The sequence below is a fragment of the Mustela lutreola genome, chromosome 4 (assembly GCF_030435805.1).
Source record: "Mustela lutreola isolate mMusLut2 chromosome 4, mMusLut2.pri, whole genome shotgun sequence".
NCBI lineage: Eukaryota > Metazoa > Chordata > Mammalia > Carnivora > Mustelidae > Mustela > Mustela lutreola.
Window position 1 is genome coordinate 148,299,790 of NC_081293.1, and position 72,089 is coordinate 148,371,878.

Here is a 72,089-nt window from a genome sequence, read left to right on the forward strand (position 1 = left end):
CAGCTCCTTTAGGTGTAGGGTTAGGTTGTGTACCTGAGACCTTTCTTGTTTCTTGAGAAAGGCTTGTACCGCTATGTATTTTTTTCTCATGACTGCCTTTGTTGTGTCCCACAGATTTTGAATCGTTGTGTTTTCATTATCATTTGTTTCCATGAATTTTTTCAATTCTTCTTTAATTTCCTGGTTGACCCATTCATTCTTTAGAAGGATGCTGTTTAGTCTCCATGTATTTGGGTTCTTTCCAAATTTCCTCTTGTGATTGAGTTCTAGTTTCAGAGCATTGTGGTCTGAAAATATTCAGGGAATGATCCCAGTCTTTTAATACCAGTTGAGACCTGATTTAGGACTGAGGATGTGATCTATTCTGGAGAGTGTTCCATGTGCACTAGAGAAGAATGTGTATTCTGTTGCTTTGGGATGAAATGTTCTGAATATATCTGTGATGTCCATCTGGTCTAGTGTGTCATTTAAAGCCTTTATTTCCTTGTTGATCTTTAGCTTGGATGTCTGTCCATTTTAGTGCGGGGAGTGTTAAAGTCCCCTTCTATTATTGTATTATTATCGATGTGTTTCTTTGATTTTGTTATTAATTGGTTTATATAGTTGGCTGCTCCCATGTTGAAGGCATAGATATTTAAGATTGTTAGATCTTCTTTTGGACAGACCCTTTGAGTATGATATAGTATTCTTCCTCATCTCTTATTACAGTCTTTGGCTTAAAATCTAATTGATCTGATATAAGGATTGCCACTCCTGCTTTCTTCTGATGTCCATTAGCATGGTAAATTCTTTTCCACCCCCTCACTTTAAATCTGGAGGTGTCTTTGGGTTTAAAATGAGTTTCTTGTAGGCAACACATAGATGGGTTTTGTTTTTTTATCCATTCTGATACCCTGTGTCTTTTGATTGGGGCATTTAGCCCATTAACATTCAAGGTAACTATTGAGAGATATGAATTTAGTGCCATTGTATTGTCTGTAAGGTGACTGTTACTGTATATTGTCTCTGTTCCTTTCTGATCTACTACTTTTAGGCTCTCTCTTTGCTTAGAGGACCCCTTTCAATATTTCCTGTAGAGCTGGTTTGGTGTTTGCAAATTCTTTCAGTTTTTGTTTGTCCTGGAAGCTTTTAATCTCTCCTTCTATTTCCAGTGATAGCCTAGCTGGATATAGTATTCTTGGCTGCATGTTTTTCTTGTTTAGTGCTCTGAATATATTATGCCAGCTCTTTCTGGCCTGTCAGGTCTCTGTGGATAAGTCTGCTGCCAATCTAATATTTTTACCATTATATGTTACAGACTTCTTTTCCCAGGCTGCTTTCAGGATTTTCTCTTTGTCACTAAGACTTGTAAATTTTACTATTAGGTGATGGGGTGTGGGCCTATTCTTATTGATTTTGAGGGGGGGTTCTCTGCACCTCCTGGATTTTGATGCTTGTTCCCTTTGCCATATTGGGAAAATTCTCTCCAATAATTCTCTCCAATATACCTTCTGCTCCCCTCTCTCTTTCTTCTTCTTCTGGAATCCCAATTATTCTAATGTTGTTTCGTCTTATGGTGTCACTTATCTCTTGAATTCTCCCCTCATGGTCCAGTAGCTGTTTGTCCCTCTTTTGCTCAGCTTCTTTATTCTCTGTCATTTGGTCTTCTATATTGCTAATTCTTTCTTCTTTCTTTCTATATCACTAATTCATTTATTCTAGCAGTGAGAGCCTCCATTTTTTATTGCACCTCATTAATAGCTTTTTTGATTTCAACTTGGTTAGATTTTAGTTCTTTTATTTCTCCAGAAAGTGCTTTTATATCTCCTGAGAGAGTTTCCCTAATATCTTCCATGCCTTTTTCAAGCCCAGCTAGAACCTTGAGAATCGTCATTCTGAACTCTATATCTGACATATTACCAATGTCTGTGTTGATTAGGTCCCTAGCCTTCAGTACTGCCTCTTGTTCTTTTTTTTGTGGTGAATTTTTCCGCCTTGTCATTTTGTCCAGATAAGAGTATATGAAGGATCAAGTAAAATACTAAAAGGGTGGCAACAACCCCAGGAAAATATGCTTTAATGAAATCAGAAGAGATCCCAAATCGTGAGGGGGAAGAAAGTGGGTAAAAAGAGGTTCAGAAAGAAAAAAAAAAGAAAAGAAAGAAAGAAAAAAAAAAGAAATAATTAAAGAAAGAAAATGAATAAAGAAAAATATAAAAATGAAAAAATATATATATTAGATAAACTAGTTAAAAAACGTTAAAAAAGAAAGGGTAAAAGTTAAAAAAAAATTAGCAGTAGAAGAGAAAAAAATTGAAAAAGAAGAAAAAATTAAATTAACTGCAAGACTAAAGAATCATGGGGAGAAAGCCATGAGTTCCGTGCTTTTCTTTCTCCACCTCTGGAATTCCGCTGCTCTCCTTGGTATTGAAACTGCACTCTTTGGTAGGTGAACTTGGTCCTGGCTGGATTTCTTGTTGGTGTTCTGGGAGAGGGGCCTGTTGTAGTGATTCGCAAGTGTCTTTGCCTCAGGTGGAATTGCACTGTCCTTACCAGGGGCCGGGCTGAGTAATCCGCTAGGGTTTGCTTTCAGGAGCTTTTGTCCCCTGAGCACTTTCTGTAGAGTTCCTGAGGACGGGAATGAAAATGGTGGCCGCCTCGTCTCTGGCCCAGAGGAGCCGAGAGCCCGGGGCCCCACTCCTCAGTGCGCCCTCAGAGAATAGCGCCCAATTACTCCTGTCTTCCTGGCCTCTGGCCGTGCTTTGAGCTCACCAAGCCTGCGCTGGTTCAAAGTAACCCTGAGCTGAGAGCTCACTCCTCGGCTCTGTCTCTGTAGCCGGCTTCCCCGTTCTAATACCTGTAAGCTCTGTGACACTCAGACACCACCGATCCCTGAGGCCACGCTGACCCCGCATGGGCTTCACCCCGGTTTAGCCTCTGGAGCGATGACCCTCAGCGGAACAGACTTTTAAAAGTCCTGATTTTGTGCTCTGTTGCTCCGCCACTTGCTGGGAGCCGGCCTCTTCCTCCGTGGTCTATCTTCCCGTTGCTTTGGATTCACTTCTCTGCCAGTCCTACCTTTCAGAATGTGGTTGATTTTTTGTTTCTAGAATTGCTGTTCTTCTTCTCTTCGATTTCCCGTTGGATTTGTAGGTGTTTTCAATCTTTAGATAAGCTATCTAGCTGATCTCCTGCTAGCTGATGTAGCCTCAGCCTGCTACTTCTCCGCCATCTTGACCTGCAGATATCTATATTTTTAAATTTAAATTGGAAACACCTTGGAGCAGTTATTTTCAATTTTTCCCCAACCGAATCCCTTTCTGTAAGAACTTATATGAAAAGTCAAAATGCAAACACATAAAGGTCAAGCTACTCCAGCTTGCGTCTCCCCCCTCCTCATGCCTCCCATGGAATAACTAGGGGGCCCAGGGCTCAGAGGTAGGCATTTTGAAACCCATTGGTCCAGATAGTGGATTTTTCCCTTTTTATAAGGGGTTTTCCCTTTTTAATTATGTACTGATACATATTGATTCTAACTTTAATATTTCATATGCATATTTATTACTTGCTATTTATTATATATTACAGAATAACATCCCAAGGCATAAGAGCACAGAGATTCAGTATACCTTGTTTTGAACAGAAGTCCATTTTGCATAATTAAAGGAGCCATTCATTATTTTGATTTTGTTAGAAGTCTTAAAAAGCAAATAGCATTCCCTAATATTTTTTAAATAATTTACACGACAACCGATATAGCCACTCTTTTCATCAGGGATGATGTTACTAGTATTTAGAAGTCTCTTATTCCTAGATTGTTCATAGTCTGTGAATGACTGTAGTCCCTTGATACATACCCTTTCTGTTAATAGCTGTCACTTTCATGGTTACCAGAGCTAGTCTTATATGGTAAAAATAAGTCATTCATATGGGGAAGGTACAAGCTCTAAGTCCTCCAAAGTACCCCCACAAATGAAAACTTTCCCACTCTAAGTCTGCTTATTCCCAGATTCCATAACTAGAGACTCACTCTTTGTGACCTGTCATGTTTTACAGCCCACGAGAATATTACCACTTCTAGGAGAAAATGCTTGTGAAATGGTTAGCCATTTTGTGTTGGGACTCATGTTTTTAGAAACTGTCTTGAGTAAGATTTTTACCCAAAGGTGAACACAGACATCACAAAGAACACTATACTTAATCAGTAGACTTGGGATGTCAGGGAAAATTGAAACAGCAGAGGGAAACTTGGTATGTGGCCAAGTGCTTAGACTCTGCAAGGTGCAGTCGCATGTGGCTCTCCCTTTAATGACACTGATTAAATGTCAGCCACCTGGTTTCAGAATGTTCTGCCCTCCACTAGGATTTCTCAATCTTAGCACTACTGCTGGACTTTGAGTTGAAAAATTCTTTGTTGTGAGCAGTTGTCACGTGCACTGTATGATGTTTAGCAGGATCCTTGTCCTCTCCCCACAAGGTAACAGTAGCACACACTCCACTGCCCCAGTTGTGACAACCCAAAATAGCACTGGACTAACCAATGTCTTCTGGGGTACACATCACCCCTAACTGAAAACCGTCGGTCTAGGTTAATCTGTGCTTTTCTTTTTCCTCCCTCTGGCTGAGACCTAATCAGCATTTCTTCAAGTTTATATTTAGCCACTATATGTTTACTTTAAACTATTCTTTCCTTATTTCTGACATATTCTTCAGCTATGATGACTCAGTATGATACTGTTTTGTTTCCAAAAGTTTATACTAAACATCACACTTAACCCTTTTTACTAAGCATTAAGTAGAGATAACAATTTTTTTATTTGAAGTGTAGTTGACGTACAATATTATATTAGTTTCAGGTGTAGTGATTCAACATTTATATACATTAGAAAGTTATTGCCATGACAAATCTAGCTACCATCTGTCACCATACAAAGTTGTTGCATATTATTAACTATATTTTTATGTAGTGTATTATATTCCCATGTCTTGTTTATTTTATAATTGAAACTTTGACCTTTTAATCCCCTTTCCCTATTTTGCACATCCCCTAGCTCTTCCCCGCAGCAACCACCAGTGTATTCTCTGTATCCTTGAGTCTGTTTCTGTTTTGTTTTGTTTAGGTTCCACATATAAGTGAAATTGTATAGAACTTGTTTTTCTCTCTCTGACTTGTTTCACTTAGGATAATACCCTTTAGATATATCCATGTTGTAGCAAATGACAAAATATTGTTTTTTATGGCTAAGTGACATTTCATTGTCTGTATAAACCACATCTTCTTTATTCATTTATCTATCAATGGATGGTTAGATTGCTTCCATATCGTGGCTACTGTAAGCAATTCTGTAGTGAACATAGGGGTGCATATATCTTTTCATATTCGTGTTTTTGTTTTCTTCAGTTAAATATCCAGAGGTGGGATTGCTGGATTTTATTACACTTCTATTTTCAATTTTTCAATATTTTCCACATTGGCTGCACCATTTTTTCATTACCACCAACATGCATGAGGGATCTCTTTTTTCTGCATCTTCACCAATGCTTGTTGTTTCTTGTCTTTTGGGTAATAGCCATTCTGACAGGTATGAAGTGATATTTCATTGTGGTTTTGATTTTCATTTCCCTGATGACTATTGATGTTGAACATCTTTTCAAGGATCTGTTGGCCACCTGTCTGTCTTTAAAATGTCTATTGAGAGGGGCGCCTGGGTGGCTCAGTGGGTTAAGCCTCTGCCTTCGGCTCAGGTCATGATCCCAGCATCGAGGGATCGAGCCCCACATCAGGCTCTCTGCTCAGCAGGGAGCCCACTTCCCCCTCTATCTGTGCCTGCCTCTCTGCCTACTTGTGATCTCTGTCAAATAAATAAATAAAATCTTTTAAAAAAATGTCTACTGAGGTCCTCTGCCTATTTTTAAATTGGATTTTTTTTTTTTTGATGCGGAGTTGTGAGATCTTTATATTTTGGATATTAACTCCTTATCAGTAATATCATTTGCAAAAATCTTCTCCCATTCATGGTCTGTCTTTTTATTTTGTTGATGGTTTCCTTTGTTGTGCAACATCTTTTTAGTTTGATGTAATTCTGTTTATTTGCTTCCTTTTGTTGTTCTTGCCTGAGGAGAGTGATCCAAAAATATATTGCCCACTCCAATGTCCAAGAGCTTATAGCCTATGCTTTCTTCTAAGAGTTTTATGGTTTCCAGTCTTACATTTGTTAATCCATTTTGAGTTTATTTTTGCATAAGGTGTAATAAAGTGGTGTAGTTTTATTTTTTTGCATGCATTCATCAAGTTTTTCCAACACCGTTTATTGGAGAGACTGTCTTGTTCCCATTGTATGTTCTTGCCTCCTTTGTCAAAGATAAATTGACCATATAAATGTGACTTTATTTCTGGACTCTGTGTTATGTTCTTTTGTTCTATGTGTCTGTTTTTGTGCCAGTACCATACTGTTTCAATTACTATAGCTTTGTAGTAAGTCTGAAAGCAGGGAACATGATACATCCAGTTTGTACTTTTTTGTTCTTCTTTGGCTCTTCAGGGTCTTTTGTGGTTCCATACATATTTTAGGATTCTTTGCTCTAGTTCTGTGAAAAATGCCATTGGTATTTTGATAGGGATTGTATTGAATATGTAGATTGCTTTGGGTAGCATGGATATTTGACAATATTCATTCTTCCGATCCATGAGCATGGTATATCTTTCTATTTATTTGTGTCACCTTCAATTTCTTTTATCAGTGTCAACTGTGATGTAGAAATAATCTTTATAAAATTGCTAATGGCGGTTTGGATAGGTTATCTCTCAGGTACTCAGTCCTTTAGTCATATTGATCCATTATTTTTTAATTGGTTTCCCAGATGACATAATGGCCATCAAAATCAAGTTTTTCCACCTTATCTGTCACACACTCACACACACACACACACACACGTGTGTGTGTGTGTGTGTGTGTGTGTGTGTGTGTGTATTGAAAAGATAACCTAATATGATAAAAGATGATTTGTTTTCCTTTGAGGGTTTTGGAGAGTTAGTGTCTGATTTATAATAAGTTACTTAGTTTATGCTGTTAGGTTAAGGATAACTTTACCCTACTATCATCCTACTATCATTCTAATTCTAGTTAGCACATCTAGGCTCTGCTCAGAGAAAAGCACAAACCCAGCAGTAGTGCTATGCTTATGGAATGTGCCAAGTCAGTGTTTGAGAGGCTAAAATGGGCCATACTGGATCTTTATGCAGAGACCCTGAACGTTGACTTGCCAGAGGGAAAAAGCTAAGTCATAATAGGAAAGCAAAAGAAGTTTTCAGCAGGAGAAGATGTGTTATAAAGCAAGCATGAATGCTAAAGTGAGTGCATAAATAGCACTGAGTCACAAAGTCTGAAACCAGAAAGAATGAGACTAGGTAAAGAAGTATAATAAAGACAGACGAAGGCAAATGGTTGTTTATTAGTATAGAGAACAGTGCATGGATTATAGAATCCCACTTCTATTTTTGTTGGCTGCATGGTGTGCAAAAGAACCTGAGGGCTTAAAGTGCGCAATAGGACAGGACTGTACTTTAAAACCTGAATTATTAACTCATGTATTCTAGATAAAATTCCCAGCCTATTCACAGGATTATGAATGTATTCTAATATTTGTTTCTTGGCCTTTTGCTACATAATAAATTACAACCCTACAAAAAGCACAAGATGGACATAAAGTAGACAGTCATAAATTTTTACTACATTTTTACTACATTTTTGGCCCTTCCATAATAGCCTTGACAGGGTGACTTCATTTCTAACCCACCTAGTCATATGAATTAAGGCTTATGGCTTAATTAGCCATATAAAACAGAGTACCCTGATTTTTTGGATAAAAGATATCCAAATAGTCAGAGTTATTGGTAAACACAATAGGTGCTCATATTATGCACCATATAATTACCATATGGTTTCACTTGTGGAGGATAAGGAATAACACGGAGGACATTGGGAGATGGAGAGGAGAAGTGAGTTGGGGAAAATTGGAGGGGGAGACAAACCATGAGAGACTGTGGACTCTGAGAAACAAACTGAGGGTTTTGGAGGAGCTCGGGGTGAGGGTATGGGTGAGCCTGGTGGTGGGTATTGTGGAGGGCATGAATTGTGTGGAGCACTGGGTGTGGTGCATAAACAATGAATCTTGGAACACTGAAAAGAAATAAAATAAAATGAAACGAGAGAGAGAGAGAGAAAGAGAGACCAAGAAACAGGCTCTTAATTATGGAGAGCAAACTGATGGTTCCAGGGGGGAGGTGGAGGGGATGGGTGAAGTAGGTAATGGGGATTAAGGAGTGCACTTGTTGCGATGAGCACTGAATAATGAATGTGCAGAATTGTTGAATCACTATATTGTATGCTGGAAACAACATAATGCTGTATGTTAACAAGACTGGAATAAAAATTTTAAAATGATAAAAAAAAAAGAAAGTCATTTGCTAATTCTGAAATACATTGTTTTAAAAATGTAAAGGATTGGTACGTGCATTTAATACAAGAAAAATAAAAGAAATATTGTTGGTTAATTTTAAGTCATAGTAGTTTGTTAACAAAGTAAGTTCTGATCAAGGTACCTGGCTGACTCAGTTGGTACAGCATGCAACTCTTGATCTTGGGGTTGTAAATTCAAGCCCCACACTGGGTGTAGAGATTACTTTTAAAAAGCTTTAAAAAAAATACCACTACGTACTGGTATGTCAGTTTTCACAGAGGATATTATCACATCTTTCGTGTCTGCTAGCTATGCAGAAGGAAAAATGACAAAAAATTAGGTTGAATTGATTAGGTGAGATAAGGCATGTGGAAATGGTTGGTACAGTACTTAGAATAAGAGGTACTCACTGATTTTTTTTTAAAGATTTTATTTATTTATTTGACAGAGAGAGATCACAAGTAGGCAGAGAGGCAGGCAGAGAGAGAGGAAGGTAAGCAGGCCCCCTGCTGAGCAGAGAGCCCGATGTGGGACTCAATCCCAGGACCCTGAGATCACGACCTGAGCCGAAGGCAGTGGCTTAACCCACTGAGTCACCCAGGCCCCCTGATATTTTTTTTTTTTTTTTTGAGGAAACTAAGACAGGGAATGGTTATCTCAAGTTATCCAGGGAAAGAATGAGAATTCTTATTATGAAATATGTTCCTTTTTGTTTGTTGTATTGGACTTATAAAAGGAGGCCGCCTGACTATAATTTTTCTCTTTGTTGTTTTGGTTAATGTAATGATTATAAAATGGACATACAGTATGCCCACATTTTTGCAGTTGAATGATAGTCATGCCTTAATAACAATGAAGCCTTGTCTACTATGAGCTCTAGTCAACTTACTTAACGTCTCTGAACCTCAGCTTTGTTATCAGTGTGATGAGTTTACTACTACTACCTGCCTCATGAGATTGTTCTAAGAGTTAAGTGAAAGACATACTGTGTCTACTACAAGGCTTGACCAAGAGTATCTGTGCCATGAAGGGAATTATAAGTATTTTATTTTAAGAGACTCGAACTATTTTTGGCAGTATTTTAGTCCATTCATTAGTAATTTTCTTCTAGATGTATCTACATAATATATTCAAACTGGAGGATTTGGTTCATTTTTTTAAATTTCTGATTAGATGTTTTTAATGGCTGCATCCTTAAAAGGTGTATTAAAAGGATTTTTGGTTTATTTGCTATAAGCTTTCTTGTTATTTGGTAGAGAACATTATTTTACACTATCCCTTAAAAGATCCAAATGAGAGTTGATATGGCTTCTGAAAGTCTTGGGTATTTTTAATCTTCTAAGTCTTCAACCAATTGTCATTTCATTAAGGTGCCCTGCCGAGATGTTCTTTCACATACCATCATTAAGATGAATTGTAGCTCTGCTCTATAATACACATATTACAAGCTCAGTCCACATGTGCTGAAATTATAACTACAGACACGATTCCAGTTCCTGGAGAGGAGCACAGAATCACAGCTGCTGTTTTAGGGAGCTTTGCTGTCAGTTTCAAGTTTGAAAACTACTTTCCTAATGATGAGAACAAAAGCCCAAAATAAGAATAAAAATGTTAGCTTCTTGGCAAAATAATGAGGATTGAAGTGAATATCAAAGATTATTTTTAAATCACATTTCTTGAGGTAAAACATACATAGAATATACATCTATCATTTTAACCATTTGTAAGTGTACAATTCAGTGGCATTACATGTATTCATAATGTTGTGACTATCACTACTGTGTATACCCAATACTTTTTCATCATCTCCACCATAAACTCTATATCCATCAACCAATAACTTTTCCTTCTCCCTTACCCCCCAGATCCTGCTAACCTCTGTTCTACTCTCTCTCTATGAATTTGCCTATTCTAGGTATCACATGTAAGTGATATCATACAATATTTATCCTTACATGTTTGGCTTATTTTTAAATTTAATTTAATTTTTTCAGTGTTCCAAGATTCATTGTTTATGCACCAATCCCAGTGCTCCATGCAACACATTCCCTCCTTAATACCCACCACCAGGCTCACTCACACCCCCATCCCCAACCCCTCAAAATTCCTGTTTGTTTCTCAGAGTCCACAATCTCTCATGCTTCATCTCCCCCTCCAATTTACCCCAATTCACTTTTCCTTTCCTTCTCCTAATGTCCTCCTTGTTATTCCTTATGCTCCACAAGTAAGTGAAACCATATGATAATTGACTCTCTCTGCTTGACTTACTTCACTCAGCGTAGTCTCTTCCAGTCCCGTCCCTATTGATACAAAAGTTGACTATTCATCCTTTCTGATGGAGGCATAATATTCCATTGTATATATGGACCACATCTTCCTTATCCATTCTTCTGTTGAAGGGTATCTTCGCTCCTTCCATAGTTTGGTGATTGTGGCCATTGCTGCTATGAACACTGGGGTACAGGTGGCCCTTCTTTTCACTACATCTGTATCTGGGCTAAGAGCACACAGGCTCTGTTTTCTCCACTTCCTCCCCAGCACTTGTTATTTTTGGTTTATTATGATTATGATAGATATTATTATAATTATCTTAGTGCATGTGAAATGGTATCTCATTGTGGTTTTGATTTGCATTTCTCTTCTTATTGCTTATTGGCCATTTGTATAGATTCTCTGAAAAGACATCTATTCAAATCCTTTGCCTATTTTTAAATTGGATTATTTTTTTGTTGCTGAGTGGTAGGAGTTCTTAAATACTACGGATATTAACCTCTTGTCATATGTATGATTTGCAAGTATTTTTTCTCATTCTGTAGGTTACCCTTTTCAATTTCTTGACAGTGTCTGTTAAGACACAAATATTTTTAATTTTGATAAAGTTGAAGTTGTCTCTGTTTTGCTGTTGGTGCATCTGGGGTCATAGCAAAGGTTACTTTTTCAAGTTTGAAATAGAAATTTAACATTAACTTTTAATATTGTTTTTACAACTCGCCTCCTATTGTCTGTTACCTGTTACCATCAAAAATGTTTTCTTGGTTTACAGGGTGCCATGACTGGTGAGTAATCCCTTCTGCAGTCAACGTGATTCTCAAGAACACAAGCCGTGGGTATGGTCTGTTGACTACTCCCCCGGCAATTGCATATCATCTCATCCTTTCTGCTCTGTAACATGAGAGGGGAGAAGAAAAGGTAAAGTCTGTCTGTGATACTCAATATCCAGGTGCACAGGTAGGACCAGATTTTTTGTTGTAATATACTCACATATTAAGAACACCGTGCCTGAGGAACATGTGTTCGACCTCGCCCTCATTCCTTCTTTGTCAGAATCAACTCTGTTTACTGCTTTGGTTGCAGCCAACAGAAGACATGGCCCAAAAGTCAGCAATGAAGAGTGTACTAGAGTGTACTAGACCTTTCTCCCAGTGTCCTGAATACTTATGAATTCCTTACTAAATGAAAGCTGATCTCAAAATAGGAAAGTGTCCCAGTATTACCTTGTTTATACTATATTTTTGGTCCAACAGGGGGAATAAAGGGGAGGAATGAATAGTAAAGGGAAAAGTTAGCAAAATGCCAAGCTAAGGAGTGCATGAGGCCCTAGAAGACAAGAAAAGTCAGTGCCGGCCTCAGAATATAGTTTCATTGTTGTTTGTGGCTTAGGAAGACCAGGCCCAATAACCAGACTGTCCTTTCCCTGCAGGTTTTTATCAAATTCTGTCTCTAAGACATTTCTGAATATTAAATGCCTTGAAACTGAGACTGAGGCTTCATCCAAAATTGAGAGATCAGAAAAAGCAAAACACCATATGAACGTGAATAAGTCAAAACTACCACACCCATTGCTTATTCACTGACTGTAAAGACTGGTAAACATCTCTAAGGTGTGTCATAACTATGCTTTTAATCCTTTTTTTCTGGTGCAAATAAAACAGCCCAGACACAAACAATATATCCTGTTAAAAACACACACACGCGTGACTATCTTAGCAAACCGTGTGGCAGTGCCATGGCTTGGAGCTCCAGAAACAAGAAAGTATCACGTGGTGGAGCCATATTAGAGATAAACTGTTTTTCTGGGAAAAGTGATCATCTAAGCGGGAAATTAAAGGGGCCTATAGAACACCAGTAAATCATGGCCAGGAACCTTGTTCTGTCAGGTGCATGATGAATCTTAGCATTAGAATCTTTCTTGATGGTGCCGGGGAGTGGTGCAGGGATTACCCATTCCTGCTCTCCACCCACCGTCCAGATTTTCGTGTCTTTCTCCTATTCTCGGGAGGTGAGCAACCTGGTACAGAACTGTGTGCTAACTGTTTTAGACTTGGGGACTCAAGAGCCAAAATCCAGGATATTATTTAGGGACTAATTTAACTATTTTGCACACATAACTATTTGCACAAAAACCATTCTTCTCCAGATCTGGCTTGGGGGCCACAGTGTGCTGAGCCCTGTTGTAGGGGACTATGTGAAAGAGCGCAGTAGGATGCTGTTAGCAAGTGGGGTGAGTCTGTGTCCTTGGTGGTTCTCCACAGGCAGAATGCAGAGTGTTGCTTTCTTAGAAGGGTATGCCAAAAGCCCGAAAAGTTTCTCTTCCACCAACATGTGGCTTGCAGGAAATGCTTTGTGTTGCATTACTGATGTCTCTAGTTGCATAATTAACACATTCAGAAATAGGCAAAAATTCCCACTGGAGTTTGGGAAGGGTTAAGGTTTCCCTTGCCATCCTGGCTTTATGACAGTATGGAGAAGAGAAACATGACCGAGCTGTTACTATGACCATGCTAGCGACTGACAAGCAGCACAGAGAAGTTATAAGAATGAATGAGATAATGTCTGTGAAGTGCTCCGAGCCCTTCAGAAGAGATTTTCTTTGTAATTAGAAAGTAATGCTCCATTATTACAGTTATTATGATTATCACCATTATTAAAGGTAGAGCCAGAAGACATGGTCCTTCCAATGAGAAGAGTTGTGAGTAAAAGCAAGCAACTCATAAAGGAAGTGGTTCATGCACCAATTATGAGTTTCCAGTTTGTAATTATAGTGTACTGGGCAGTTTTGAATGCACCAGTTTGTTATTCATCCAGAAGAACAACCCTTTGCATGTGTGACAGCTCCTGAAAGGTACCCAGTATATGGCAAACACAAAAGGAACAGAAGAAAAACCGTGCATGAGCCCTGAGGTGCAAAGTTGAAATGTTCTTATTTACTAAGGCTCGTCTTTAAATTTGTATAGAAACATGGTAGAATTTGTCGGTGAAGAACTTTTGTTAAGAAAAGAAAAAAATGCAGTCAGGGGTCTTACATGTGAGGACAAAAGGATAACAAAAGGAGCCATATGGTCCATATATTCACTTCAGTCTCCCATCGTATTAAACAGTAATAAAACATTTATTTAAGTACTGCCGATTGTCCAAAAGTAAGAGGTCAATATTACCCTCTTTCTGTGGTTCCAAAATGCTCATTTTATTCTGCTACATGTCTGACGCCACCGAAGGTAGAATAGGAAGGAATGAAAATGAAGGATAAGGAGTGATCAAAAAAGCCAACCTGGAAAGTTCATGGAGTCTTTGCTTGGCCAGTGCCAGTCCCTGATCCAAACCCAAATGGCTACTGGGATTCTAGGACATGTCCAGTGGCCAAGTTGCACCTTCTGTATTTGTGCTCATCTACCTCTGCTCTGAGCACATTCTAAATACGGAATTGAGGGATTCCTGGGTGGCTCAATTGGTTAAGTGTCTTCCTTCGGCTCAGCTCATGATCCCAGGGGCCTGGGAGGCAGGGAGCCTGCTTCTACATCTCCCTTTGCCATTTACCCTGCTTGTGCTTTCCCTCTCTCTCTCAAATAAATACATATATAGTCTTTTTTTTTCTTTTTAATGTGGAATTTAAACTGTGGCTTAATCTAGAGCCAGGAGACAGTATGCTCTACTGAGAACATCAGAGTCTGTTCTCTCCATTTCCTGGACAGAGTGTACTAGACCTTTTTTGTATGCAAAGTGTTGGTTATTTACCTCTTGCACACTCTGAGTTCCTTTATCTTGACTTGTCACGGGCACACGACCTTTTATGTCCCCTTTTCGGGTTATTCCTTCCAAATCCACAGTTGGGTAATCACGTTCACTTACATGACATCCCTGATGGAGAAATAGACATTGTTTAAGCTTGGTGAAGGCTTGCAAAATATGCCACCCCCAAATATCCCACTTTGGCATAAGGGTTATTTTGAGCTTAAGGTGCTTAACAAAACAGCATATGCAAAGTGTGTGCTCTGATGAGGAGATAAAACCCCCATATGAAGATGTCTACCCTCTCCTGGGAGGTGAGTAGCATTCTTATCACCAAAGATGGGAAGTGAAAGCAGAGGAAAATCTGTACTAATTAGCTTTGTGAGGGATGCCTGGGTGGCTCAGTCAGTTAAGTGTCTACCTTCTGCTCAGGTCATGATCCCAGGCTCCTGGGATTGAGCCCCACATTAGGTTCCTTGCTCAATGGGGAGCCTGCTTCTCCCTCTACCTGCTGTTCCCCCTGCTTGTGCCTTTCTCTCTTTCTCTCTCTCTGAAATAAATAAATAACATCTTCAACAACAACAACAACAACAACAAAACAAGCCCTGTGAAACTAACCCTCATCTTCCTTACTTGTACACTAACTGTCCTAGGCCAACCCCTTTGTTTTTATACTACTTTGTCCAATTCATTCTTCAAACATTCAACTCTAACTGGGTCTTTGGGTCTTCGTTTCCTTTTGAGAGCTCCTGTAAGCAGATATAAAATGTACGTCCAATAAATTTGCATGTTTTTCTCTTCTTAATCTGTCTTCTGTTAGAGAATCCCCAGCCAAGAACTAACAAGCATAGAAGGACAGGTTAGTTTTCCTCCCTTGCACTATGGTGAGCAAACATTTTTACAGAGGCTAATACAGAAAAATAAAAATTAATGGGTCTTATTTTTTTCCATTCAAAATAAATATCATTTTATTAACTCCTAGAAGAAAAGAGTTTATATATATATTCTACAAATTATATTGCTGACCTTATTAAATAAATGAAAGTCAATGAGAAAAGTGGTAGAGCCTTTTAGACAATAAAATGTTAAAAAGCCAAACATGTTTGAGGAGGAATCAGAAATTACATTTTAATCTTTCAACCCTTGTATTTGTAAAGTGCCTTAGAGTTCACAAATGATGGCCACTTGTCCACTCCTATTTAATATTTGTAACACATGAGGTACATATTATTATCAATTCTATTTTTCAAATAAAGGAACTAAGGATCAGAAAGGCAAACTGATCTATGTAAGATCATATATCCATTTAGTGGCAGAGCTGTGGAGAGAATGAGTTCGTTCTCCTATGCTGAAAACTCCATTAGGATATGAGTTTGGCTCCTATAACAAAGACCCAAATAAGAAAGAATGTTATTACTCTGTAATTCAATTATCTGTAAATAATCTCAATACACCCACCAGGCTGATAAGACAGTTCCAGTCCTGCAAGGACCCACGCTCCATCTCCCTTGTTGGTGCTCAGCTCATGTTTTCTAGATCCCAGTGTTTTCCAGTGGTTTCACTTCCCATTATCACATCGTGATTCCAGCCACCAGGATGAAGAAAGGGAAGACGGCCCCCCTGTTTTGCTCTTGAACCACAGTCTAGAAGTTGTATACATCTCTTCTGCTCCCATTAGCCAGAACTTGAAAATACCCCAAAGCAAGCAGCCTTTTGCTCAGCTCTACCAGGGCATTCTACTGACAAAGGACAAAGTATGATATGCATACTAGGGGACTAACGCTCTTTCTCATTTTGAGGACCTATTGTATGCCAAGAACTAGTTAAGGTAGTGGAATGGAGCAAAGAAGAAAATATGGTTAACTCCTCTCAGTTTAAGCCAGTCTGAACTTCCTTTTCCTCTGCTTAGAACATTCCCTCCCACCCTCAGTGAGGCAGAAGAGCTTGAATCAGGCACCTGATAATGGGTATAATGGTGCTCAAAGATGTCCACATCCTACTATCAAGAATCTGTGAATATTACTTTATATGGCAAAAGGGACTTCACAATTGTGATGAGGAACCTTGAGATGGGGAGATTATCCCAGATTATCTGGGTGGGTCCAGGGTCATCACAAGAGTCCTTGTAAGAGAGAGGCAGGAGATCAAAGCAAATAATGGGGGGAGGCAATATGACCACAGAGGCAGAGACTGAAGTGACGTGCCACAAGACAGGAAGACAGGAAGTGTTTCCTTTAGAGGCTGGAAGAGCGGTGGAGTTGATTCTCCCTGGATCCTCTACAAGGATCAGCCTTGCCAACAGCTGGATTTTAGCCCTTTAAGACTCATTTTTAACTTCTGAACTTCAGACTGTTAGAGAATAAATTTCTGTTCTTTTAAGGCTCTAAGTATGTGGTAATTTGTTAAAACCGCAATAGGAAACTAATACACCAGGTGAATGGTGGGCCCTGATGTCCTAACTTCTCAAGAGTGAGATGCCGTGACTCAGCTCTGTGTATGAGTGAATAGCCCTGGCACCACTCAACTGAAAGGCTCATGTCTAGCTTTCTTATAAATGATATGGATCTCCTGGGAGCCTTTTCCCTCTTGAATCCTTTTGCTTTGACATTAGACCTTGAGTCATATAAAGCTGGGAAGGCAGTGCGCGGCCTGGTAATAACTATTCACTTATACTTGGGTTAAACCATCTGTGGAGGCTCTGTTCATTGCATTCCACTTGTTTTGTACTAAAAATGACGAGGTTCAGTATAAAACTGTACTATCAAATTAAGTAAGTAGCTTGCTTTCAGAGTTAGGTAGCCCCAAGATTCATTCTTTGGAAAGCAATAGGTCAGCTATACTTAAGAAGAAGAAGAAGGAGAAGAAAGAGGAGGAGGAGGAGGAAGTGGGGAAGAGGAGGAAGAGAAGGAGAGGAGAGGAAGAAGAAGAAAAAGAAGGGGGAGGAGGTGGGGAAGGGAGAGAGGAAGAAAAGAGAGAAACTTAGAAGAAGAGGTGACCAGAAAAGTACAACCCGTAGTAGGACTGTTTATTATTGAATACATGGAACTGTGGTGGTCTTTGGTCACTGTCCCAAGGAACATTCCAGCTGCAGTCCTCCTCCTTCTCACTTGGGACACTGAATGATGAGTCAGGAATAGCTACAGGCTCCATGGGAAACAGAAGTGAATGAACAGAGGTGTGGCTCGAATATTTCTAATGGGACTTGCTTAGGGCTGAATGGAATCATGCCCCAAACTTGTGTACAGTGCACTGGATAAACACAGCACCTGAACCAAGAAATTGAGAATCAATTTGTCCTACTAGAGAGCAGCTAGAGTCAGATGCTTCCTCTAAAGATGCCGCTCAGTTTTTCTCAGATGTTAAAGAGAGGATATAAAGTATATATCCACAGTAGCCGGCATTTCAGAGAGTGGCCATTCCAGGCGGGGGCTGGATTTGGTTCAGGATGCATAGATTCTGATGACAGTTATTTGCATTATATTTTGGAATGAACCAAGCATTTTTATAGGTGTTGATCTCATCTCATCATTGCAATAACTCTGTAATCTTGGTGGTCATCCTTCTGGTTACAGATGAAGAAAGAAGCTTATTTCCATTTACTCAATTTGGACAGGCAGAGCCCAGACCTGGACTCATGTCTTCAAACTCTGGGTCTGAGCTCTTTCTACTGACGCATGGGAAGTCTGTAGTGTCATCAGTGTGGTTGCTTTGGTAGAGGTGTTTCTGTGCACTCTTAGAACTTCAGCATCACCCAGAACTCAGGCGTTATTTCAGCTCTGCAGTGCACCTGTCAAGACGGAGCTTGGGAGTGCCTCTAAGTAGGCTGTCCTCAGACTTGTTAGCAGTGCAAGGGCACTGCTGAGTTGGCACAATTCCTCTAATTGTCTTTCTCCTTCAACTCCAGTGCATTCATTAGCATCTATCAGAGGCCATATAATACTTCCCCAAGAAGCTTTGGTGACAGTGGTTGTTTATACACTTAACAGTGACTGAGAAGTGAAGTCAGTCTGCCAGTGCTGCTGTAACCAGCACGTCCAGGGCTTCTCAAAGCTGTGCTGTGGCTTCTCTCCCCATTTCTCGCTGCTTCCTCCTTCTCATCATTTACGTCCTCACAGTGGGCCAGCCAGCAGCCCTGGCTGAAGGACATACCTATTCCAAGCATTCCTCACGCATTTGCCATTTTATTTTTTTCTTCATAGCCCTTTTCCTTAACTTACCTATTTGTTTTCAAGTTTATATTCTCTCTCTCTCCCCTCCCCCTACTAGAATATAATCTCTTCGAAAGCAGGGCCCTTCTCTCTTTCTTCTATAAGCCCAGAGATGAAATCATAGCAGGGGAACACATTCTTAAGAAATACTTTTGAGGGAATTGATGAGGTGACATTTACACCAATGCTTCCAGTTTTGATGCTCTGATCCCCTCTGTGGGAAGACAGGCCAGTCTTTTCTTCCCAAATATTTCTGGAAATCTCTGGAGGTCTTTATATTTGCCTGTGAATCCCTATTCATAATCTTTGATGCCTATCAGAACACCAGTACCCAATCACTTCAATGCTGGACTCCCCATCTAATAGTCTTGCTAGTTTTGAATGGGAAATTCACTACTTCTGGCACCATTTTGATTCATTCTCATAGCTTGTGCCAGTTTAGTTGTTCCTTTTAAAGTGGGAGAATGGGGGGTGCCTGGGTGGCTCATTGAGTTAAGCAACTGCCTTCGGCTCAGGTCATGATCCCAGGGTCCTAGGATCGAGTCCCATGTTGGGCTTTCTACTCACTGGGGAGTCTGCTTCTCCCTCTCCTTCCTACCATCACCCTGTTCTCTCTCTCCTTCACTCTCCCTCTCTTTCAAATAAATAAATAAAATCATTTAAAAAATGAAGTGGGAGAGTGGGCACGCTGGCTTTCTGTGTTAGAATCAGCAGGGGTGTCCCTTAGGGTTCCAAAGTGTTACTTTGGAAATGTTCCATTTCACAGGAAAACTGCCAGAATGACGGGGCCAAGATAAGTTCCAATCTAGGATCTTCCATGTCCCATGACCCATAGGTTTTGTTGCTTAGGGTCATCAAGCTGCTATCTGACTTGGATGTGTTAGAAAATAATAATTAGTCCCCACACCTATGTAAAAACATGCCTGATACCATGAATGGTCTAAATATGACTGTAACATAAAGATGTATGCAGTTCCAGGGGCAGCTGGCTGGCTCAGGCAGTAGAGCATGCAACTCTTGATCTCAGGGTTATGAGTTGGAGCCCCATGTTGAGTGTAGAGATTAAAAATAAAATCGTTAAAAGCAAGAAAAACATGTATGCAGTTCCAGAGGCATTGTCAGGGGAATTCTCCCAGCTGTTTCCTGATACTATACCTCATGGTCCCTTTACACAATGAGAACCTTAGCCAGGTGGCTGGGTGTGAGCTCCTCACACGAGGCAGACACTAGAATGCCCTTCTTAGATTCACTCAGTAGTTTTATATGTGGTAGCCTTATATCTCTGTGTATGTTGTTAGCTTTTCTGAGGACCTCATATCTTATTTTTTATTCCATGTTACCAGTGCCTGGGTATGTAGGGAGCCCATCATGAAATACTGACAGGTATTTGTGGATGATGGTCAGGAAGTGTTAGCAATGAGGCTGTTGTTGTGCACTGCCTCTACACTCACACCCATCCTGTGAGGATATCATCCCGTGAGATGTGTAGAGGTGTTCAGTGAACCCATTTGATCATGGGCCAGATTGGAGGAAAACAATGCAGATGAAAACGTACTGATCGTTAACCCTTGGCAAGGCTGGAACCCGATGAACGCCTTGACTCTTACCTTCCTTACACTGTAGCCTGAGGCTTTTCTCACTTTTCGTTGTTGAAATTTCTCCTATTTCAGACCACTACCAGCCCAGCCCCCTCACCGATCCCCACCATCCCTGACCAAAGTCTTCCCCGTTTTGAGAAAGAATTCATTCTAAGAGACTTGTTCAGACTATTTCTCTCATACACACGGCCTCTGCTCTCCACACGAGTCAGCCCAGCCTCGATCACTGTCAGCCTTGGGCTCCGCGTTGCTCCTCACACCGACGCACGTCCATGCGCTCTTGTCTACCATCAGTCTATGTCCTTTGCCATTTTAAAATAATCTTTATGTGGCGCCTGGGTGGCTCAGTTGGTTAAGCATCTGCCTTTGACTTGGGTCATGACCCCAGGGTCCTGGGATCGAGTCCCGCATCGGGTTCCTTGTTCAGCGGGGAGCCTGCTTCTCCCTCTCCTGCTGCTCCCCTGCTTGTACTCTGTCTCCATCTCTCTCTATCTCTTTCTCTGCCATATGAATAAATACATAAAATCTTTAAAAAATAAAAAATAAATAAAATAATCTTTAAGTATGACATACTGACAAAAAAGTGCACAGATCTTAATTGTCCGCTTTGATGAATTTTCATAAAGTGACTACAGCCATGTAATCAGCATGTAGGTCATGAAAGAATATTCCCAGCACATGAATCACTCCTCAAGCTAATCATTATCCAGCCCCGCAGGTAATTGTATCTCACACCCCTGACTTCTAGCACCACAGATAAATCGCCCTGTTTTAAACTTTAATATACATGGAATCATAAAGTAGTATTTTTTGGACTCTTTTGCTCAAAATTATGTTTGTCGAGATGGATCCTTGTTGTGGCTTGCAACCGTGGCTTGTTTATTCTCGTGTTGTATAATATTCCACTGAATATGTAAACTGCAGTGCATTTAGTGATCCTATTCAGTCCCATTTTATACCACAAATCATTGATTCACATTCTCGATGTTTAGCATCAATTGTGTTGTGTCTATAACTAGGAGCAGAATTCATCAGTTTTAAGATTGTCAAAAGAAGACTTGTAGGGGTGCCTGGGTGGCTCAATGGGTTAAGTGTCTGCTTCGGCTCAGGTCGTGATCCCAGGGTCCCGGGATCAAGCCCTGCATTGGGCTCTCTGCTCATGGGGAAGCCTGCTTCTCCCTCTCCTTCCACCACTCCCCCTGCTTGTGCTCGCTCTTTCTTTCTCTCTGTCAAATAAATTTTTAAAAAAGAAGAAGAAGGTTTGTAGATTTGAAAGAGAAAAAACATTTGTTTGCGAATTGGTGTAAGAGTCAGGCTTCAGAAGGCTCCCACAAAGAGAAAACCAAGAAATTATTTAAACCGAAAAACCCCTCCAGATTTCCAAGTTCACATTAGTGGTTTCACCTATTTGCAGTGGGAAAGAACAACTCTCTTACGTAATTATCGTGTCCACAAAAGTCATGTCCTGTTTTCAGATATTGGCGCTGCAAAAGTCGGTGATAAAGTTGTTTTTGCAAGGTGGGCAAGACTTCTGGGCCAAGTTCAAGGTCTCATTTATTTTGAGTCCCAGGACTGCACAGGTGGGCTTGTTGCCCTTACAGTGTCGCGGGATGCAGACTGTCTCGTCATCTCCGTGTAAACAATGCATACACTATTCACGTGGGAGCAGGACAAAGTACTCATTGTGTTTTCACAGGAATGGACATGTTCAGCTTCAGGTGATACTGTCAAATAGTTTCTCAAGGTGATTGTCCCAATGTACACTTCTGTAAGACGTGCAAGTTTGCTTCATTGCCACACTCCCCACCACTCTTGGTCCAATTTAGTTTTCCAATGGGCATGAAAATGTGTCTCGTTGCAGTTTATGTTTGCATTCGTCTGTTTTCCTGTGGCCATTTGGTGATCTTATGTTTAGTGCCGTTCAGTCTTACCCGTTTTTATGTTGGGTTGTTTGCTTTTAATTGTTATTTGATAGGAGTCCATTATGTCCTGAGGATAAATTCTTTGTCTGGTAAATGTTAGTGCAAATAATTTCTCCCAGTCTGGCTTGCCTTTTCTTTCCCTTAACAGTGTCTTTTGATAACCAGAAGTTCTTAATTTTAATGTAATCCAATTTATCCTTTTTTTCTTTTATGATTAGTTTTTGTGTGTGTGTGTGCCCTGTTTAAGAAATCTTTTCCTGTTCCAAGGTCATGACATATGCTCCTAAGTTTTCTCCTAAAAGCTTTTTTTTTTTTTTTACCTTTCACATTTAGATCTATACTCCAAGTAGAATTGAATTCTGAGGATGGTGTGAGATGAAAGGTTTAACATTCATTTGTTTCCAAATGGATATCCAATTGACCCAGCACCATTTATTGAAAAAAATAATTGTCATCCTTTCCCTATTGCACTGTAGTGTCAGCTTTGTCAAACATCAGGTGACCCTATGTGTTTGGATCTGTTTCTGAATTCTAGTCTGTTCCACTGGTTTATTGTCTACCCTTGAACCAATACCAGTTCATTAGTCATTACTATGTCTGGTAGTTAGATCTGGTAGTTTAGAAGTTATATCCTTCTTCAAGATTGCATTAGTTATTTTTTAACATAACTGCATGCATTTTAGCATCAGCTTTTCAAATTACACACAGATACACACACATACAGACACACACACACAACTGGGATTAGTGATTGAGGTTATAGTGACTCCATAGATCAGTTTTGGAGGAAATGACATCATTGTACAATTTAGCCTTCTAATCCATTAGCATGGTATATGCTCCATTTATTTAAGTCTTTAATTGATCTTAATAGCATTTTGCACTATTTGGTATAGAATTTTTAAATACCTTCTGTTTGATTTGCTACAAAGTGTTTGTTATATTTTATTCTTTTGCAGACAATATTTTTAGTATTTTTATGTTTTATTGTTGATATTAGAAATACAATTGATTTTTGTAGATTGTATCTGGATGATATTTTTTCCTATCCTTTTAGCTTTTCTAAAAAGCTGTGTCCAATATTTAAACTGAGTCTCTTATAAGAAATCTCTTGTTGGGTTAATTCTTTAAATCCAATCTGACCACTTTTATATATGTGTATGTGTGTGTGAGAGAGAGAGATGGAATTTTGAATGTTGCCTATTATTGCTTGGACAACATTTCAGGAGAGTACATATAGATATACATAAGTTCTTTGACATGACTGTATGTTAAGTAGGGATGATCATGGTACATACCTCATAGAGGTTTTGTGGGAAATAAATTATTAATTTTAAAAACTTCCAATAGTACTTGGGATATAGTTAACACTCAACAAGCTATTATAATTTTTATTAGAGAAATTCGAGTTTTTCCCATATCTTTGCTATTTCGAGTAATCAGCCATGAACATCCCTGTTCCACTGTGATACAGCATACTCTTATCTCCACAGTATGCCACAGTTCAGTGGGTGGAGATGCATATGTACAGTCTTCTTAAATAATGACAGATTTCCTTCTTTCTCCTATAGAACACATCTCTTTCATGAGTTATCCCAGAGAACTTTTATTTATAGTGCTAACCTCACAAGTTTCTTGGTACTTAAACACTACTCTCTGATTAATGTTAATAAAACTGATTCGTCACTCTTAAGGGCAATAGCTACCATTTATGGAGCACTTATGCATATCAGGGTACCACAGAAAATTTAAATCACTTGCCCAAATCACATAACCAGTAAATGTTGACTAAGAATCCAGTGTAGTTTGATCTGGATCTAAAGCCTATGGTCTTATACATTACGCTATAATTCTTCTAAGAGCAAAGATTTTATTCTTGTAGCAAGCAAAATTGAAAGGTCGAACGGGTAGCCAAAGTCACACAAGAGGTAGCTTCCTAATTTATAATCTAAGATTTTTTAAAATTAACATATAATGTATTATTAGCCCCAGAGATACAGGTCTGTGAATCGCCAGGTTTACACACTTCACAGCACTCACCATAGCACATACCCTCCCCAATGTCCATAACCCCACCACCCTCTTATAGTCTAAGATTTAACTGTAAATTTCTATTAACAATAACTATGCCTTTGAGTTTCTACTTCCCAAACCACAGGCACAGAAAAAGCTCAATAAACGCTGACTCCCTGACTAATTTATCTGACCGCAGGGTTTCTGCAATAGTCTTCTTGTAGACAGCTCAAATGTCATCCTTGAGCAAGTACCTTAACGTATCTTGCATCTCTTAGTTTCTTAACAAAAATGAACAAGTCTGAGGCTGTGTTTGTGAAAAAAATAACATATGTTGCCTATAAATAAATCAGTTCATTAACTAGGAAGTTATGTCGCAGCCTAACTCTATAGATAGCTGTTACTTCCTTACATAATTGGGGATTTGCCTTCCCCTCATCGTGACCTCCACTCTCTTGATAATCATTTACATTCACCTTGGCTGATAGGATAAAGTAAAGCTGGCACACCACCCCAGGAGCCTTGTCACAATTCTCTCTGGGCTCCTTTATTTTATGCCCAGGCCATCATCTCTACCAGACACACTCATTTTCAATAACCTCATTGGTCAGAAGTCTGAAGTAACTCAATTTGTGAACAACAACAACAAAGACCTCCCTCTGTCTCATTCCCTGAATCCATAAGGTTTTCCCTTTCTTATGACATAAGCTTACTCAACATCACCAAATGCCATAAAACATTTTGAGCAATAGCATTTGCCTTCAAATAAGCTTTTTTAATCAGGTCTGGAGGCATTATGCACCTTATGTGGAGCTGAAAAATAATATTCACCAGCTTTACGTAAACTTGGCTATTGCATTTGAAATTCCTGCAGTATAGGAGGATGGTATTGGCAGTATAGAGGCCCACCCATTCTTTATCACGAAGAGAGCTGTTGGTGTTTCTTGCTTATTTATAATGATATTTTTAATCATCATGTTACTCAACTATGGCATGGACTGATTTGGTATCTAAAATCCTTCATTATTCTAGAATACTTTCCCTGTTTCAGAAGCATCCACAAAGGTTGCTAACTTTTCTCTTGAGGAAACATATTATGAATATGCAACAGGAGGGTTGATTGACCCAGGGAAGTTATTTCTCCTTTACAGTTTTCTGTAAAAATTTGGGGATCATGCTCTTTTTCAGCCCATACAGGTTTGACTGGGAGAAGTGATAGTATTTATTCATCATAAAGAATTGATCCATCACTTTTTAGAAGGCAATGAACAGTTACACTTAGTTTAAAGAGACAAGCTCTATTATTAGAATATCAACTCAGTGGGGTGCCTGGGTAGCTCTGTCAGTGATGTTAAGTGTCTGATGCTTGATTTCAGCTCTGGTCATGATCTCAAGGTCCTGGGATTGAGCCCCTCGTCAGGCTCCCCACTCTGCAGGGAGTCTGTTTGTGTCCCTCTCCCACTGCCCCTTCCCCACCTCATGCTCCCACTCTCTCCCTCTTTCTCTCTATCAAATAAGTAAATCAATATTTTTTTTAAAAAAGAGAGAATATCAATTCACATTCCTTTGATTTAAGTATTACACACACAATTTGAGGAAGTGAAAGAACACTGGAATGGAAGCCAAAATACCTGAGATCAAGACTCACCTCTTATCATTAATCTGGTGGATGTTGACTTTGGGGAAGTTACTCAACTTCTTTCACCTTTTGCATCCTCACTTGTTAAATGACAGGTTAAATTACAGAAGTCATAAGAGTGTATACCATTATTTATAATAAAAAAGTAATTCCTATAAAAACCTTAGAATTTAGATTTCTATCTTTTAAATGTTTGATTGTTCTATAACACCAGAAATTAATTGTTTAATTGGCATCCCACTAACTTACCTTTATCAAGATTAACAAGTATAACATGTTTTACCAAAGCCACAGCAGTTCTACTGTGATGCTTCTTAAAATTTTGCCTTAGGCTAATAAGGTACCTCTTCCAATTAAACCTTAACAATGTACCTACAATTAAGAGTCATTAAACATTCACTCAACAGATAGAAGTTTATGTGTTTGCTGAAAAAAGTACAACTGTAAAGTCAATTTGACCTAATTCTAGAGTCAAACATAAATCTATCTTGTCTGTCTGCTCTATCTATTGTATCTTGTGCTTGTTTATTCAACTTGTTGTTTTGTATTCCAGTGAAGATTATAGAGGCTCTTGACATTTTATTTACCCACCACCCAAGATAAAATTGGATGTGATGGCATTTTCTTTCTTGGTCCATCCTTTCCACAGAGGTACTAGAAAGAATAGGATCATCAGAGAATTGGGGGTGTAATCTCAGCATTCCTGTACCAAAGGCAATTCACTAAGTTCTCTGAACCTTAGGTCTCATAAGGTGTATGTAATACATATCCCCAGGGCCTGCCTCACAGGATTATCAGGATAAGGAATAAGATAAATGAATGCATTTGTAAATTGTTAAGTACTAAACAAATGCAAAGTAATATAACACCAATGGTGAATTCCTCACTCAAGCTATTAGCTCATTTACACACACTCAGCAAATATTTTGAATACCAGTTATATGGTAGATATATACTGTTCTCGGCATTGGCAATCAGCAGCCAAAAAGGCAGACAAGGAAAGTTTGAGAAATTGTCACTGCAGAGATATGAATAAACATCATGACTAAATGTAATATGTTATCCTGGATGAGATCTTGAAACAGAGAAGAACATGAGGTAGAAAAACAAGGAAATCTGAATAAATGATAAACTTTAGTTAATAATAGTGTATTAACATTGGTTCATAAATTGTTACAAGTGTATTATACTAATGTAACATGTTAAAAGGGGAAAGATATTAAGAAGGGAAGCCCAAACCTAAAACAAAAAACCACAAAAATGAAATCAGATCCTGTGACAATTGAGGGATAACTGTACGTGGGCTTCTCCCTGAGGAGCGATGTTCCATCTGAAACCTGGATAAAATGACAGTGCCAGCAAGATCACCTAAGGAAGAAACGTTCCCCTCCATAGAACAGCAAGCACGAAGATCCTAAGGTGGGGCCAATTTCAAATGTTTGAGGAACAGAAATAATCCATGAGGCTGATATGTAAAGAGCAAGGGCAAAGGTGGGCTGAGATAAGATCTAAGAATCAGGACTTGCATTTTTCAGAAAACTACAAAATGTGCCAGAATTTTGGTGTCGTGTAGACCAAGGATGTCATTCACATGAAATGGTGCAGCTCCTCTATCCTAAAAGCGATGTAGAGTAAATCCCTGGGGCCACCTGCTCTATGCAGGTTAATAAAACTCCATGACACCTACATGCTATTTCCTGAAGCCTAGTTTTGGGGAGGCTGGACTTCAAAGGAGAAATAATAACCAACATGTTTTCATTATTAGCTGAAAGCCAGTTTCCTTTGTGTAAGTACCATAGAAGACACTCCAGATTTTCTGCCCATCAAGTTTCTCAGACAGCATTTCTGTTCATGAGGTCAACTGCCCAGGGTCTAAAGTTATCACCATTATGTCTACACTCCCTGGACAGGTTTTTTGTTTGTTTGTTTGTTTGTTTGTTTTTTCAGTAATAGGTGTCACTGAGAAGTAGTTGGGAGCTCTAAGACCTACTTGCTTCAAGTGATCCTTGAATCATCCAATCTGTCAACCACAATGCTGTTCTACTCCCTTCCCCCACCAACCTCGACCCCCACCTACCCCCTACCCCCTACAGACTTAAACCTGTTTTCATGAAAGATAATATAGCAGCCACATTTTTGTCCCTCCCTTTGCCTCAGTCTTCCTGCCATGGACCAGAAGATACAGCAGCCCCAAATTCTGTCTGGCCAGTATGCGGGTGCCTTCCACTGCTTTAAGTTCTGGTGACTCGGAACTGTGTGAAAGCAGGCACCAAAGAGAGGCAATGTGGGGGAGTAGCAGGAGCACTGGATCAGGAGCCAGCAAAGCCAAGTTCAAGTTTAGAGGCTGCCCCTTTCAAAGCCTTAGTCCCCAATGTGTGCCATCAGAATAGAAGACTTTCCTTGCTGTTCTGACCAGGCTGTGGTGGGAATCAAGTAGCTGTTCACTGTGGAAAGTGCTTTGTGAACCTAGGCTGCTATATAAAAATGGGAAGAGGGAGAAATGGAGTCGTTTCAAGTTGGTGAGTTTATTTCAATGGACCATCAGTTATGGAAAGAACACCAAGGAAGCATGAAAGGGGGATGAGAGGAAAAAGTAAACCCTTGGTCATTAAGGAGGCAGGAGGTCTGTACTACCAAGCAGAGATCCATGCATTCAGGGACCACTGTACCATCCAACCCTAGGGGGTGCCGCTTGCATTGTAATCAATCCGTATGTTTGAAAGAGTTGAATAATTATGGGAGTGCCCATTAATTAAAGAATAAAAAGTAAATACTGTAGAGCTAGCTCAGTGGCCAGGATAGGACCTCAGCTCTTGGGTAGAAGAGAAAACGTCCTCAGTGGAAAGACAAAGACCTTTACTAAAAAGAGACCAAGAATGATTCTTCAGGTATGTTTTTCAGCAGTATTAAGAAGAAATGGTTGCCTTTCTTGTTCTTTTCTGAAATTTCTTTTTAAAACACAGTTTAGAATAGTTTAGGGACTTAAAAAAATACCGCAGGTCCCACCTTTTCTTTTTCAAACAGTTCTAAGTATCTGTTCTAAAAACATCCAGAAAGGTTAAAAAGAGAAGAATGAGGTGCCCAACACGTAAAACCTTTGTGTTTGCCTTGTCTTTTTATTGACCAATGATCTGTTAACTTCTGTTCCTTATCCAGTAGAAAAGATGGCATAAATGTCTTTTGAAAACTTGATATATATTCAAACTCAGAACAAGCTTTTTGGTTGCTATTGAGCCAAAGGATTAAATACCCCTTAGAACATCCTTTCCAATAACACTGGCCACTCAGAGTGTGTTTGTGTGCATGTGTGTGTGTGTCTACTTGGTGTTCCACATCTACCATTCATGAAAAACTTTTTACTCTTCAATAAAATAAAAACAGTTAGAGCTTCTCTAGACCCAACATTTCATAATATTACAAAACATTTGAGTTAAATAATTAGGTAAGATTTCAGTTAAATTTGTGATTCTCAGAATTTAATTTGCTGCTAGGAGTGTTACTTGTATTTGGATAAATAATGCTAAAGCCCAAAGCATTTCTGCAAAGCAGGATTAGTCAAGACCAATTTTGCTGTGGTCATTTCTTGATCCTATTTGATTATATGGCATTGATTATTTTTTTTTTGGTAGAAAAAGATGCTCTCTCTCTCTCAATTTTATGGCCGATGTTTTATTTCAGTATCTGATTGTTGCCTGCTGTCATTCCAGCTTCCCTGAATCAGTGGGTTGGCTGGGATTTTTTTTCTTCTGATTATTATTGTATTACCTGTGAGAGGAGAGGGAGTGTGAACCCACATTCTGATATTCTGAGGATAAAGATTTGGCACTGGGGTTATGTCATCACCTCTTCTCTCTCTTCCTCAGAGTTTTTTGCAAAAACCAAAGCAGTGACTTTCTTCAACACCTGCATCTTTAATAACCAGAGCCGTATAATTACCTTTCTTGAATATTCTATAGAATTGTCAAATAGCAATTTTCTTTTAGAAGACAGGCTTTTAAATATAGTCGTTTACATCAGAATTTAACATCTCGTAAGGTAAAAATCTAATTACAAGAATCTGAAATTTACTGCATGTTTATAATTTGATCTTTGTAAAATTGCTAAATCAGGGCACCTTTAACATACATTATGAGGCAGGAAAAATACATATAGTGAGATAAAATTAAATATTTTGGAATTTCTTGAATGTATGTTAATTCCTATTAATATTCCTACATTAATACTATTTGCCATTTTATTGCCTTCCTCTTGAATTCAACCTGTTTGTGGATAGAGGTGGCTTCCAGTGACATGATTTATCAAGATCATCTGATGTCATCATTTCCTCTTTGTTAATGAAAAGTACCAATATTTTAAAAAGGACTGACATCGTACCTTATGTATGGACGATAAATGGCATATTCAAGCAAGCTGAGACAATTCTTCCAATGGACACACCAGATAGGAATGCCAATACTAAATAATAAGATTAGAATTTAGGTAATGTACTGCCATTTGATAAAGTGGCTCATGCTCAGATTGTATAAACACTTATCATTTTGTCATCCTGACTTTATAATTTTTGAAGTGTAAATGGGATTGCCAACCATTGGAAGCAGTGGCATTTCAATATTCTACTACAAGGTCAATGTTAAAGTAGAAAATTTAACACAATACCACAGGATTTCATTCTGGTATGAGTTCGAAATTAATGTTATGAAATATAGGAGCATACCTGTAAAACTATCGCTTACAAAAATTAAAGAGTATCTTTTATACTCTTAAAATTGTCACTGGCAATTCCTCTGTTGCCTCACATTATTCTCAGAATGTCTGGTTGGCTACATTTTCCTTCTGTGCTTCTGTTCAGGATTTCTGTTCTTTATGCCACTTTGTGTCCAAGGATTCTGCAAATCTTTTGTATCTTTTTCTAAGCATGTTCTCTACAGCAAAGCTATTCAGCCTGGAGTCTAATGTACAGCCTTTCCAAGCTCTTCCTCAAAAGCACACCCTTCTAAACACACACACACACACACACTACACACAAATTAAAAAAGAATTTTAATAGTGTCTCACATGGCATTGTTTTGAACTTCCATCGACTGTCTAGATAACTAGTGTTTGTTCATACCATTCCATTCTATAGAAATACAACTGTCAAATAAAATAATTTTTATACTGTTTGTATCTTGGTCATATACAATATGATTTTTTGTGTGTGTGTGTATGTGTGCCTGAAATCTTCAATATGCCAGGAGGAAGAGTCACAAAGTCTGAAATGCTGAAGATGTATTCTTCATGCTCTGATGCCAAGTTTAAATCTTGACATTTCCTGTTAGGAAAATAACATTTGAAAAAGGAAATGATACTCAAAATATTGCACCTATTCACGAACAATTCTCACCAGCCATATTTGATCATGTGAACCGTGTTGCGATCCCTAGTTCTCGCCTGTATTTCTAGGTCCTCCGTTAAATGTGCACATACGATGGTAGATATGTTTGTACACAGGACATGTGTATTTCACATGCAAACACCAGAAAGCAAGACTTGCATTTTCATCCAACTTCTAGATGGCCCTAATATCACGGAAGTAACAAGCGATTCTCTCCCTTCTCTTTTTCCCTTTGCTTTCTCAAGCCACTGCTTTATATTTTATAGGGTTTCTCCCATACTCTCTTAACTGGATTAGAGAGTAAGGACAAGCTCTCTCCATTACAAAATTCTCATTTAATCCTTATCCACACTTAATTTATCAAATTAAATCAGACAAGATGGATGCCGGGGCCTTTCACGCTGGACATCGTGTGTAAAATCGGCAGACAAGGGTCTGTAAAGGGCGCCCACCATGCCTTGTCACACCATCCTGCCTCAGCTTCAGCTGCCCTCGCGTCGATCCAGGCGGGGTCAGGACGCTTCTTGGTGTTGCACTGTGGGCTCTGCGGGGAAACAGAGTAGCTACACAGCCTCCAGCAGAGTTCCTTATTACTCCCTCGGCCCCCTTCACCTGCCCCAGCCATTCAAATAACATCACACCATAAAATATTCATGAACCGCGCAATGCTGCAGCAAGGGCTCGCTACTGCAGGTGGCTGGTACATCAGTAATTGCCCAATACTTCCCTCCGCAGCGTAAAATTGTTTTCATTATGTGTCATGAACACAGAGCCAAGCAAAGCCCTCTTGAGTGGTTTCCCAAGGGCTGGAGGGAGGTGGTACTTAACTTAAACAGGCGCTTTTTGGCTTAGATTTCAAAAAAAAGAGAGAGAGAGCGGGGAGCTAGTGAAAGCTCATCATTAACTCTCCTTCTAAGTGCAACAGAAAGCAGAAGCTCATGCAAAACTCCCATAAAGATTATCCTAAATGTCTCAGTTACGAAGAAGAGCTTTAGGGGCTGCAGTGTGTCTTACGCTACTTGGAGCTGCTCCGGCAGAGAAGAGAATAACTTTCCACCTGACTGAAGTTCCCATGGAGTGCCGAGCTAGGGGAGAAGAAGGTTTCAGCAATAAACTCCGGCATTGTGAGGCCATAATGCCCAGCCAGGTCCCCCCATTTTGATTCAAGGGTGTCTTTTTCTTTCCCCCCTGTGGAGGACTAATCACAGCTCCACTTTGTTTAATTGCAGCAAAGAGAGAAATGTGTTTAAGAAGTCATTCTGGACCCCTTTAAGTGAATGCTGGTGTTCTTTGAGGACAACAAACAGGATGCATAATAAATAAGATTTAATTTTCAGATCAAAATAGGCAGAGTTGAAGATTTTTAGTGACTGATCTGGGAGAGATGCTGCGGAAAAGAGAATAGAAACGGGGGGGAGGTGTTGAGGGAGCAACAAGTGGGATTAAAGTCTGGGTTTTACGTGGCACAAGCTGTTTCTGCAAGGTGGGAGGATCCTTACAGGAATAGACTCTTTATGGAATGGGAGCTAGCAGTTTACCCCAATGTTTTGATCCTGATTGGGCAAGAAAGAAGGAGGAAAGGAAAGAAAGAAAAGCAAAAAGAAAGATCCTGATTATGAACTACTTCAAACCTTGGTCATTGATTGGCACAGATTTCCCCAGGGTCGTGAACTCGGGGGGGGGGGGGGGGGCGGGGGGAGGGGCTGCAGGGATGGGTTGGGGGAGAAGGAGCAGCATTTATCCATCACAGGCTTTCTTTCTGAGTTTGACAAAACTCAGCCACAGACCAAATGATTGGGAAGCTCCCTTTTTCATCCATTAAAAACTCACTTCTTCCCACTCTGGCCTTCAGAACCTCCTCTTTAAAGGAAAGCTATTTCCCTCTTGGAAGATGTGCTTTAGCTGACCTTTTATCACTTTCTCTAAACATTGTTTACCATGGATGATATGACAAGATCACCCAATTACGCAGCTATCTTTAATGGTCTCACGGGATTTGGAAAACGTGTAAGACGAATTCCACATGTTCAAAGCCATGACCTCGAAATTCCCAACTTGTCTTCATCAACTCCTGTATTCATCAACTCCTCTAGAGAGAAATTATTAAATCTTCTTTTAAATTCTTATGGCACCATTTTGACAGTATTTTCTTTCACTAACACGGTATCCATTGATAACAAATGGACCACAGACAACTGTCAGCGTCTCAAGCTGAAGGCGGCCGTGGGCATAGAGCTTCTCCCAAGCATCTGCTGCAGGGGGGTTTCCTCTGGGTAAAGTGGAAGTTGTGAGCTTAGCATCCTGCAAAAGCAATGTCGAGTGGGCGTGTGTGTGTCTGTGTGTGTGCGTACGCGTGCATGCACACGTGTGCGTATGTGTGTGTGTGCCTTCCATATACATATGTATCATGAATGATGGATTTCCTTTGCATCTGGTAACTACAGACTTTTTTCCCCCTGAATACAGCAAATGACTGTTTCAAAATGAAAAAAACCCACTATGTGTTTGAATGTTGTATTATGCCTAGTCCCTTTTTGAGTGAAAGGCGGCTTTAAAAAGTTAGGTATATCATTGCCAAAAAGGGGCTAAATAGTATTGTCAGCATTTTGAGAAGGAATCGGTCCTTTTCTCTCCTCCCTTCTCCAGCTCCTTTCTGGACAGCTGTTAGTGACTTCCCGCACTTTTCATATGGATATGTATGTTAATGGCAGGCAATGAACTGGAGATGGAGAGGCCCAAACACAGGCCTCGCTCTTCAGTACACATCAAAAGCCTTGACAAAAGGAACAGTAAAAGAGGCAGCGATCAGGGAGCCTTCACTTTTGTACCCTGAATTAGTTCTGCAAGCAATGAAACTGATCTTTTCTCCTTGCCAGAAAAGTCTGCTGATTTTTCTGAGTGCTCATTAGCACAAGAGGCATTTGTGCAGATAATTGACTGGCGCTCACACCGCGGGCTGTCACAACAGTGCCAGCCAGCAGTGTATGTGCATTTTAATAGTTGTATTTTTTTTTCTCTTCCTCAGACTTCATGGTCTCTAAGAGATAGCCGTCTTCCAAAGGTTTATGCTCTTCTCTGAAGCAGTCTTTAAAAATCTTTTCCTTTGAAAACGGACTGCTAAGCTTTCTTTAATAAATGTTGTCTTTCCTGCCACATACATGTGTGCATCCTTTCAAAGGTCTCCAATGCGCATGTGACAAGACAGGAATGACCCAGAAGTCGACCCAAAGTGTTTGAGATCAGAGGAGGGCTCAGGTAACGGTGTGGTCCCGGACTACAGACTGCCTCCCGGAGAAATAATAAGTCAAGCACTCTTCTATTTTCATCATAAGCAACAACCATCATTTCATAAATTTTCAAACTCTTGGGAGACATGGTCTCAAAATTAGAAAACTTCCAAAGAAGATATGTGGTGGGTGGGTAGGGAGAAGCGTCCTTGAAAGTCCTCACTGGGTGATGCCTTGACAGGAAGCTCTCTTCTGTTTGATGGTACCATCCAGAATGGACTTTGAAGTACTGAAAAGTAGATATCTGAGAACAATCCAGTGTATGTGCTCGTGGTACCAAGGCACTCAACACTGAACACAGTGTGAGCATTCCTTTCACTGAGTTCTTGCTGACAGTTCACAATATATCGTAGAAACCTGTGTTCCTTGGTTGACATATGCCTTCTCTCTTTTCTAAAGGAACTTCTAAAACATTTACTTTGTTTAATTATACATTTATCTCTTCTTTGTGTGGAAGAACGTATCTGGGAATTTGGGTGTCACCGCAACAAAATACAGATTTCTCCATGTGCCTTGGCCCAGATGAATGTTCCATCGTCACAATATGCTAACCCTCCTGTAATCTATATGTATATTAAGCTGTTTCAGGACTCTATACATTGAATGTTCTCAGGGTGCTGTTTTTCTAAAGCCCTCAGAGGCTGGCCTGGTGGTAACGTGACACATAGTGTTATCTTTGAGAGAGAAATAAGTTATTTCCTCAAGATAAGGATGACAGAATGTGTTGAGTGAATGCAGGAGTCACTTCTCCACTCTCACTATTTTAGAATGAGAATGAGTTGTCTCCTTTACCCTCCAGGATATGTGTTTCTGGCAGCTCAGCTCACTGATAAGCTAGGTTGCTCTGAAAGGGCTCCAGAGAAGGGTAAATAGCTTGGTCAATTCACTGAACATGCTTTTGAATCTGCTGCTCGATGCACTTTTTAGAAATACGCTCTTGATTTCTCAAAATGTCGTCATTGTGTGAACATTTTCTGAGAAGTTAGCTGTTGAATCCTTGATGTGTCGCCTTACTGGGGGTGTATATGTTCACAAAACAGATGAACATCAGCTTAAAGCATTTCAGAAAATCAAAATCGCCTTGGCATTCTTCTTCACCACCTGGCTTTCCTTGCGTGATATTCTGATAAAAGGAAGTCAGTCATCCTTCCGTAGATGCAGGGTCAGTTGTGTGCTATGATGTGGTGTGTTTGGGGGGTTGGGACTTTTCCCGTTCTGTGCTAATGAATACAAAGAGGACATCTGAAAGACACATAGACATTTTCCTTACCAAACTATCATATAAAATAATATTTAAGAAAACAATCCATGTTTGATGCACAGGATGTGCTGTGTCCAAAAATACATAGAAAATAGGAAACACAGCTAATAAATAGAGGATAGGAAAAAAATATCCATTTTGTGGGTTGTTATGCTTCCCTCTTCAGAGATACCTGAACTCATATGGGGAAATGTAATGGGTATTTATCTTTAATGATTATTGACTCTCTTTCAAATACTAAATGTTAAAACAGAAATAACAGAATTCTAATTATTCAGAGACACACAGTATCATTCATCCTTCAGATCTTTTCCTACAAATTTCCAGGCACCAATCAAGGCACTGGGATAAAACAAGTCCCTTTCTTCAAGGGGTTATATGAAAAGGGACATGGGAGTAGAAACAGATATTGGTAAATATATGTCAGGTGGTAATACATAGTATTGAAAAAATAAAGCAGGATACATTGATAGCTAGTGGTGGGGCTGCTGTTTTATGGTGGTCCAGGTCACCTGATTAGAGACTGAAAAAAGTATGCAAGTAGGCCATGTGAATATCTGAGGAGAGAGTATGTCAGGAAGAGGAAACAGCAAGTTCAAATGTCCTGGGGCGTGTACTTGGAGAATTCCAAGAGGAGTAAGGAGGATAGATGAAGTAAAGCTAAATTTAGCTGTATCCAGCATAATAATAATAGTGTTGGGGTGGCATTGCCTTCTTATACATCATAGCATGAGTGTTGCCTAGTTATTGGTGGCAACTATTTTTATGTAAATGTATTTTAGATGCATGAGATCCAGTGCTTATAATGAAATCATTTATGTTAGAGAAACATGATGAAGCCTTGTAATCTTTCTCATATTGAAAGATGGAATTTTCACCACCAATTTTCTTTTTCTTTTTAAGATTATTTATTTATTTATTTATTTGGCACAGAGAGAGAAAGCATGTGCAGGAGTGAGCAAGTGGTGGTGGGGGGGGAGAGGAGTAGAGAGGGAGGGAGAGGGGCAAACAATGTCTGGGCTGAGCACAGAGCTGAAGCAGAGCTCCAACCAATCAAACTAAGAGTCGGATGCCCAACTGATTGAAATACCCCGGGGCCCCTTACCATCAGTTTTCTTTTTTTCTTTTTCTTTTTTTTTAATTTAATTTTTTATTTTTTATAAACATATATTTTTATCCCCAGGGGTACAGGTCTGTGAATCGCCATACAGCACTTACCATAGCACATACCCTCCCCAATGTCCATCAGTTTTCTAAATGAGTTTTCATTTATCATGTACTTCTCTTAAGTGTTTTGTTTAATATATAGAAATGCATCTATAATAGAGTATCTTTTTAAGGGAGAAAGAGGGACTGACTAATTAAGAGAAGTCAAATATAAAAGAAATTACTATCCTGCTCATTAGAGCACATTTGCTGATAGATGAAAAGTGGGAGATAATCTTTTAAAATGCCTAAGTAAACAATATATCTGATTATATTTTTAAAGATTTTTTATTTATTTATTTGAGAGAGAGAGAGTGAGAGAGACATGAGAGTGGGATGAGGGGCAGAGAGAGAAGCAGGCTCCCCACTGAGCAGGGAGCCTGCTGCGGGACTTGATCCCAGGATTCCGGGATCATGACCTGAGCTGAAGGCCGACGTTTAATCGACTGAGCCATCCAGGCGCCACTCTGATTATATTCTTAGGCAGTGAATATATTCTGGGAAAGATACGTGTTTGATGAACTGACATAATTCAAGTCAGAACATAAATACACAGAGACCTTACTATGTACTGTGGGATTTGCAGACCCCCAGCCTGAGAGAAAAGGAAAGCGATATCAGTGGAAAGCGCCTGTCTTGTCTAGAAGCAACAGCCTCTCCTAATTCAGTGAGGGGCAGAGGCCCCAGTAATTCAGGATTTTCTGATTTTTTCAAGAGGAGTCATATATCTGGATTAATGTTTATATGAAATCACCCAATTTTTAACTGTTGACAAATGATTTTTAGACACATAAATAGAACATGGCTATGGGCCAAATTCTGCCTACTGCCGTATAGTTTGTAGGTTCTAATTTAAAGAAGTCTTGGCAGCTCTTTCTGTCCGTGGGTCCTGTCCTCATGCTTTAATAAAACCACCTTTTTGCACACAAAACAAAACAAAAAAAGAAAGAAAGAAAAGAAAAAGTCTTAAAGATGATTTTTTTCTAGGTAAATATGTTTCTTAAAATGGAAATAAATATACCCCAATTGTTGTTTTTTAAAATTTTAAATATATTAGTCTTTATTTTTATTTATTGTTTTTTTAACTGAGCGCTATGCCCATCGTGGAGCTTGAACTCAGGACTCCAAAGTCAAAAGCTGCATGTTCCACCAACTGAGCCAGCCAGGCTTCCCAGTATGTCCCAACTTTTCATTTTTTAGCACATATTTTATATATAAACATTTCTTACAAAAGAGGGATTTTGCATGATACTGTAGCATTTTCATGTTGTGCTCAATGTTATGTGACTATTTCAACACTTTCATACTGCTCATAAAGACCATGAACTAATAGAATTGATGAAGACTTCAAGTAGATACAGCAGAGCTGAAGTTAGACCTAAATCATTAGCCCTTACTCCATCATTTCCCAGTGTTTCAGTCCAGATGGTTGAAACGTAAAAAGGCTTTGTTATTAATCACTGAATTTTCTAGAACATAGTCTACAAACCATATAGCTCTTTACCACTAGTCAGCTAGATATGACTAAGTCACAGTCCCTGCCCTCAGCACACTGACAAACCACTGTAAGCATGTGTGAAACATGTAGGGTGTGTGTGTGTGTGTGTGTGTGTGAGAGAGAGAGAGAGAGAGAGAGAGAATTATCTTGCTATTCATAACATGGTCCCTGAGAGCTTGTTAGAAAGGCAATATCCCAGGACCTACTATAAACCTACTGAACCAGAATCTGTACCTTAACAAGATCCCCCATGATTTTACATTCACATGTATGCACAGTGAAATGTGACAAGTCTTACTACAGCAGAAGTTGTAACAAAGACCTAACTACTGAAGTGAGAGGTCATTATCGGCTGTGGGGCCTAAAGATGTCAAAAGAGCGGGACGCCTGGGTGGCTCAGTTGGTTAGGCGGCTGCGTTAGGCTCAGGTCATGATGCTCAGGTCCTGGGATCGAGTCCCGCATCGGGCTCTCTGCTCAGCAGGGAGCCTGCTTCTCCCTCTGCCTCTGCCTGCCTCTCTGCCTGCCTGTGCTCCCTCTCTCTGACAAATACATAAATAAAATCTTTGAAAAAAAAAATGTCAAAAGAGAAACTTGACCTTGAGTTAAGAAATGAAAGATGGTAAAGACAAATGTCCTTCCTTACGTGGATACACACAGACTTTTGGTTTACAGGTGCCCTCAACTCCAATTCTGGCCACTCACTTCAGCTACCTACAAGAACACTTCCCAGTCCTTCTCCTTGTGGTTCAGTGCATCAGCCCAGGCAATAGTGGTGTGATTTTTGATTTTCAGAAGGGATCTGGTCAATTGATCTGGGCTATTGATAATTAAACGCTTTAAAATGCCACTGATTGAGGGCACCTGGTGACTCAGTTGGTTAAGCATATACCTTCAGCTCAAGTCATGATCCCAGAGTCTTGGGGTCAAGTCATCAGGCTTACTGCTCAGTGGGGAGTCTGCTTCTCCCTCTGTACCTCCATCCTGCTTGTGCTCTCTGTCTCAAATAAATAAATAAAAAATAATTTTTTAAAAAGCCAGTAAATTAATGGTATGTGTCAAGCTTACAGATACATGAATATATTCTAGACCCATCCAATTTTCAAATAATTTTAAAACAGCTCTGATGAAAATCATGACCTTCGGATTATATTTAAGAGATTAGCTATACCAGTGGCTTTCAAAGTTATTTCTCCCTTCTTTTATATATATAATATATACATATATATATATATATATATATATATATATGAATACCATGCTAGAATGTAAGTTCCATCATGACAAGAGCTTTTATCTGTTTTGTTCACCTGATTTCAGTGTCCATTGTATAGGCATGGAATATATGTTGAATATAACCATTTTTTCCCCCACAAAATAACACTTATCCTTACTGTGTATGGAGTACCCTACTATTTCCAATCCTGTTTTATTTCATTAAAAAATGCTTGTCGTCGTGGGGCGCCTGGGTGGCTCAGTGGGTTAAGCCTCTGCCTTCGGCTCAGGTCATGATCCCAGGGTTCTGGGATCGAGCCCCGCATCGGGCTCTCTGCTCAGCAGGAAGCCTGCTTCCTCCTCTCTCTCTGCCTGTCTCTCTGCCTACTGCCTACTCTCTCTCTCTGTCAAATAAATAAAATAAAACTTAAAAAAAAAAAAAATGCTTGTCGTCACCTTTAGTAGGCCACAGGCTGCAGTGTGCAAATACTGGTTTGTACTCTACAGACTGGTGCCATGGATACCGAGAGGGGAGTAAGGGTGGCCTACAGCGAGAGGAGCTCCAGGTTCTTCTGTCGGACTTCTGTGTAAGATTCCCCCAGAAAAGGAATCCAATACTTAAAAAGAAGAGGCCTGAAAACTACTCCTCAAAATCGATTCCCAAGTTGAACAAAAGACTAAATGAACACACATGAAACCAGGGAAGGGCTGGGAGGAGAGAAGTGAGGTTTGACGACTAGCTCCTGAGGTGAGGCCAGGGCCAGGCTCGTTGGTTGCAGGTCCTTCCGTCTTTCCACCCTTGACTGAGATGAAGTTGTGACATCCCTAAGAGAGCTGTGAAATATGAACCCCACTAAAGCGAAGGAGGGCTCCAGCGCCCCACACTGCCTCTACATTGGGGTCGTATGTTGAGTTTATGGTTTGCCATTTTTCGGTTGATGCCTTTCATTTGGGGGAGAGTGCAGTTGTGTTCGTTAGAATTTTTGCTCAAATTTGTACCCCAAATATGTGTTTAAACATTATATTTACTGACTTTTGTAAAACCTCACTTGAAGTGCAAGTTAAAACTATGTTGTGGACTAGTATCTTTTTATCTTCAGTGACATAAAGAATACCTTTAACTATCTCCCGACTATCATCAGAGATAAGGGCCTACTAGACATTTTAGATCTGGATAAACAGTATCAGAATATCATATTACTTGGCTTTGTTTATTGTTTCAGTAAACCAATCAGCATTGCTTGGCACCACCTGCTTAGGAAGTTACCATAATTTTTAGGAGAGAGAAACATGTGCTGATTAATACCATCTCCTTGCTTTGTCTCTTTCTTGCTCTTTCTGGAGATCTCCATCACAGAAACCATATCTATTGACAAGGGGAGATGTGAAATAACATTTTAGCAAGAAAGTAATTAATCACAGGTTTGATTCTTGAAAATTGGTTATCATCTGATTTGGATATAGCTGGCTTCTTCCTTGAGGTTGTAGCTCTTGTGCCTAGACAACATTTTTCACAGCTCTATCCATGGTTTCCTTCCATTCTTCAAATGTCACCTCCTTGGAGATACCTTCCCTGAGCACTACCCAGAGGGAACTCTCTCTCTCTCTCTCTCTCCCTCTATTACCCGTCCCGATCAGTGTCTTCTCCAAACGGCTTGCTCTCGCATTGACTTGGATCACCCCCCTCCACTAGACTAGAAGCCTGCGAGGGTAGGCCTCCCTTCTCTATCCTCAGTGCCTGAAATATGTCTGGCATGTAGCATACACTCAATAATATTTGGAATGAGTGAATGAATTTGTGTAAAGTTGAGGGCATATTTGACATTTTAGATAATGTTCTGCAGGTCACATTTGTTAATTCAGCAACCCTCTCTTCAATAGCATTAGTTCCTGTTCAGGTGGCTCCACAATTATAAGGGGTTTCTCTTCTAAAGGACCATTTCTAGATCAGTTGCTTAAAACTCAAAATGAAGGGGCGCCTGGGTGGCTCAGTGGGTTAAGACTCTGCCTTTGGCTCAGGTCATGATCTTGGGGTCCTGGGATATAGCCCCGCATTGGGCTCTCTGCTGGGCCGAAAGCCTGCTTCCCCCTCTCTCTCTGCCTGCCTCTCTGCCTACTTATGATCTCTCTCTGTGTCAAATAAATAAAATCTTTTTTAAAAAACTCAAAATGAATTTTCCCATGAAATCCCTGTTTTCATAGTGATTCTTTCGGTACATTCTTGTTACCCAGAAGTATGGAATTATCCCTGCCAGCAGTCTTGAGTCCCAAGTCCCAACCTAAGTCCAAGTTGTTGAGTTTGAATTGTTTCTGGGCCAAACTGGTGGCTCTAAGGTCTGAACTCTGAGTCCCTACAACCTGTAATTTTATCAAAGTTTTAACACTTTCTGAGTTTTAGAAGGAGCAGAGAGGCAGAGGGAGGAAAGTAGGGGTTGGTTGGAACCTTGGGGACTGAACAGGTAGCAGAAGAGAGCATTGCCAGCATCGGAGGAGGAAAAGAAAGGGGCAGTCTTGCAAAGGTTGGGGCAAGTTCTGCTTGCTTCCCAGTGGTGATGATAATGGGATCAGGTGCCAGAGGAAGGCCATGGGTACAAGGTAGACCTGGTGGTAGGAGAAGTCTAGAAGGGGGGTCATTGTCAGGGGAGAGAGGGCCCCACCATTATGAACAGTCAAGCCTTAGTCATTCCAGATATTTTATATCTGCCACTTCATTGAATTCTCAAAACGGGGTTTTAGGCAGTTACATTTTTGTCCACTTTACCAGTAAGGAAACTGGAGATCAGAGATGGTAAGGAATATCCCCACGGTTGTCAGTGGCAGAGCTGGGTATGAAACCAGGTCCCACAGGACTACTGTTCTCTTAACTGCTTCATGGCTCACACTCTCTCCCCCACCCTTCTTAAAAGAGTGGGGTAGACAGAGGCAAAAACAAACAGAAGTAGAGCAAAGTTTTATTGATTTGGGAGCCAGTTAGATGTGTCATAGTCTTTCAGTTTTATGATTGTCCTCTCTTGGGCTGACTTCGCCCCCCAACTTTATTAAGATATAATTGACAATAAAAATTGTATACATGTAAAGTGTGCCATGTGATGATTTTATATAGAGAGACAGAGAGACAGAAAAAGAGGGAGAGAGTCAAGCTAATTAACACATCTGTCACCTCATAGTTACTGTTCTTGTGTGTGTATGCGGTGAGAACACTGAAGATCTATCTACTCTCTTCACAATTTTCAAGTATATGATATAGTAATATTAACTGTAGTCACCATGCTGTACATTAGATCCTCAAAATGTAATTTTATAACTAAAAACCTGTATCTTTATATCAACATCTCCTCAGTACCCTCACCCCTTAGTCCCTGGCAACCACCATTCTGCTGTTTGCTTCTATGAGTTCTACTTTTTTAGATTCTACACATAAGTGAGATCATATAGTATTTGTCTGTGTCTGGTTTATTTCACTTAGCATCATGTCTTCCAGGTTTATTCACGTAGTTGCAAGTGACAGGATTTCCTTCTTTATGTGGCTAAATAATATTCCATTGTGTGTATGTGTGTGTGTACATATATCACATTTTTAATCCCTTTATCCATTGGCAGACACTCAGGTATGTCCATATCTTGGCTGTTGTAAATACTGCTGCCGTGAACATGGGAGTGTACATATCTCTGAGATCCTGATTTCACTTCCTTTGGCTGTATGCCTACAAGTGGTATTGCTGGGTCACATAATCATTTTATTTTTAATTTTTGGAGGAAACTCCATACTGTTTTCACGGTGAGCACACCCGTTTACATTCTCATCAACAGTGCCCATGTGTTCTACATTTTTCTAAACCCTTGCCAACACTTGTTATCTCTTGTCTTTTTGATAACAGCTTCTTGGGTTGACTTTTTGAAAACAATTTTCCTATTTCTTTTTCATTTTCTCATGCTCTCCCACATTCATTTCTTATATGTATACCCAGGTTTGAGATAGGTGGGCTGGGAGTATCTAACTGCTAGGACAGAGGGGGAAGTTGGAACGGGGCTTGTCATTCCTTCTTCCCGCTGCTCACTGCTCATATTGCCCCTGGACAAAGCTGTTCTTTACTCCTGGGTTTACTTGGGCCTTGTCCTCAATAGAGATGATACCCTGGCGGAATTTCCAAGCAGTCCAAAGGGTACTTATGGATCTCCTTTCAATTCAGTAAGTAACTCTACACAACTTTAAAAGCACAGCTATGGTGGATAGGGCAGGCCAAGGCAAGGTGAACAACACATGGGCTTTATTTCAAGAGCCTTAAAAATAGGCAGAAATATTCATACCTGAACTACAATGAGTAAAAAATAGTAGAGTTCAATGGAAGGAAATCTTACTTCTTTTCAATTAAAAAGGCAATGCAAATTTGTAAACATTCAAAAATCCAAAATATAAAAAAATTAAATACCTTCTTTATCCTATCCCATTATCCTCTTTACTGGTAAATACCATTATCCAGTTAAATGTCCATCCTTCTAGAACCTTTTCCATGAATTTATAGGCATGTCTATATATACCTAAACAGGCTTTCTCTTTTATTATCTCCCTTCCTTCCACAATAATGACATCATACTATACTCAGTACTCAGTAGGTTTACTTCTTTCTTTTGCCCAACTTATATGTTGAAATTCTTGATAATGCAACAAACTACTTAGTCCTTTTCATCTGCTGTAAAATATTCTAATACATACCTACAATCTAGTTTGAGCCTTTCTTTATTGATGAGCATTTACATTGGTTCTCTTTTTTGCAAGTACTAACAGCATCACATGAACATTCTTTTATGTGCAAGTATATTTTTATGAGATTGATTTTTGAAGGGAAATTCCTCTATTAAGGGTGTTTAAAAGGTTTTCTAGAGACTGATGGAATGACCTCTACAAAAACAAAACATAATAACGTACAGAATAAGTAGTCTGGGTTGCAAGGAATCAGAGGAAAGCTGGTTGATATGGGCGTTGAGGGATGAATGGGCATTCCATAGGCAGAGTTGGGGAAGGGAAGGGTTAATGAAGGAATAGGATGTGGAAAAGGAACATAGACTGTGGAGCCTGCAGCCTACACATACAAAATAGAGTAGGAGAGTTGACTGAAGGATGAGGTGTTGGGGGAATAGAGGGAGAAGAGGCTGGAAAGCATGTTTAAAGGGTCTAAACTTATTCTTCAGACTCTGGGAAACAGTAAGGCTTTTCGTTGTAGTGGGTGTCATAATTAAGATCCAATTTGTCTTTATACAAGCATTTATCCATTACCATGGACATTAGTCACTTTTCTGCTGGCTACAACTATCATATTGGGTTTGAAATGTTGCTCTAATGTTACATTTTTAATTTCTATCAGTCATCCAAAACAAAACTCAGGTTTGTTTTTTTAGTTACCTAGAAAGTATAGGACCCATGTGCCCTTTTGTACCAACAAAAAGTTAAAGCAACTTTATTTCCTTTGTTTTTAAGTTTCTAAACAATATGGATTTCTCCTCTGCTGCTTATTTACTTATGTAGGCAAACAGAATTTCTGAAACAATCTTATTATTTTTACTAGATTTAGGATGAAATGACTATATTCTTATACAGTGGGGTGAACTGAATTGGAGCAAACCTCCTAGATGTTAAAATCACTTGCTTGTTCTTCTTGTAACTCTTGGACAAGGAAGAAAGGGGTTTATATCTAGAGATTAGTACCCCCATTCTACAAGTCCTTTGGCATTTGCTAAGCAGTAGACATGCTGAGATCTTCGAGGGCTTTCTCTGTCATAGGGTCTTCTGAGCACCAATATTCTTTCTCCAAGCACTTCAAAAAATAAGAGTTCAGGAATATAGTTCATTTCCAAGGAGCTGGGACAATTTGAAGAAATCCTAAGGATAATTTCTTTAGGGTACACTTTCTAGAGTTAGACTCATTTACCATGAGAACTTCTGACATAAAGGGTGGTAATAGAGTTGGAAAATTATCATTGTTGTAACTATGAGAGTTGGAGGGGTAGATTTGACTTTTTTGCAATAGCTTAACTGAACACCCCCAGGCAGCATTATTACATTTCTATTTAATGATCTACTTATTTATATACCACAGAAATTCTCATGTCAGTTAGGAAACCTCTTGAGTGCAGGCCGTGTGTGGCCTCTGCATTTGTGTCTCCTTCACAACCTAGCACTGCGGCTTGCATGTTGGAGAAACCCAATAAATATTTGTTGAATGGATGGTTGAGTGACTGAATGAATGAATGGAATCAAAAGTGCATTTTGATTTTCCTCTATTCCATCAGTTCATATGCTACCAACCTTCATTTCCTCTCTAGGCTTGTTTCCTTTTTGGAGAATGGAAGAGTCTAAGAAGTGGCTAAGAGACAGGCACCGTGTTTGAAGAGCTGGGCTTTGTGTTGTGCTGTTGTTGCTATTGTTTTGGCTTCACAAGCCTACTGCACCTTAATGAGATGACCGCCAGGGTATTCACCTCTAATGTTTTGGAAAGCAGTGTACCTGCTATGGCAGTCCCCATTTATGGAAATGCATCCGTGCAAGTGTAGAAAAGTCTAACCTCATTAAAACAAACCTGTTTTATCACAATCAAATGATTGAGGTAATAAACGGGCAAAGAAAGAGAATGCTGAATGGTAATGGCCACAACCTGTGAGTGGTGGGTTCTCTGGCTGCTGCTGATTCAGGACCGGTAATTGCAGGAGGTCTAAACATAGGAACAGATGCAAAGTAGAGCTTTATTATATCAGACATTTGCCCTACTACGAGACAGTCTAATTGCCCAGAAAATACATTTCTACATGAATTATTCTTAATTTGATTTGAAATAGGCCAATTGTTGTGTTTTATGGAACTTTATCAAATAATAACATGGAGCATTAAATTTAAGAATAGTTTCTCTCCATTGCCAGTGCTTTTGAAAAAGCAAATGAAGTCCTCGAAGATCAAAATTATGTAAACTTTTCAAATGCATAGGACATTTGTTTGGCAATGCAGTTAGAACTGTGGATATCGTGCTGTCGCCTGCCTGGCTTTCTAAATTTGCGAAGCTAGCCTTCAGGTAGTCACTTTTGTTCTATCTGCATAGGTCTTTTTTGAAAGTAAAGAGAAAAATCACATTCCTTTATTGAACTTCAAAGTTTGTTGAAGGCAGAATTTGTAAAAAAAAAAAAAAAAAAAAAAAAAATAGAGCATCTCTTTCGATTCATTAACTTCTTCTAAAAGTGGTTGGTCAAGTTAAATCCTTTACCACTTCAATTCTAAAAGATTTTTTAAAACTTTCCTAAGCATGCAATGTGAATGGTTTTTCTGAAGGAAATGTGACCCGTATAACCAGTTCTCTTTCTCTAATTCTTTAAGGTCCATTAGAAGTGAGTAATTCTCTGTGTCTGTAACTTTATGCCAGTATTTTTAAGAAATTCAATTCAATTTTTTTTTTCTGCCAGCAGTGAATTTTAAAAGTCTCAAACATGCCCAAACATCTCAGAGGATTTAAAGAAAATTATAATAGTAACTAGTTTCTCCCCCCTCCCTAAAAAAAATAGAGCACACTACTGAAATTATTTAAATTGACTGAACCTTTTAAGCAAGTAAACACATTTTAACTAGGTTTTTTTCCCAATCCCTCCATTCATGCCAACTATAGAAATTAGCCTTCAGTCTTCCTTCACTTACACATGGATACACACACTTGCATGGACACAAGAAAAATTTCTTTTCTCCTGTCAGCATTCCTCCTTAACAATGGTTAGATTAGTGGCATGAAGGCGGCCGCAGAGAAAGGACATTCAGGCCAGAAGGCTCCCCACAGGCACAGCTGGTAGGGGTTAATGGCGGCTGAACCTCCCAGCCAGGGCCTTTTCTCTATTGTGTGTTCAACTCCTGGGAAGGAGGGAGACTTGTGACAGCCTCTGGGGTGCAGTGGATCAGAGGTATAGCAACCGGGTCACAGAAGCAGTGTTCCAGGGGGAAGGAGAGTTTCGGACTGTAGGAAAAATGAAGTCTGCGAGACAAATGGCCGTGTCTCTATCGGCACACCACTGCTGCAGGAAAATGCAAAGCATTGTTTCGTAACACGGCTTATAACCTTTTAATTCCTATCATATCCTTAATAGGAACAATAGGGCAGGGACGTTAAATTATTCCTATTGGAACGTGGTTGAAATCTGAGTCAAACCCATACATGTATGGCTAATATATATTATTAAAGTTTGTGTATTAATGTCTGGGAATTCTATTTCCCACATGGTATAAAGGCTCCAGGGCTCAGACACAATGGTCGGGGCTGGGGGGAAGTGAGGGAGGAAGCTGGGGGGGCCTCTTGATAAATAGCAGGTTGAAATTTAAGGAGAGAGTGATGAATACGTGTGAGTTTCCAGATAGGGTAGGTGGGCTTGAACACGCACCACGGGACGGGGAGCGGCATGGAAGTAGACCCAGGCTACTGATGTATCTTTCGAATGAAAAACAAGACAATGCAATAACAACAACCAGGATTGTCAGGTCTACTTGTTTGTAAATCAGAGTAAGGCCCAAGGAGGATGCTTTTTATATTGCTGAAGCAAATTTGTTTCTTTTCAGAATAGCTGAACATCTCTACCAAAGGATGTTAAAACAATTCACTTCCAAATTAACACTGGCCTAATTTCTTTTCAATAAACCTGTCCTTAAGAGCTGTCTAATTGGAGACCCGGTTTTTGGCCACATCAAGGCACTGAATGCTAGAGGCATCCTTATTCTAATGCTTTTGGCTTGCTTTATCTAATTTAAAATTTTAATGCCACTTGACTAAAATTTGCCCTCTGCTTGAGTTTGTTTTGACTTACTGTACTCTGGGAAAAGGAAGCAGAGGTCTGGAGGACTGATTAGGGCTCTCAGATCCTACCTGCGGCTGCAACAGTTAATACTTCCTACCTCAAGTCACAATAGTTTTTTGGGAAACAATACAGCCCAATGAGCTCATTCAAGTGGGTCTTTTTATGTTACAACAGGAGAGAGAAAGCAAATGAGTCAAAGCCCCGGGTGTTACAACAACACTTGGAGGCAAACTGAAGAGGATTCTGCTTTACTGAACCTTGACGTGTCTTTTTGGGAAAAGATTGGCATCAGGAAGGCAGAAAGCCCTAGGGATTCCCAGTCACGCACCATCCACAGGGTGACCACCTTATTACCGTCATCATCATTAATGCCTGGAACCTGCAAGAAGATGTGTACCCATGCACTAATTTGGGGCAGTTGGAGTTCAGTCGGCAGCCTGGAGTAACATAACTATTTTAAGGGGCCAAAATACGTTTCTGTGGGGAGACAATGTTACAGGTCCGTGTTGTGGGCAAAATTCACAGGTGTAAAACAGCAGGAGCTATTTGATTCACAAATAATTCATTTTATCCCTATCGCTTTGTTATAAGCATTGAGGATTATCCTATGATTTTCTCAGGATCCAGAAGTAAGAACACAGAAGCTTTTCTGGTGTACACAGTAAGTCAGGGGAAAGACCAAAACTGCATCCCTGAATGCATCCATGCTCCACTAGAGAAAGTTCCTCCCTCTGTAGAAAGCCCTTCATTTTCTTTTCTTTCTACCTCTATTTGGGAGTAAGGGTGTGGCAAATGTGAACAGTCCAAGGCGGATAAGGTTCTGTCATCACTGTCCACCCAGGAATCATAAGAGTCCGTTCTTTTTTAAAACTCTAGTCTGTTTGACCCAAAACTTGGAAGTCCACGTGTATGTATACGTGTGTGTGTATACGTGTGTGGTGTGTGTGTGTGTACACTTACATTTCTTTTTCATTTGGAAGAGGGAAAAGAGTCACACCTGGACGGAGACTTTTTTCTCTCCTGCCAAGTTTCAACTCCTATTGCATTTTTATGACTGTGTTATTATAATTCCCAGAAAATAAGACTAATACCACCTTCTCACAGCAGAGCTCGCAGGTGCTGGGTAATAAGATACATTTGCGTTCCCTGTTTTTTATGAATAAAAGAGAAGGTGAGACTAGGGGTGTTTGTTGACCTTATTGCCCTGGTATGTGTGTTAAGCATACAAAGATACAAAGAAATATTAAATTAAGAACTCAGAAAGAATTGATTCAAATGACAGCCTCGCACATTACAGAGGCTTTGCATTTAATAAACTCCTGATCTCCCTGGGGTGAAGCAATTGATTCAAATAGTTTGTTGTCACATTTTTTAAAATGTAGGTAATTCCATTTTCAAAAACAAATTTAACAGAAGACGCTGTTTACCAAATCACAGCACTGTTTTTAAAACCACTCGCTCCAAGATGGGTGATACAACCACACAGGACGTGCTAGGGAAAGGGTTAAGCTTTTCTGACTTTCAAATACAATGAAATTATGACAGGAAGAAAATTGTGCCATTTTAGCATGAAAATGCTTGTACAAATACTGTCGTTCCTTCCTTCTTACTTTCTTTATAATGCCTCAGCGATAGCTAAGATGACAGACATTTGACAGGTATCTGTAAGCATACGGCCCAGGCAGCTCATTAAAGTTTTTCTTTCTATGCATCAGCTTTCACAAAGGCAAAAACCCATTAGCATTGACTATTTTGCAGATTAGAAGAATTAAGGGCTTCAAACGTTGGCTTATACCAAGCAATGTCATTTGTGAAGTGATGTTTGCTTTATTATTTCCCTTTCTCTCCCTCTGAAACCAGACTGACATGACTTTAGCTCAACGTAGGGCGTAATGTGCAAACCAAAGGACTGGCTCATCGATGAAAAGAAACACATTCCCTTTCATACATGACTGGAATGGCAAAAAGGGGAGACTTTACATGTACTATTTAGGCTCATTAGAGGACTGATTATGATAGTTCTCTGGTGTAATCTTTAATCGACTTTGACACTAGATTTGCCCCGTTACAAATCCTGTCATGCAAATTAAGTCATTTGTGTTGTTTGATATGGAAAGATCTGCTATGAAATGAAAGATTAGCTCACAGATGAGGCACAAGAGACCGCTGCCCTCGTGCACTGTGCAACTGATTACAGGGATGAGAGCGTCCATTTCTCCACCGCTGTTAACATTTAGGAAAGGAGATTAAATTAACATGACTTTAGGTCCTCCTGCATGAAGATATTCAAAAGAGATGTTCATGTTTGCATAGCTATTATTCTTGGACTCTCCCAAACAGGTGCTCTGAAGGCAGAGCCCTGACATCCAGTTATTTTAACCTGTTGTCCATTGGGTGGGATTGTATGTGTGTTCATTCACAGATGAAATTCCTTTTCTGTCCAGGTGATTGGTGGTGACTGACTAATGGGCAGCGTGACAAACCAGGTGGGCGCTCCAGTCGGCCCAGCACACCGTAATTCCTTTTGGGCCCCCAACTGCCATCCCCCCTTCTGTTTTAAATGTTGGAGGGCCGTACCCTCAGGTTTTTTATCTAATTATAAAATGGAGAAGGTAGTGACTTGTAAGACCCAAGGAGAGTTTTTACAAGAAGGCTTGTGTGAAAGGTGAAATCTTGAATGATAACATGAACATTAATGCTATATAATGACTTCAGAAGTTGTACTCCTACAATTCCTATAACTTAGCTTTGCTACATATCTTTGGCCCTGAAAATACAAAGTAAATATTAACAAGAGGTAGAAGAAGAAACTCAATTTAAATAAAACGGTTTCAGGGCACCTGGGTGGCTCAGTGGCTTAAAGCCTCTGCCTTCGGCTCAGGTCATGATCCCAGGGTCCTGGGAACAAGCCCCACATCGGGCTCTCTGTTCAGCAGGGAGCCTGCTTCTCGCTCTCCCTCTGCCTGCCTCTCTGCCTACTTGTGATCTCTGTCAAATAAATAAATAAAATCTTAAAAAAAAAAAAAAAAGAAACTTCAAAAAAATATAAATAAATAAAACCGTTTCATCCTTTAAGTATATTACAGAATACACCAGTTTGGGGGGTTTTTTCCTTCAAAAATCTATTCAGACTTATAACAATAAGTTTACCATATTCAGACCAAATCTGACATGGCTGATAAGCAAAGACATCCTACCTAGCAAAGAGTGTTCTATATGATTTGAAGGTAAGCATTAAGAATGGTTCACATGAAGAGTGGCTCAGGTTAAACAGCTGACTCTTGATTTCAGCTCAGTTCACATTTTCAGGGTCCTGGGATCGAGCCCCACATATGCCTCTGAGTTCAGTCTGCTTGTCACCCTATCCCTCGGCCTCTATCCTGGTGTTCTCTCTCTCTCTCTCTCTCAAATAAATAAATTGAAGAAAGAAAGAAAGAGAAGTTGACATGAAGAAAATCATAAGAGACATTATCCTGATGGATATGGAGAAGCTTTAAAAATAAAGAGTTTTATTTGCTGTGCATAATGGTCATTTGGCATTACTGTATTCAAAGAACAGAGGTAAAAACTGAACTAATTCTTTCCTCCTACAATGCTTCTTGAAATCAGATCTTCAGGAGGTTAGGAAAGCAGCTATGTAAATGAAAACTTTTAAAAAACGCATTGTTAAAACCTAAGCCATATTAAGTATTTGGCCTCATCAGTTTAATTTTTTTTTAAAGTGCTACACTTTTTATTATGTTACCAAGTTACTAAGCATAATTTTGGTTTGTTGAAAATTTTAACAGCAACAAAAAAGTGGTACTAGCAACCAGGCCCAATGCCAATAAAATCCAGTTGTTCTTACCCTCAGTTATTTCTTACTTACAATCTATGGCTTCCATCCTATTTCTTTTCACAGAGAGTTTGAAAAAAAAAAAAAAAAAAAAAAGGCAGCAAACTATGGTGACAGAGTTGCCAGGAAGTGAAAAGTGGAAGGCAGTAGAGCAGCCCACTGACTGGGAAGTTTGTAGGTGCTCTGTATTTCACGCCCTGGGTAAATATTCTGTGTAATTCGGGGGCTGTCATGAAAGGTACCTTTGATTGAATACTAATGTAAATAGTCATTTAAAATTCCTTTTAAATGATCATAACACAAGTTAGAGTGGCCTCCAGCAGCTTCATCTGTGTATCTTCTTTTGGAACATTTTTAATAGGCATGCTTTGTCTTTTGAATGAGTCACACACCTCTGTTTTGATTAACTTTGATCAAATTCGGAGATTGTGCTTCCCTTGTAGTGAGGTAGAGAATTAGCCATTTAGATATCAGCAAGGAATTTTAATGAATGAATAACATATACGTTTTCCTTGGCAATACCCAGGGGGGAACTAATCCGTGACAGACTTTCACGAAAGATTGGAGGAAGTTTTCCCTATTTCCCACACTCACCCCACCAACATGTAGGAAATAGACACAAATATCTCATTCCCCTTGATATTCATGAAAGACCTAGGCATGTATATTTTTTTAAAGATTTGTGTTTAAGTAATCTCTACATCTAATATAAGGCTCAAACTCAAAACTCTGAGAACAAGAGTCAGACGGTCTATTGACTGAGCCAACCAAGTGCTCTCAGGCACATTTTTAATAATGTGAATTTGTATAAAATCATAAAAGCACAGAGGGAAGGATCCTAAGGAAATAGATAAATGAAGAAAAATTGAAATGAGTTCTGAGTAATAAGAAGAAGTTACAATTTCTGTAAGAAAAAAAAAAGATTAAATACTGTTGCTTTTGTTACCATTGCACTGACATTTATGTGACAGAGAGTTCCTGCAGTTTATGCACAATATTTCATTCATAAGACATAATCCTTGCTATTAAGATAGTATTTTAAATTTAATTTTGTTGCACAATAAGCTACACTGTTGCTATTCCTCAATTATCCCCTTGGCTTGGGGACCTAGACTTGCATATTTATTGTTTGGGGGCCACTAACGGGCAGTCTCGAAGGGTGTGCTGGCACCTTCAGACAGGGCAGTGCTTCTCAAACTGAAGCCTGTGTTAGAATCACCAGGAGGTGGGGTATCTGGATGGCTCAATCAGTTGAGCCTCTAACTCATGATTTCAGCTCAAGTTAGATCTCATGGGTCATGGGATCGAGCCCCACATGGGCTCCACAGTCAGTGGGGAGTTTCCTTGAGACTCTCTCCCTCTCCGTCTGCCCTTTTCTCTACTCCCTCTCTCTCTCATAAATAAGTAAATCTTAAAAAAAAAAAAAAATCACCAGGAGACCTTGTTAAAACACGTATTTGGGGGCTTGCCTGCAAACTTTCTCATTCAGTTGTGGGGAGTGAGATTTTGCATTTCTAACAAGTTGGTTGATACTGATACTGGTCCAGGGACCATACTTTGTAAACCATTGAGATAGGGTATCATCAAGATTACTGAGGGCATGCGATTTCCACATAGGAAAATCTTGAGCTGAAAGGAGAAAAGAGAAATTGCCAATTGACTTCCTTTAATGTTCTCTTTCTCTGTTTTCCTTTTAATGTAGGCAATATCCAACTTCAATTCTCAGAATATATTTTTCAATTTTTGTTGATATTCTAATGTACTCTTCCATAGAAGAATACAGTATCTAGGACATCAGAAGTCCTTAATAAATATTTTTTACTGTGTTTCAACACATTATGGTTTTGATACATAGGATTATGTGGTGCTGATGATTAAGGAAATTTTAAACACCTAATCTCCATCATATTGTGGAAAATATATTTTGAATTCTGTTGGATACTATGACAATATCTGAAGATGTGGTGGTGGTGGTGGTGATGGGCTCTCATTCTCCATCAAGAGCAAACGAGACATCACTGTGAGGGAAAAAGTCAAGGGCTAACATACTTTGATTGGAATCTTGTCTCAGTGATACACCTTTGTGAGGCTTTGGGAATGTCACTCTGACTTTTTTGAACCTCAGTTTCCTCATTGGTAGGCTGGGGTGAAAATAGTATCTCTGAGTTTAGTGAAGGTTAAGTGGGTTATTGAGTGTGTAGAACTTACTAATAATGCTAGGTGCCTGGCACAGAGTAAAGTACTTTAAAATGTTGACTGCTATTAAAAATGATAATGATATAGACACCAAAAACCTGTAAGAATACACTTTTATGGCCTATAAATGTCCTTAAATTTTTAAACTTAAGTACAGGAAGTATCCTAAACCCATTTGTATACAGAATGCAGTGCTGTTGGCATTTCAGAAGTGTACCTCCAGCCATCTTGCACCTGTTATCCCTGTGACTATTTCTAGACTAAGCCTAAATTCCTCTTGGCTGTCCCTTTCCACGACTTTATCTCTGAAAATTCTGATATCCACATTAATGGCCCTTCAAATGCTCAGGAGCCTTGTTCCTTGATTTCCCAAGATTCGACAAGTATAGCCACTCACCACCAGCAGCAAATCTTTTCTCTGACTCTCCTTGATATCTTCTCCACGTCAAAAATTCAAAATTTTCAATCCTAAAATGTTATTGTCTGACCTCTTCTAAATCCCCCATACTCCTGTCTTCACTCATGGCTTTCATTGTGGCCTACTCTTCCTCTGCCCATATTATTCTCCTTGATTTTGTTTGTCTGTTGGGCTGTTTATTTTTCTGTACCTACAAGGGGTAAACCCTGGGTTAAGCACTAAAGGTAGAGAGACAAAATACAGTCTGTCTTCATGGAGCTCTTGTCCTATGGAGGAAGACAATCTACTACACCAACAAGGGTGAGATGATGTCTGAAGGATCATGGTGGACATATGTACTGGGTACTCAGAAACTTAGGTGAATAGAGAGTTTCCCAGAGAATGTGATGCTTGGGTCTCAAAATACAAGTAGAATTAGCCTTATGGATGCAGAGAAAGAATGTAAGAGTTAAGGAGCAGTGTTAAGTGCTGACATGGAGATCTAGGAAGGTTTAGAATGCTTCAGGAAACTTCATGTAGTTAAACATGACTTCAGCACAAAGTGCAGGTAGGAGATGCTTAGAGATAAGCATCTGGGCCTGGTAATCGGGGGTCAGATCACAGAGGTGCTTGTGTGCTTTACAAGGGAGACACATAATCTGATTTCCTAGATCCTATCACAGTTAGAAAGGACATTCTGGCCTCAAGACGGATTGCAGGGACACCACTTGGGTGCCACTGCAAACATCTAGGAAAGAAGTGATAAGGGTCCAAACCAAAGCAGAGACCAACTCAGTTGCTGGGTTTCCTTCCTCTCTTCCCATGCTGAACTCTGTCATAAATCATGCCAACCCTGATTTTGCTAAACTTTTTTAAAGTCTTCAAAATATATGTAACCTTTGAGTCAATAATTTTACATCTTGGAATTTAACTGAGAGAGGTCCTTAAAGACAGATGTAATTTTACATCTTGGAATTTAACTGAGAGAGGTCCTTAAAGACAGGTCCTTAAAGACAGGTCCTTAAAGACAGACATATTTTTATGATTATAAAAATATTTATAAATACGATAATTGTCCACCAGTAGAAGATTAATTAAGTAAATTTTGCTACAATATTCAGTGCTATCTGAGGCAACCACTGAAATGATCATGAAACTCACTTTTAGGACCTAAACCCCAAATAGTAAACTGAGTTAATTTGCAAGATTCTCAAACCAACTTTCTTCTCAATACCTGTTTTTTGTCTTTTTAATAAATTGATTCTCCGCCCCTTTGAGGTCCTTGATGTCAGGATATTGGCATTGGCCTGAAGACATCTCTTGTCATGTTAATTTTCCTATAGCAGTTTTCTTTTCTTTTCTTTTTAAGATTTTATTTCTTTGACAGAGAGATCACAAGCAGGCAGAGAGGCAGACAGGGAAAGAGGGTGAAGTAGGCTCCCCACGGAGCAGAGAGCACAATGCAAGGCTCGATCCCAGGACCCTGAGATCATGACCTGAGCCTAAGGCAGCAGCTTAACCCACTGAGCCACCCAGGCGCCCCTCCTACTACAATTTTCTTGAAAGGCTGCCTTACTTTGGGGAGCCTTGCTTTAGGAGTATTAAGCCACCAATCTCCTACTAGGCTTGGGGCAAGCTGGGCCTTTTCTTCCATGTGTTAATTAATTACTGTAAAGGCAAGAGCTTTAATTTCGGCTCTGCAGCCCACCATGCCAGACTTGTGGTTCTGGTTTATGGCCCTAATGGAAGTATTTTCCAGTACATTTAATCAATCATTGACTTAAGATGAAACACCAAGACTAAACTAGAGTGCTCATTCATCATTCAATCACTCATTTGACAAATCTTATTGAAGAACATTCTGGGCATGGCACATGGCACTATAAGTTGGGATGGGGAAGAATCATATAGGTATTTATGGCCTGGATCCTGTTCTTGAGGAGTTTGTACTCATGTTGTAAGGGATTCCATAAAACAACACATAAAAAAGAATGTCAAGTGAGAGATTGGGTAGGACAAAAACAGCAGCAATAGACTGAGTAACAGTAAATAACATTTGTGTAGAGTATTTGACCATGTACAATTTATATTTCACATACATTAGAGTGCCCTTGTAAAGCATGTGTCTTGTCACCAAATCCATATATATATATATGTGAAGTGTTCAAGAGAGAAGGAAAGCACTTTGGGCTGGAGTGATCAGCCCAAAAAGCAGCATTTGAATTAGAATGTGAAGGGGGATACAACTCAAATAGGTTTATAGGAAGAAAGGCCATTCTGGTGGGCTGGAAACGGGCCTGAAGCTCCCAGACTGTGAAGAAGAGGGGGGTGAGGGTCAGGAAGTAGGAAACGGGGAGTGATGGAACATGAGAATGTTGCAGATTGTGGAGCTCTTGAGGGCCAAGCTAAGGAATTTATGAATAAGGAAATGTGTTAAAAGTAATAGTTTTGGAAGAATGATCTCACAACGGAAGGTAAAAGGGACAGAGGTGGGGACTAGAAGTGTCTTCAGCTGTATAGCATTGAGATGCTAAGCACTTGAATTATGACATTTGTCTATTCCTGGTTAAGAAGCCATCCAAAAAGTATTATTTCTCCTGGTTTGTAGGTAGACTGGGCTCAGCTGGGCAGTTCTCTCTTGGGATTGCTCACAGAACTACCGGCACCTGTTGGCCCGGGCTTCAGTCATCTGAAGGCTTGACTGAGCTGGACATTCAAGAAGGTTCACTGTCAAGGCTGCCAACTGATGCCAGCTGTCATCTGGGAACTTAGCTGGACTGGAGCACCTTCACATGGCCTCTCCACATGGTTTGCACTTCTCCCAGAGTGGCAGCTGGACTCTTGAGAGAGCTGCAAGGCTTCTTATGACCTGGCTTCAAAAGCCCTGCCATGGTGCTTCTTTTGAAATCTGCCTAGATTCAAGGAGAGGGGAATTGAACTCTATTTCTTTTTATTTTTTATTTTTTTAAAGATTTTATTTATTTATCAGAGAGAGAGAGGGGGAGAGAGCGAGCACAGGCAGACAGAATGGCAGGCAGAGGCAGAGGGAGAAGCAGGCTCCCTGCCAAGCAAGGAGCCCGATGTAGGACTCCATCCCAGGACGCTGGGATCATGACCTGAGCCGAAGGCAGCTGCTTAACCAACTGAGCCACCCAGGCGTCCCTGGACTCTATTTCTCAATGGGAAGGTTGTCCAAGAATTTGTAGGCATATTTAATTTGCCACAGTCATTGTGAAAATGGAAAATAGGCATTACCTGGAAGTAATTTGCTCATCAGTTATAGGGAAGGACATACCTTTAGGGTTGGACTAAGACCACTAAAAGATTTTTTGCCTGATTATTAGGGAGGAGAGTTCTCATATCGCCTGTTCTTGCCTTAGCTCAGTGCCTACTCAATGTGTTGTTTAAGTGCTGCTTCTTTGCCTCTATGCACTTCTGTGCCCTAAGGGCAAAGATTGGAACAGAGTCATTTTTCCTTGTATTTCCAGCACCCAATTCAGATCTTGACATATAATAGGCACTCAAAAAATATTAGCCAAATAAATGCATGGATGAGTCATTAATGGGATTAGGTTAAGGCAGGAGGAATGGCTGATTTGGAAAGGAAAGGTAATCTTTAGCATTAAATATATTAAAGTTTAGGAGACCAGGGATATTTGGAAATTGCCCATCATTGCTGAAAATATGGAACTCCGGGGTTCAGAAAGGCACAAGTAATGACACAGATTTGCTTGTACAAAACTGCTCATGGTCAACCTGTATGATTCTCCAAAGGACAGATATAGAAAAAGTTTATGAAGGATAGAGACTTAGCCAACAGCTCTTACTCCAGAAATGGGAGAAAGAATACAGTCAGAGGATGATGGATTCCTTCCTCGATAGGTGAGGCGGGCCTTGTGAGCAAGATCATAATACATGTGAAAAGCCAATATTTATCACCTTTGATTTTGGAACCTTAAATTGATTCTGCTTCCCATGTGTTCATATACTTTGATCTAGGAGCATTAGGAGATTTTCCCAAAGAAATCTTTCAAACAGCCTAAGAATTATGTAAGCAGAGAACTTCCTTACAGAATTACCTATAATAAAAAGTTCTATTGGGGCATCTGGGTGGCTCAGTCAGTTATACAAACGGACTCTTGGTTTTGGCTCAGGTCATGATCTAGGGGACATGAGATCCAGCCCCACAGAGGGCTCCATGCTCAACACAGAGTCTGCTAGGGATTCTTTTCCCCTCCCCCTTCCTCTGCTCCTCCCACCACTCGTGGGCTCGCTCGCTCTCTCTCTGTCTCTCAAATAAATAAATAAATAAATAAACACTACCTTAAAAAAAAAAGTCATATTCTCTCCAGAGAAGTCAAGAAAGTTAGGGATCGAGGGAAAAGGAATGGATGTAGAATACTGGCAAATTAAGAATTCAAAATTTTAACTCAAATTTTTATAAAAAATATTTAGTGTGGAACTTCTTTCTATACTTTCTATACTTCTTTCTATACTTTCATTCAAAACATTGTTAAATGTCGTCTTGTTATACAGAAACTTAACATGTCTTCACTTCATCTCTCACTTTGTCCCCCATACACTTGGGATTTCAAAATGTCAAGGTAAAAAAGAATTCTAGATCAGTGAGTAGAGTCCCCAGATGCTTATTCCTGCGTTTCCACCTGAGCTCCCATGGGTCATTTAGCTTTGATGGGCCTTAGTCTCTTATCCATAAAATGAGGAGAGGTGCTAGGCATTTAAGTCCTTCCCAGATTTGAAATTCTTTAATCCCATAGTTCTTAAGTCAAAAGCTTGGAGTCTCCTGTCGGTATTTATATAGTTAGGGGAAGAGAAATTTCCCCAAAATGTAGCCTTGGTAGAGTGATTCTTCATAAAGGTTGGATTCAGCTCTTCGTTGTGGTGACTGCAAATGAAGGGTTGCTGATAATAAGCATTAGGTCTTATTTTGCACCAGGTGATAAAAACCACTTTTTTAGTTCTGCCACTTATTCCTCCCTCTGTTACCCACTACACGTAGGCAGTACAGGACCTTCTCCTCAACCAGTTGGCTATGAACTTGATTTTCAGGAACCTAAGGCTAGTATTCATGGAGGGTTTTGACTAATTGACCAGCATTTCTAACTGCCAAGAAAAATACCACAATGCTAAGAACAATGAAGAGAAACATACTGAATATACCCTATATATACCAAATATATAGGGTGATGAACAAGTTATAAATAATACTAAGGCATAAATATTACCAAAGGAGAGTTATTTCTCAGCCACATAAAACTTTTTTAGAATATGTTAGACTGTCTGACCATTTCAGTAAAACTAGAATGTTACGAAAATGTTATCCTTCAAAAAACAGAGCAGTGTCTTTGAAAATCAAGTGTTTATTACCCACATAACCGTAAAAGTCTTGAAAAGATGTGACTCAAGGCAACCTCAGAAACAAATATACACAGATATATACCTAAAGGCAAAGTACATGTTTGGAAAATTAAGGTAGTCCAGGTACCTTATTTAGTGTAGGCAAAATGGAGTGTCATGAATCAAATTTTCCCTGGACACAATTCAATATAAAATCTTAGAGGAAAAAATTGATATGTAATTGAAATTATACTTCAGTATAATTCTGTAATGATGATGATAATTATATTATGACAATAAGTACAGTTACAAAAGATTAGGAGACCTAGCATACAGGCCTAATATATTGCTCCTGGAACATAGCAATGGATATTTGTGTGTGTATATGTGTATATATATATACACACATATATATATACACACACACACACATATATATATATATACACATATACACACACCAAAAAAAAGGTATTTGAAAGAATAAACTACTAAGATGATTTAGGCTATGTGGTATTCAATAAATTATACTTAAGCATATTTAGGGCAAACTAGACCTTAGAATGTGTCGATATTTTTGAGATATTTAGAAGAGATGTATATAATTTAAAAGATTTGGCTGGATCAAAATAGCACAATTTAATAAAAATTCAGCTTAAAAATAAGTACAATCTAAATTAAATATATTATCCATAGAAAGTTTATAAACTGTAAAAAATGAATTACACAAATGACATAAGTATTAAGCATAAGTTACAAATATGAAATGCAGTCAGTCCAAATCAAATGGTTCTCCTGATGTGCTATGTGTCGTGCTCAGGTCTGTGTTCACTGATATTATTTCATTCAGTTCCTACAACAGTTCTTTGAAGTAGGAGTCAGTACCCTTATTTTCAAATGAGGCAACTGAGTCTTAGAGGCTTGCCTCTAACCTCATAGCTGACGTCATCACTTGAACTTGATGTCTGCCTACTTCCAAGGTTTGTGATCGTAACCACTGTACCCTCAAAGTGCATGGAACCCACACCCACAAACAGAAACCATGGCGACAGGGACTTGTAACGGTGAGCTGCTTTTATTTATTCAAGGGAGTGTATATCATCAAGTATAATTGAATCATCTTTCATAAACAAATGAGTATGATGTAAAGAAAATCATGCGCATAGTATGCCTCATATACTACAGAATATAAGCTTCCAAGGGTAGTGAATGAAGATAAATCCTCATTCTAAGGAGTTGTGCCTGGTAATAATTTCCAGATGCAATGTATTATACCAACTGTAGTTTATATAAATGCAGGGCATTAAGAGTCCATATTTCTCATGTTTTGTTACTCAGTACTTACAGTTATAAATAGTTAGCTCTGAAAGGTACATTTAGGGAAAAATGCAGGCTGGTGATCCAGCAGCTCTTATGCCTTTCAGGCAAATGCATTTTTCTAAAGGACTTGCTAAGGCTTTTTGAAGTCATTCCATCTTCTCATACCGGCACGTTATTATATGCAGTTACTTTGTAAGTCATAGGTGCTTCTTGCCCTTTCACAATCTGCATCTGGTCTGAATTATGTCTCTGCGTCCCACCCTGGGACCCTGGCTCCCTCCTCAAGGCAAGAGGTATGTGTGGGGAGGGAGGGAGCACAGGGAAAAGTGAGAGAAGCACTTTGCACCAAGACTCCTTCACATCTCCCCTGTACATCTATGAGACTTCCCCTTGAAAGAATACCAAAAAGAGTATGAGAGAGGGGAGAGAAGTGTGCAGTATATGCACAGCCTCCCAAGTAGAGCAACCAGCATTTTAAAACTATCAGAAGAGCAGCAACTTTTCTGCTTCCACAAATGACATGAAAAGAAGAATGAAGGACCAGAGTCATTAGATGCCCCTTTAAAAAAAATATGACTTGCATTGTCTTTGTCTCCTTTCTCCGGAGCATCCTTATGCCTTGTGACTTGATGATGATCAGTCGGAAAACACAGACAGAGGCTTTTCAAATGGGGTGACTCATGACCAGGGAGAGCCCGTCCTGCTGCTCTCGGCCTCCTTAGCATTGCAAACTAGGCTGCATGTGGCTGCGGGCTCTGCAGGCAACCCAGCTCACAGGCCTGCACCTCCCAGGGTTTCCTATCTCCTCCCCCCTACACCGCCCCACTAGCAAATGTATATAGATTCTTCCCTAACACTGGGCCAGAAGTTCCTCAGTTTGGGAAGACTGGGGGGAAACTTCCTTCTAATTTGGAAGCCCCAGTCCTATAGGTACAGTGGCTCGAGGCTTTGCTGCTGAGTTTCCAAGGAAACCACTGCTATTTGTGACTTTGTTTGGAGCTCAAGAAGTAATTCTTACCTGCTTTGGCAATACTGACAGTGTCATGACAGCTTCGAGAGGCTGTCGTTTCCATAACGAGAGATTCTGTAAATCGATTATTAATGAAGCGCTGCCATATTTTAAGTGACTCTGTTCCTTGAGAGAGCGTGTTTATATTTAATTATTGAAATGTGAACTGAGCAATGGCACAGTAGCACAAAAGTCAGCTATTATCCCCCCGAAATGGTTCAAAAATCAATCTTCATTCCAAAACCCATAATAAAAAAATAAAAAAATAGCAATTTATTGAGAAAAACTGAAGACATCGTGTGTCAGAAAAGCTATCATTAGTTGTGCTAAAACTAATATGTACATATTTTTAAAGAGAGATGTGCGTAATTATGCAAAAGAATTTTAAGTACTTAGTGAATGGAGGACCCACTGAATTGTCACTATCATTGGTAGTTTGACATTTGCCCTGCTTCTGCCTGTCACACTAACCATGGAGGCAGCTGTTATTAGAGATGTGTATGAATAGGAATAAAAAAAAAAAATCCATCCAGGGTTACCATGCTTCCATGCTCTCTTGAGTGTGATCAGCTTGTGGTAACACAGTTTTGACCTCTTCTGGCCCCAAGAATTTTGCCTATAGGGCTGCTTCTGAAATTCTCTGAGTGTGGAGGGGCATTAAGTAGCAGATGAGAGAGCGGGTGACAAGAGAACCTTCCCAGTTGACAGTAGTAGCCTCAGTATTTCTGTATACAAGGGCCTGGGGCAGCCACCTCAAAGGAGGATGAGTGAAGCATGTCAAGAAGCATCACATAGCATTTTACATAAAGGTGAGAAAACACCAATTGTCTTTAGCAAAGAATGGATGAGTGCTGTTGAAGCCTATGAGAAGGCTAACTCTACTTCCCAATCCAGCCACCACCCAGCCACCGTGCTGTCACACTTGGTTCTGATGTTTTACGAGAATGGCAGGGCCACTGGTGTCTGGTGAGTGGTGTGTGATATGATCAGATCTGTGTTTCAGAAGGCAGAGCAGGAGGAGACATACCAGTGTTGTCCAAGGAAGAGAGGATCATGGCTTGGACTCAGGTCTAGTGGGATCAGGAGGACAAAGTTTACAACAATATGCACAACTGTCATTTACCGTGAGCGGCCTTTTAAATGCCTCATTTTATTTATTCCTCAGAATGGTACTGTGTGATAGTATAGTCACGCACATTCTAAAGAGTCTTAGAGGGGTGCTTGGGTGGTTCAGTCAGTTAAGTGTCTGCCTTGGGCTCTGGTCATGATCCCAGGGTCTTTGCTCAGCATGGAACCTGCTTCTCTGTCTGCCACTCCTCTCCCTGCTTGTACTCTCTTTCTCTCTCTTATACTAACAAATAAATAAAATCTTTAAAAGTGAAAAAAAAAAGATTACAAAAAGAAAGAGTCTGAGAAATGTGAAATTAGTGACACAAGTAATATAGCTAATAGGTAGGGGAGCTGCAAACTGAGGTGGGCTTTAGTTTAAAGTCGTGATGTTTCAACAGGTAAGAGGCAGATAGCACTGGATAAGTAAGCTACTGTTAGCATGTGATGGGCAGGTAATCCAGACTCATGCTGAGGTTTCTAGCTTAGTTTATAGATGGATGCTGCTGCTGCTGCTGCTGCTGCTTTGAAACAGAAAAAAGGAAGAGTAACAGCATATTTCTAAGGACTACAGTCTTTTATTTTAAGTCAATGCAGAATATGCATAGAGAAGTTAGCAGAATGTGCTAAGGGAGATTGGAAACTCCACTCTGGAGATGAAGTTTAGAGTTATCTAGGGGTTACAGGTAAAGCTGGAGGAATTGGAGATGATAAAACAAACCACAGATATCAGGGAGAATGAGAAGAGGAGAAGAGAATTGAGGACGGAATCTTGGGAAAGTCTGTCTGTACATTGGAAGCAACCAAGTGGTTTGTAAGAAGTATAGCTTCCCTGAATTTCCCCCTATATCTGCTAAATCAGAATATCCAAGGTGAGTCCCAGGTATAAGCAATTTCTAAAGCTCCGTGATGACTCTAATGTGTAACATCAGCTGAAACCATGACTTAAACTATTGGGAAGGGTGAATGCAGAGTGGCTGAGATCTGTACATCATCAGGGGAGAGGCGCAGCTTGTCACAGCTGAAAGTAGTCTAGGAAAACAAGGTCCCAAAAGAGGCTACTTCCATGAACAATTGGCATTATGGAAGAGGAAGGCACCTGCCTGGCTAAATGACTGGAATGGAGGCAGGGAGTGTGGCTTTCCCTTTCAAGGATTTAGATGGGAAATCAAAGTAGAGATTAAGAAATATTTGTGAATGGGAGGGAGTAGCATGGCTGGGAATGACTTCATAAGGTTTAGAGTCTGTGTGGAGCAATCCAATGAAGCTGGAAAAATGAAGACAGATATAAGAGAGGAGACTATTGAGATATTTGAGGAGATAAGCATGTGTATTGAGAGTTAGGAGGTAACTCCTTCTCTAATAAGGTGTAAGGATGGACTGAGATGGAGGGGGAAATGGAGAGAAGATAAGTTTGGAGCTCAGACCTGTCTTTATTTTCATGAAGTAGAAGGCTATTCGTTCTTCCTTTCCTATAGAAGTACACCCAGAAGTCTCCCAGCATAGTCCAGGTTGGACTGGGTCCTTTAGTGGAGATTTGGGGCACCAGCCTTATGGCTATGGTATTTGCAACTGTGGACAAATCACTCAACTCAAGTTTAAAGGGATCGAGGGGTTAAAGCCAAGAAGTTTAAATAGAAATAGGAAACTGAGGTATAGCACTGAAACAGCTTCAGAAGAGACCTGATTAAATAAGTGGTCAAAGTGAGCCTGGCAAAGAGCAGCCAGGCTAGAGGAATCTAGGGTCAGGCGCCCAAAGTAACTGTTGGTGCCCACAGAATCTATAGGTCAATGTGGGGAATATTGCCATCTAGCAAGTAGTAAGTCTTCTATTCCATTGAGAATTATTGAGGTGAGTCCTTTCCCTTGTTACTTTCAAGATTCTTTTCCTGCTTTTGGTTTTTTACAGTTTAATCATGCTATGTCTAGGTGTGGATCTTTCTGAGTCTATCATACTTGGGATTGATTGAACTTTATAAATGTGTAGATTAATGTTTTCATCAAATTTTAGAAGTTTGGACAATTATTTTTTTAAATAGTCTTTCTGCTCCTCTCTTTCTCTCCTTCCCTGGGTTTTTTGTTGTGCATATATTGGGTCATTTGATGGTATCCTACATGTCTGTGAATCACTGTTCATTTTTCCTCATTTTTTTTTCTTTCCAGTTCTCAAATAGGATCACCTAAATTGACCTGTCTTCAAGTTTGCTAACTCTTTCTTTTGTTTGCTCAAATATGCTATGAAGTACCTCTAGCATATTTTCATTACACTTATACTTTTCACTCCAGAATTGTACTTGTCTCTATTTCATAATTTCTATTTTTAAATTAATATTCTGTATTTGGTGAAGCATTATTCTCATGTCTTCTTTTAGTTTTTTAGGTATATTTCCTCTAGTTCATTGAATATAATTAAGATGTAAATTTAAGGCCCTTTATCTAGTAAGTCCAATGTTTGGACTTCCTCAGGGATAGTCTCTATTGAATGGGCCATTCTTTTTGCTTCTTTACATGTCTCAACATTTTTTTAATCAAAAATTGGACATTTTATGTAATGTGATGTGACAACTCTGGAAATTAAATTTTTTCAATCTCCTCTGGTTTTATTGTCACCACTATTTATCATTGTTGCTACTGCTAAATGTTTTTGTGAGTCTCTTAACTAATTTGCTGAAGACTGTATTCTTTGTTATGTGAGGCCATGAAGTCTGTTTGGTTAGCTTAGAGTTCAGCTAATAGTTAGACAAAGGCTTCCTTAAATGCTTAGAATGAATATGTGTCCCAGCTTTGGCCCTGAGGTTCTATGTTAGTGTCGGGGTACACCTTAAGTATTTAGGGAGGCAGTTTACAATTCTGCCTAGGTTTCACTGCCTATTTGTGTAGAGCCTCAAAGTAAGAGTTTAGAGTCTTCTGGATTTTTTCTGAGCATGCACAAAGTTCTGGGCATGCTCTCAGTTCTATGTATATGCATGATCTTCTGGATTCTCAGATATATGTGACATCTTTTCACATCTCATGTTCATCAAATTTCCCAGATTTTTCCTTTTAAGATTTTTGGCTAGCTTCTTTTTGGCCCCAACTGTTATTGCTACCGAAGACAGCTTTGATGTTAAAACATCGCCATTTGTTGCTTTCAACAAATGCCTCCAGAGAAAAGTCCTGTTTGCAGCAGATGAGCTCTGAGTCAGTTCAAATAAAGACAAGTCCTCCAAGTGGAACTGCCAGGTAGGTCAAATAATGGTGATTCTCTAGTAATGGATTTGGAGGAACTCCAACCCCATTCTGCCTACTTCTGTGGCTTGTAGGCTACTAGTTTTGATTGTGATTGCATCTGATGGTTTTCAAAGCTACCACAGAGCTGGGGAGGGAGAAATGAAAATAGTACAAGTTCAAATGCCGCAAAACAACCTTTCTTACCAAGATTTCACCATATTTTTTCTTTAACAAATGTTCCCTGACTGAAATTAAGGCTGAAATTTGGTTTATTTCAGCTTCTAAAGAAACTTATTTTGACAATTTTACCAGCATTCTCATTGCTTTTATGGAGAAGAGGATTTTTAGAGGTCTTGAATCCATTTTTCCTGCTGGTGTCACCTTCTAATGACTTGGGCAATCTGGATAACCTCTCTAAGACACAAAACTCAAGACTAAATATTTTGGATTAAATAACCAAACAAATGGTTAAGAAGAGCTCGATGAATAATAGTTTTATGAGTGAGATGTTGAAATGGAGTGAAAGGTGGTTTTATATGGTAGAGAGTCAAAGGTCAAAGAATGTGACTGAATCCACCAACCTCAACCTTTATTCTCTTGGATGGTCTGGGGAAAATAGTGATAAATTGGCGTAGCCAGAACCAGCTAGACCCATAGCTTGAGATACAGTGAAAATTCCCACTTGAGTATACAAGGATGTTAAGAGACAAAAAAGAAAGCCAAGTATGCCCTGAGAAATTGCAGTTTAGAATCCTGGAAAGAACTAGTCAAACCCTAAATTTCAATGTTCACAGAAACAGTTAGGATAAGGTTTCCAAGACTCGGATACAGGAGGTAAGCAGGGACCAGTGAATGCTAGTTTAGGTCAGAAATAGGGACTAGAAGATTAGATGGGGTAGGCAGGTGACAGAAAAGGGTTCCAGCATGATTCCATGGTCAGTAGGACTGGGTAGGCTGCACTGAATTGATGAGGCCAAGGAGGTTTCAAGGCCCAGCATGAGAGAAGAGACTGTAGTATGGGCATCAGTCTTGCCTGCAGAATGGGGGAGGGATGAGACCATTGTGAAGTTGGCCAGGCCACCAGCATGATGCCAGATCACACAGAAAGGCCACAGCTAAAGCTTAATGTTGGAAAGGAGCTGGAAGATTAAGCCAAGGAAGGAGAGGCTACATTGGTTTATTCTTACCACACTAATAGAAAATCACTCTCTGCATGGTAGGAGCAGGAGACATGGTTGCCTTTCCTTTTTGCCAAAAGCCCACCGAAATCTTCTCATCATCTAACTGAGCAGAGCCATGGATCAATAAGAAAGGTACAGAGAGGCAAAGTTGAGCACAGAACTTAAGGATAGCAAACTTCCCTTGCTGGATCCATTATAAGCATTTCTCACTTAACCTGCAACATATTCAGATGGTGAGTCTGGCTTCCTCAATTGATATTGCTCCAAGAACTTAAGCTAGGTTTCATATTAGCTAGAGAATGAAGTTGATGAGCAAATTAGAGGTAAAAATGAACTTCACGGATAAATTTTTTTTTTTAAAGATTGTATTTATTTACTTGACAGACAGAGATCACAAGTAAGCAGAGGGGCAGGTAGAGAGGGGGAGAGGAGGAAGCAGGCTCCCTGCTGAGCAGAGAGCCCAATGCAGGGCTCAATCCCAGGACCCCGAGACCATGACCCGAGCCGAAAGCAGAGGCTTTAGCCCACTGAGCCACCCACGTGCCCCCTTCATGGATAAATTTTTTATTAATTAGAGTTTGAGATCTTGGTATGACATCATTTAAGATAATGTCAATGTTTATTGTGTTCTTTGCAATGATAGGGTGTAAGGTAGGACCTGGGGAGGGAGATAAAGACAATCCAAGGAACTGATCTGAGTGGTGAGAGAAAGAACACATATTTAAGAGCCAGTTAAATACAAAGGGAAAAAAATCCCAGTAAGTGTTGAAAAGAGATAAGTAATGAACTGTTGGAAAATGTGGAAATACAAAAGAAGGAACAAACAATTAAACTTGACATTTTCACATTAAAGGTAGAGAACAAAAGATATGGGCATTGAGAGTTTAAAAAGGAAGAATGTCGATAGGCAAGTATTCTGCTTCCATCAAAAACTAACTTCTGTGAAGTGAAAATGTTTATTATTTCTTATTTCATGTATCACTCATTAACATTTGTGTACAGGTTTATCCTCCATATAATAATTAAAATTAAGAATGTAATACTTCCTTTAAAAAAGTAGAGCTATTGGAGTTTTTGCTTTCAAATAAGTTCCTCCAATTCATGAGCACAGTAGAATTTTAGAGAACTTTTTAGCTGAAATATAAATATTTTCCTGTTGTTTATTACAATCAAGTTTCAGTTACCCTTCCAATTTATTGGCATATCTGTAAAATAGTGTTCTTTCTCTTTTTTTAATATAACCTTCTGTTTTACAAAATGCTCTGTAGAGACAAGCTACAAACTGGGGAAAGTATTTGCAAGCCACATAATTAACAAAGGATTCCTATCTAGAATCTATAAAGAATTCTCAAGCTCAGTTGAGGGGGGGTACAAACAAAAAACCCAGTCCAGTTAGAAAATGGGCCAAAGATGTGAATAGATATTTCACAAAAGAGGATATACATGTGGCTAATAAGTACATGAAAATACATTTAACATCACTAGCTATTAGAGAAGCACAAATTAAGAGCTGATGTGATATCCCTACATAGTTATTAGAACAGCTAAAATTAAAAAATAGTGACAATACCAAATGCTGGTGAGGATGTGAAGAAACTCAATCACTCATATTGCTGGTGGGAATGGAAACTGCTGCACACTCTAGAAAACAATGGCAGTTTCTTAAAAATCTAAACACATACTTACCATACAACCAAACAATCACACTCCTGGGCATTTATCCCAGAGAATCTAAACTTATGTCCACATAAAAATATGTACATGAATGTTTATAGCAGCTTTATTTATAATTACCAGAACTGGAAATCATTCCAGTGTCCTTCAGTGGGTGAATGATTAAACACTCTGGGATACATCCACATGATAGAACACTACTTAGCAATAAAAAGAAACAAACTATTGATATATGAAACTACTTGGATGAATCTCAAGGGAATTATACTGAGTGGGAAAAAAAAATCTGAAAAGGTTACATACTGTGTTTCATTTATATAGCATTCTAAAAATGACAAAGTGAGGAAATACAGAACAGATTAGTGATGGGCAGAGGTTAGGGATGGGATGGGGGGACTTGAGGAGAAATGTAGGGGAGGATTGGTGTGACTACAAAGGAGTAGCAAGAAGGATCTTTGTGGTGATGGAAGAATTGTGTACATATTCTGTTTGTGGTGGAGGTAACATGAATCTATAGAGGCTGAACTTGCATGGAATTGCACACACAGGCATATACACTCAAATGAGTGTGTGTAAAATGGGCGAAATATGAATAAGGCCTGTTGATTGTACCAATGTCATTTTTCTGGAGTTGATATTTTACCATAATTATGTAAGAGGCTCTATAAGATGTAACCTTGAGGGGCCTGGGGGACCTGGGGGACCTGTGAAGGGGAGCCCTCTGGACTATTTTTTTAAAATATTTTATTTATTTATTTGACAGAGAGAGAGAGATCACAAGCAGGCAGAGAGAGAGGGGAGGAAGCAGGCTCCCCGCTGAGCAGAGAGCCCGACGTGGGGCTCGATCCCAGGACCCTGGGATCATGACCTGAGCCGAAGGCAGAGGCTTAACCATCTGAGCCACCCAGGTGCCCCTGGACAATTTTTGCAACTTCCTGTGCATCTACAGTTATTTCAATATAGAGAGTAAAAAATATCGAGACCAATGATTATGCCTTTCTGTCTTCAGTCCCCCTGGGGGAGATGAAGATATAAGGCAGGTATAATGCCACACAAGCACTTTGCTTTTTGTCATATCTCATTGCTTAAACCATGTCATGAATTGCTCGGTTGACAAAAGGGCTAAAATCAAGATCTCATCGCAGGTTGTGTGAGACCAATAGGAAGGCTGACTTTTCAACTGTTTTTTAACTTGAAAACATTAATTTAAAAAGAAAATGGTTTTCTACATACTCTATTTATGGAAGTATTTATTTCAAGATAAACTGTTTAAAGTGGTGATAGGTGCATGGGTGTCTGCTAGAGCATCCCTTGTACTGCTCATTATTAAGATTTTAAAACCCAACAGCCATGATGACTGAAAGGCACTGGACCAGGGGCTGGATTCCCAAACCCGCAAGTTCCAAAGCCCATCCTGAGAGGTTCTGGTCTGAAGTCCACCAAATCTGGAATTGAAAAAATATCCTGAGTGGATTCTGATAAGCAGCCAAGTTTGGAGATTCCTAGAGGAGGGAACACTAAAGTCCTTGTAGATAGAAGATAGGAACCCATGCCTAAGAATTGATTTTTGACTTAAATTTCATCATGAAGAAACTCATGGTTCTGACGAAATGGTGTTTGTGTGACCCGTCCCGTCTTATTTTATTTTCAAGATAAACTGTTTAAAGTGTCTATTATGTCTCAGCCGTGACTTCTCACCTCACTTCCACCAGCTCACTTCCCGCTCCTTCGGAACCGACGCCCTGCCATCCTTCTCTGTGGTTCTTTTCTTACTCTTACTGCAGGGTGTGGACTTCTGGGTGTCTCTTTGTAATTCATTAGTTTACTTTGCGAGCACTAAACAGTTGCATTTTTATGACCTAATTTGTATCTGTCTTCAGTGAGAGAATATATTGTAATTAAAGGGTCTACACTAATTCTGCAGGTTACTCTAGCAGAGGATGGTTTGAATCTTTTCAAATAGTGGTTGGTTACTGTAAAGGACTGGGTTTGGAGCTCCTGGTCGTTTGTTTTGGAACAGGGTTGTTTGGGTAACGGCCTCGCAGGCAGTGGGAAAAGGCAATGACCTGGAATCCCTGTTATTGGAAGATGGGACAATGATCAGAGGCTCTTATATTTTTAAAATAGTTTTTATATTTCACCTTTTCCATTTCATCACCTCTTCTTTCTACATCTTTCTTGGGAGCTCCCTGTTCTTTTTCTTTTTGCTCTACAAGCCTGCTATTTATCCATTTGGGCTTTCAGATGCCTGCCAACTAAATCTTAGTAAGGTCTCAACTGAAGACAATGTCTAATAATGTTAAGTACATGACTCCATCCAG